The sequence below is a fragment of the Hordeum vulgare genome, chromosome 1H, assembly GCF_904849725.1.
Source record: "Hordeum vulgare subsp. vulgare chromosome 1H, MorexV3_pseudomolecules_assembly, whole genome shotgun sequence".
Taxonomy (NCBI): Eukaryota; Viridiplantae; Streptophyta; class Magnoliopsida; order Poales; family Poaceae; genus Hordeum; species Hordeum vulgare.
The window spans coordinates 203,954,724-204,026,812 of NC_058518.1; positions in this window are offsets into that span (position 1 = coordinate 203,954,724).

Here is a 72,089-nt window from a genome sequence, read left to right on the forward strand (position 1 = left end):
CATTGGCGCGGCCTAATGTTTAGTGGCCCCCTTGGGTATCTTCCTGGCTCCATTTTCTTGTGTAACATGTATTCCATTGTATAAAAAATTCTCTATATATATCTCCCAATGATTTGACCCCAGTACCATGGAGAAATCCTCTGTTCTAGTTTTGAGCTATTTTTCCTGGCAGATCTGAAATTATGTCATTTCAAGATTCGGAGGGAGATAGCTAAATCTCTGATTTCATCGCATACCCTAAGGTCTACGGAGAGGAGGATCACTACAGCTGGACTACGAAGGAGGCATACGATGATATGAAAGAAGAAAAAGGGAGATAGCTACGAGGAAGAGGAAGATCCATTGCCTCAACTTAGAGATATGCATGTGGAATTCAAGAAGTCAAGCCGCCCCAAAAAGTACAAACCTAAGATCCAATTTATCACTTCCCATTTTCTGCAAGAGAGCAAGGTGCCATTATGTGAAAATATATTCAAGCTGGAGCTGGAGAATGAGGGTATGAGGGAGGATAATTTTAGCCTCAGGTGCTACCTCATCATCTACACCACCATCATCATCTTCACCACCAAACAAGGATACTTTAGTACACGGGTATCGACATGGCCCTTGGCTTGTGCCAAGCTTGGGGGAGGCACCCCGGTATTGTATCCACATGACCCTTTTTTACCTTTATCCATCTTAGTTTCATCTTTAGCTATTTTAAAATCTAGTCAAATAAAAGGTTAGTTGAGTCTTTTTCTTTTGAGTGCTAGTTTCGTGATCTATCTATCTATCTATGTAATTGAGTGAGAGTTATATAATAAAGTTTACTTTTATTTGTGCTTCTCTACTCTCTTGTTGCAATCAAAATAAATAAAATAATGAAAAAGATAAAATTCCAATCATATAGTAAGTAGTGACATCACATAAGGAAAAGTATAAGTGGTAAAATTCATTAAGGGTTGACAAACATAGCATTAGTCGGTGATGCAACACATGAAAGAATTAATAAGGGAAGAGAAGATTTACATGCAAATACACCATCCTTGACATATTTTGTGATTGTGACCCCCCATTAATTATAATATGCAAAAAATGTTGACAATTGACAAGGAAGACAATGTAATGATTTATGTTTGTTCACATTCACATAGAAGTTATATTGTTATAGATCCTCTAAAATGTGGTGCTTTCCCAATACCTTTGCTAGCCAAAACTCCACACTAAGTAGGGATACTACTTGTGCATCGAAAACCTTAAACCCAAATCTATGTTTCAAGAGTCCACCATACCTACCTATGGATTGAGTAAGATCCTTCAAGTAAGTTTTCAATGATGCACAAAGCAATAAAAATTGCTTCCAAACATGTTTGATCATTTGGAGTAAGGGAAATTAAGCATTGTACAAACTTGTGATGGCGAAAATAAAAGCGACAAACTACATAATAAAGGTTGCCATCACAAGGGGCAATATGACATAATGTTCCTTTGCAATAAGAGATTTAGCATACAACCAAAAAGCGCATGACAACCTTTGCTTCCCTCTGCGAAGGTCCTATCTTTTACCTTTATGTATTTACTTTTGTGCAAGAGTCATAGTATTTTTCTCTACTTCCTTTATCTTCTCTCTGGAAAGCATCATGTGGTGGGGAAAGATCTAAACATATATATCCAGCTGAATGTGGGCGGTCATGAGTTATTATTGTTGACATCACCCTTGAGGTGAATACGTTGGGAGGCAACACCATAAGCCACTAGGTTTCCGTGTGTCTGGTTGAAACCTTTTGCTCATATGTATTTGGTGAGTGTTATAAATCATAGAAGACTAAATGATGGTTGAGTATGTAGACTTGCTTAAAAGCTCCGACATGTGACCCTTCATGAAAATATGATGAATTGTGTTGCAAAGTTGATTGAGAATATAGTTTGTTAGTATTAAATAGATTTTATGCATTATACTTCCATGTGGTGATGAATTGCTACTTGTTTACAAGAAGCCTTTATGATAAAAGTTATATGATGAAAATGTTGTGATGAATTATTTTATAAAGTTTTATTTGATATTATAATATTGAGCATGATGCTGCTATATCTGTATTTTGTTTTTATCGACACCTCTATCTCAAAGCATGTGGTCATGATTTTCGTTATTGGCTTTTGCTTAAGGAGAAGCAAGGTCTAAGCTTGGGGGAGTTGATACGTCCATTTTGCATCATGTTTTGTTACTTTTATTTATACTGTTTATGCATTTTGCCACTTCGTGGAGTAATTCTAATGCCTTCTCTTTCATAATGGGCAAGTTTACATCAAGTGGGACAATGCCGGCAGATGGAATGCTGGACCTGAAAAAGCTACGTCAAAGATACCTATTATGCACATATCCAATTGGTCTGAAAATTATGGAGATTGATTTTATAATAAATAAAAAATACCGGAGCAAAGAAGTACCGGAGGGGGCCACCATGTGGCCACTAGACACCAGGGCACGCCACACACCCCTAGCGCGGCCTCATTTCTAGTGGGCCACCTAGCCCACCTTTCGCACTCATCTTCTGGTATAAATTGTCCTTCGCACTAAAAAAATTAAGGAGGGGACTTTTAGGATGAAGTGCCACCGTCTCGAGACAAAACCTGGGCAGGAGCACTTTTGCCCTCCGGCAGATCGATTCTGCCGGAGGAACTTCCCTACCGGAGGGGGAAATCGAGGCCATCGTCATCACCAACAACCCTCTCATCTTGGGGAGGCCAATCTTCATCAACACCTTCATCAGCACCATCTCCTCTCAAAACCCTAGTTCATCTCTTGTACTCAATCTTGTACCGGAACCTCGGATTGGTACCTGGGGTGTGTCTAGTGGTGTTAATTACATCTTGTAGTTGGTGCATTATGGTTTATTTGGTGGAAGATCATATGTTCAGATCCATTATACTATATAATACCTATCTGATCATGATACTTGTGAGTAGTTACTTTTGTTCTTGAGGCCACGGGAGAAATCATGTTGCAAGTAGTCATGTGAAGTCGATATTTTGATGATATAAATGTTGTGATTCCCTTAGTGGTGTTATGTGAACTTCGACTACATAACACTTCACCATATTATGGGTCTAAGGGAATGCATTGTGGAGTTGTAATTAGAGGGTGGGTTGCAAGAGTGACAGAAACTTAGAGCCCAATCTATGTACTACTTCGTAAGGGGCTGATTTGGACCCCTAAGTTTAATGCTATGGTCAGAAATTATTCTTAATACCTTTCTCGTAGTTACGGATGCTTGCGGGAGGGTTAATCATAAGTGAGAAGTTTGTTCAAGTAAGAACAACACCCAAGCACTGGTCCAACCACATATCAAATTATCAAAATACCCAACGTGAATTAACCAACATGACGAAAGTGACTAGATGAAATTCCCGTGTGCCCTCAAGAATGCTTTGCCTATTATAAGAAATTGTTCTGGCCTGTCCTTTGCCACAAAAGGATTGGGCTACCTTGCTGGACCTATTGTTACCATTTCTACTTGTCACTTGTTACAATTATCTTTCTATCAAACAACTTACTACCACAAATTAGTGCTTGCATAAATTACCTTGCTTAAAACCGCTTTTCATTTCCTTCCGCTCCTCGTTGGGTTCAACACTCTTACTTATCGAAAGGACTACGATTGACCCTCTATACTTGTGGGTCATGACTTAACCCTACATATATTCTTACTGAGAAGTGCCCTAGCTTGCACGTACATCATCAAGGTAATCTCGATCGTTTCATGTTCTCTCCTGCCTGGCCAATAGAATAACAAGTGGCAATCCAATGATTAATTTCAATGTACTCTCAAGCAACCCATGTTTGGAACAAGGCAATAAGAATGCATGATATAGCACTAAGTAGGTAAGTTGTAGAAAGCTAGTTTTGAGTGCAATGACATGATGAATCAACTTGTAAAAGCATGCATCAATATGTTGTAGATATTTGTGGAAACAAGTCATAGATATCAATATAAGTAGGGGATGAACATCTCTTGTTCATTCATCATGTAAGTCATCTGGCTTATCACAAGTATCATCTTTGGTACACACACACCAGCTTTGTGAAAACATCTAGACATAGTCTAAGCAGGACCACCCAACTGTCCATGAACGTGGACATGGCTATTCGAATAGTGTTACCCTCTGCAGAGGTTTTCGCATTGTACCCACAATACTCGGGGAACTTCTGTGTCATCCACGACTCGTGTTATATTACATACCCGAGGTAAGCACCCGAATAATGCCTTTCCCCAGGCGACACTAAACATAGAGTCCACTCGTTGGTACATGGCCCTCATGATGTAAATCACACCAGACTGGCTCCAGATCGTACCATCCAAGAGGGGACACAACAGTGTGCATGATATCTGTAAAAGCGGCCCATGGTCGCCCTACTTGGCACAACCCCGTATTGGCAGTTACCATGCCAGTCCCGCCACTAGTAATGTGGGCTCTCTGCTAGCATCGACTAAAGCAATCAAAAAATCCCTGTCCCATAAAGGGTATCGTGGTCGCACATGTACGGTTCGGACGTTCAGCAAGTTTTAAATCTAATCCGTTTTTGAAAGCACACAGACCACTTGGCTTGGTACACCACTTGTTTCTCAAGTGGTTACGTAACTCAACCCCATTTCCCTCGGGCATTAGTGGCACCCACTGGGGTTTTCGAAAAGTCTTTGAAATCATTTCCTTTTCCCTACATCATGCATATTCCCATCCCATTTGTGTAGCAACTACTAGCATCCTAACTACTTCCCACCCGCACAACCCTCATAGGAAAGTGGGTCATGCTCAATGCAAGTATCAACGAGTTATTGGAGACAACCCACCAAGGAGTTTACCGATTCAACATGATTCCCATGCAACGCTCCCTTGAGTTTAAGCTTCCAGCGATGCCTAGAAGTAGTTGCCGAAATTTTTCATGGCCTCCAAGGTCATCGGGTATCGTGAGGTCCTCATCCTCTGGGTTGTCGTCGGGATGAAGATAATCATCGTCGGCCGACCTGTTGATGTCATCGGGGCCGTCCTGCTCCTCGGGTTGGTCCCCATCCTCGTGGTCTTCTGGGTTTTATTTTCCTGAGTGTCCTTTTCAGGGACTTTTCCTTTGTTCGCCTTAGCGCACTTATGTTGCTTTCGACGCTTTGAATTCTCCTCCCCGGACTTGTCTGCGTTCGGTTGGGGGGAGGTCACCGTTGTTACCGGGCATATCCATGATGTAGACGTCATAAGTGGACGTTGCGGTCCATCGCCCAATGTTCGTGGGAGTCGGTTCCCTGGCCTCCTTGTCCATACCCTCGAGCTCCTCGGAGCTGTAGTCTAACACGTTGGTTGAATCTTCGACGATTTCTACTAAGTGGGTGGTGGATGGGCCGTAAAAGTCCCCATATTTCGAGCCGTACTGAGAGTGGTTCGGAATGTTTGAGATGTACAACGAATGGGCCAGGCCGAGTATCTCGCTTAATGCCGAGGACTCATCCTGATGCATCAACAGATGCTTTTCGGAGTTAACCTCCATGGCCACTGTGAGGTGTGGGGGGTGTTCGGTCAAAGCCTTTTGCTGCGATCCCATCGTCCGGGTTAGGTCTGATCTAGGGGCCGACTTTTCAAAAGAAAGGGATGCGAGGACGTGGTTGACCGCATGGCCCGGAGTTGAAGGTTTGGGGTTTCGGATCTCCCCGGCAGACGCCGGGATCCTTGTGGGGACCAGATTCTTCTATGGATGGGTCGGGTGTTCGAAAATCCCTGACCTCACTACCTAGTCGGGGATGGAACTTCCGATCTAGCCAAGACGGCTGGTTGAGTCTGCGCGCAACATTATGCTGCCGAATGAGAGAACCTATCCAGGGACAAAGATGTCCCCATTGCTGATTCTGTCGCTGATGATTAAGCGAGACATCAAAACTTTTGGCGATCCTATAGTGGAACACTCAGTGTAAGCACCCATGTCGGTGTCAAAACCGACATATCTTTGGTAGGGGGTACCGAACTGTGGACCTTGGATCAATGGGTTGCAGGAAGAGAGCGGAGACACTAGTTTACCCAGGTTCGGGCCCTCCTATGGAGGTAATACCCTAGGTCTTGCTTGATTGTATTGATGATCATGATTACAGAGTTTATCTACCTCGAGATCGTTTGCGCTGAATCCTAGATGATTCAACCTCCTCTATACGGACAGGGGTCCCTAGTTTATATGCACACCAGGCTCCCTAGGGTTTACAAGACACCGACTATAATCGGGAATAGGTGAGCCGACCTAGTCCTTCTAAGCTTGGAGTACAGGAAAATCTTTTGGATATTCCTTCGATAGTAGAGGTCGTCATCGAGCCCGGTCTTCTCCAACATGGCCCAATGGCCTCATCCAGTATCAACTAACTGGCCATCCGAGGACCCTAGAATCCCGGACTCCCTTACCGGCACGATAGGGCTGGTTACACCCTACGGTTATATCCCCGACACCTACCGACCTAGGAGCCCCCTTGATTGATCGAACTTGGCCGAGTCGATTCTAGTGAAAAACTACTTTCAGTCTAGTTATATACCCCGTTCGTCCCAAAATAAGTGTCGGTGCTTTAATACACAATTTGTACTAACTTAGTACAAAATTAGCTTCACTTATTTTGGGACAGAGGGAGTATGAAAGAGTAGGACTCTTTTTTCTCCTCTTCCCTACTTTGGTGAGGAATTATGACTTACGAATTTTAGTTTTACTCCTCTTCTCACTCAAAAACAATTTAGTATCACACGGGTATTTTGGAACCTCTATGATGTCGATGTGACGGAATTCTGACTTGGTACCTCATGTTATCCAGGAGTAGAGCTCCAAGGGGTTTTTGACATATCGCTGTCATTCACCTTCCTTAGTATCTCACGACGCAGACATTTGTCGGGACCTCGATCCTAAGTCATAAGAACCCAGCCTGTAACACATCACATCACTTTGCGGCCTCACGCACGGTAAACTCCACGGCTGCCATCTTACCTTGGCCGGGACCGTTTGCGTCTTTTGGCTCACGTATATGAATATGTTGCTAGCATTCAAACGACAAAGAACCCGGGTCGACATGACTAGTTATAAACCCTAGCGGTACAACCGTACAGGGACAGGCATACATAACCCAGCAAAGCAGGTGTCGGTCATCAGCGTGTGTAGACAAGTCGTAGCAAGCTACAAGGACTCCATTACATCGCGTGACATTTCCCCGAGGGGACAGACACAGCAGCAAAGAAGGATACATGCCGGTCAATCAATGTGTCCCGAGTAGTAGCAAACTACCAAGGCTCGATGGAATCACAAAGAGGCATTTCCCTGTAAGGAGTACTACTAAAGGCAAACAACTAGGTGTCGAATCCCACACATATAATGCATTTCGAACATACACACATTATGCACGATATGTGTAGATACAACATGGCATCACAACATAACTCTATGACTCAAGCATTTATTAAAGACTCATAAAAGTCAACATAGTATGATATTACAAACAGGGGTCTCATGACCCGACACTCAAGTCATACAAACAACAAGCGGAAGCAATTCATGTCTGGGTACAGACATCTACTAAAGTGGCTGGAAGAGCCTGAAAAGCTACTATGACCCTACCAAAGGAGCCAGACCTCTGTCTGGGATTTCCAAGCTATTCCGGTCAACATCGAACACATCGCGTAGAACCTTTTAATGAGACTAAATCTTCTCTGCAAAACATAAATAAAGCAACCGTGAGTACAAAAGTACTCAGCAAGTCTTACATCAGAACTATCTACATATGCATCATGTTTCAATGAAAGGATTGTGGGGTTTGATTGCAGCAAGCCAGCTTTGACTCTTGGCTAACCTGTACTACGACTACAAGCTCTTTCTTTGAGGTGGGATAGCGCACACGAGTCCACATATTCACAAACTCAATACACCACTATGGATCCACTCTCGTCTCCCTACGAGAAGGCCTTCCATAGCACTCACACTTATCTTGCATGTTTTATAGTATCCATTTAATTTGTCTATGTACCACGTAATGTTTCCAAGTAGTCCATAACCGAGGACGCGGCTATTAGAATAGATTGAATCACCCTGCAGGGGTATACTTCTTCACACATGCTCCCACCACTTAGCACCATATGCACGTCATGCATCTCGGCAACCTTCAAACGGAAGCACTGGCGTGGGTGTCGGCCACGACCGTTAACCACACAAGACCCTAGTCCAGGTTTATCGCCTATTTGAGACTGAACCTGCAAGGAAGTCCGGCCGAGGTTTCCTCTACGGCCCCAAACGATGCGCGCAGGGTTCCCAAGCCCACCATTCGGGTGCCACTTGGTACACCGTGCCACTGTGTATCTACCGTAGTGAAGCCTACCCCGTCGGGAAGAGCTAAACACGGCCGCCAACACTTTTCCTACAAACACCAGAAACTAATTGCAACTCCTGGACAGAGATCTAGGCAATTAATAAGCCGAGCGGGGTCATATTTCAGGGCCCAATGCATGGTAGTATCTTGTCTTGGATAACACACACAGAACTCAGTTCTTAAGGATGGTCCCAATGAGACAACCCACCATGTACTCCTACATGGCCTCTCATCGCTACCTTTACTAAATCAGATTCAGACCTTTACTCTCACACTATAGAACATGATCACAACCATTCCGATTCATCATCCAGATGGATCAGACCCGGCACGACTCTAAGCATAGCAGGCATTGTAAACAAACATGGATGAGTAAGCACAACAAGGCTCAAGTAGTTGCTACTCATGCTAAGTGGTTTCAACTATTTAATGTGACAAAATCAGGTCATGCAGAGGAATGGGTTCAACTACCGATAACATGCACAGTTGAATTGTGTTTGTCCTAATGCAGTAAAAGAGAGCAGGAGCGAGAGAGTGGGTTTATTTCAATATGCTCAAGGGGGGGTTGCTTGCCTGACACGTCTGAAGATAGCAATGAGTCTTCATCAATGTCAACGATCACATCGTCGGAAACATCGTTTAGCGAGGGGGAACAACACCGGCAAACAGGAAAGAACAACAATTACTTCACGGAAATGCAACACTATGATGCATGCTCAAGACTTGAAATGAAAGGTGGAAGGGCTAATGTGGCTATCATTTCTTAAGGTGAAGCTGGGTTTGAATTAGGATCCAAACATCACTTCAAGCCGGGTATTTCCCCGGGTAGCCTTTTAATTGATTTGACCTGATGCTCATAACAAATTGTTTCCACATGTATGGAGTTAGTATTTTGGGGTACTGATTTGCATTGACCAATGTTTGAGCATAGTAATTGAAGTGGAAATCAAATAAGTATCAATTTCCAACTCCAAACTATTTATTAAATTTACCCTATTCATCATTTTGCCTATTTGGTGTTGTTAACTTTTTCAAACATGCATGAAAATGCCATAATCATATTCCTTTGATTTTTCTGATACTTTTTCATATATAAATTATTTTTATCCGAGTTATATTTTAATTTCTATGATTTTTACAAGTTCTAGTAATTTCCTGGATTAAATTAATAATTGAAAATCAATTACTGCGTCAGCACTGCATCAGCATTGCGTCAGCAGTCAACTGGCTTGGTCAGAGTCAAACCTGATGTGTGGGGGCCACACGTCAGTGACTCAGTTAAATAACGGGGTTCTTTTTAGCTAACTAATGACTTAATTAGTAGTGGGGCCCGTCTGTCATTGGCTCTGGGTTAAACTAACATGTGAGTAGCTCTAAGCTAATCACCTGATGATGTGGACCCATCGCTCAGTGGCTCACCGGCGAGGTTCAACGCCGGCGACCACCGCATGCGGCGGAGTCCACGACTCCGACCATGGGAGCGACACAGGAGGCCACTAGGGCGTAGCCCGAGCTCGCCCGCATCCATTTCGGGGGTTTTGAGGGTTAGGGGGTCGCCGGAGACGACGACAGCAACGACGGGGTGGGGGCCGGAGCTCGGCCAGCTCGGGCTCGTCTCCAGAGGCTGCAGGAAGAGGAACTGGGGGCCGGGGCGGCACCTACGGGCCCCTAGGAGCACGCCGGCAACCCCCAAACGGGCGAGAGAGAGAGGCTCTGCCGCGACGGCCATTACCGACAGCACGGAGCTCGGGCTCCGGCGGCAAGAGGGAGGTAGAGGAGGGAAGCTCGATGGGGAAGGAGGGGAATGGAGAGAGGGCCTCACTGCGGACCTCGTGGCACCGGTGGCGAGGTCGGGGGCGCGCCGGAGGCAGTGAATCGACGGAAGGGGGCCGGCGGCCGGAGGTGGGGAAGACAACGGCGATGGCGATGACAGGGGTCGTCCGGCTCGATTCCAATGGCGAGGAGGAGCGGGGCGTCGAGGCGGTTCTTCTGGGCTTCTCGGAGAGGCGAGGGACGGCCGGAGACCAGAGAGGCGAGCTCGAGCTCTAGCTCGGCAATGGAGGCAACGAGGGAAGCAGAGAGAGATGGGGAAACTGGAGAGAGGAGAGGAGGATGAGCTCGAGGGGGGGTCTGGGGCTTCCACGGCGAGGAGATAAGGACAGGGCGAGCAGGAGGTGGCCAGGGGACGTGGCGGTGCCCGGCGATGCGTCGGGCACGCAGCTGCTTCTCCTCCTAGCTGGAGGAGGAAGACAGCGGTGCCCCTGGTGGGCTGGGCCGCAGGTGAGCACAAGATAAGTTTCTCTCTCTCTTTTTTCCTTTTTTTATTTTTATTTCTTTCTGGCATTTTAGGTTTAGGTTTTAAAGTAAAATGTTTGGATATTTTGTAAACCCTAAGTTAGTGTTATGTGAGAGTGACAAAAATAAGCAATGCCACATAATTGTTTCAACATTTTGTAAAACTAAGAAGTAATGGAAATCAATTAATTAATTGACTTCAGTGGCTTTTGAGTTTAAAATAAAATGCCAAAAGTATTTTTTAAAAGAAAACCAATCCTAAATTGTGTTTTCCAAGATTTATCAAAAATGATGGACTTTTATGGAGGCCATTTTGGGTTCATTGATTTGTCACCACTTTGAATTGTTTTGCATATAGAGTTGCTAGGGTTTTTCTCTTGTTTTTCCATTTCACTTCTAATGCAATAATGAAGATATGAGCACAACCTTCCTATTCATCAAAGGGGTATCTAGGGATGTGACAACTTGAAACACTTCAATACTTTCCATGGTGGCAAAGAGTGTAGTGACTTTTCCCAAGTACTGGTGGAGATAGCTCGGATGATCTACCAGGTCTAGTATCCTTGTTTTTCGAAGGTCTGGGGTAGACGAGTTTGCAGAAATTCTCAGATATGTGCTGAAAGTTGCGGGAAAGGTCATGCAGCTGATTATATCGAGTAGGTTCCAAACCCTCAACCTGACAGTATAACCAAGAAAGATTTCAGAAATTCCCAGGTGGGAATTCTAGTAGTTACTTAGGATTATCTTCCAACAAATGGCCGATGTGAGGTTGGGGTTTGACATCTAGTGGTTTGTTTATTCACGGTATTTCTTACAAAGGACAGTCTTGATATGCTTCATCACATATGCTTCGTCAAGCCCTGTAGTTCGCTAAGCCTAGGGAGTATATTCGAGCGTCATTTCAATATGGCAATCCAATGTACAATTCAGCCCTTCTGAATCTTACCACGAAAATATCGAGTGAAATATTTGTCCTATATTTGTTTCCCTCTTAATTGGCAAGCCTCATCCTTTGTTTTGTTGGAGTTTGGTAATTCGAGTTGCTTCGATGTCAAGTAGTGAATTCAGATCTTTCATAAGTGGTGTTCTCATATTTCTTTGTCAAAGTGTCTTTCTTTCCATCTTGCTTCCGCTATCTTTTCTTTCGTATTGTATCCGGAGATTCATTGTGAAGGCTCTCAGGAGTTTCGGTTTCATCATTCTTCATTCTTGTGTTTCTCTCCCGTGAAGGCTCTCAGGAGTTTCGGTTTCATATCCTTTTCATCCAAATGTGTTTCCTTGTTAGAAATTCTCATCCAAGCCTCTGTTAGTTTTTTCTTCTCTATTCTAGACGGAGTGCTGAAGAAATCTCAGAAGATTCGTCTTTTCATTCTGTGCTTTCAATTATTTCGAGGTTCTCACCTCATGAATTTTACATTTGTACCCGTGCAATCTCTCCTTCCTTACCAATTGGTTGAACAGTGTTTCTTTTGAGCGAGCCCATAACCCAAAGGTTTTCCCAGGATGTTACCTGGCTCTTTATGTTCGAAGATCACTAAATGTTTTCAAGTGTGACATAAGTATGCATTCCATGACACATATTCCTTCTCCAAGATCACTTCAAATTAATTTTCATCGGTGGCTCAACCTTTCCTCATTCATTGTTCCGAAGTGTCTCCGTAATTCTTGATGGTGTTTCTTGTGATCATTCTCAACCTGAAAGATTAAAGGAGAGTTTCTCTTAAATCTTTGTCTATTCCTTTCTAGATTGTCATCTCATCTTCACACTACTCATTTAAATTGTGTCCAATAATGGGAAACTCTTTTCATATCTATCACGTACATTTCATTGTTGTGTTTGTTCTCGATCCACCGAAGGCCATCATTTCAGAAGATTTTTTCGTTCTCAACTTTCACCTTTCGTTCTAAAATTATTCTCAATTGTTGTTTCTTCGTTAGTATCTCAATTGTTCCGGTGCCTCATTCGAGTTTTCTGTTTGGTGGATCCTGATCTCTTCGTTCTCATGCATCCCCATTCATTTCAATTCTTACAGGTGTTTCGTTGAAGACTTGTTCAAGTTTGTTCTCTTATATCTATTCAATCTTTCAAGAAGAATAAGTGATATGCTAAATTTGTCGCTTGTAATCATTTTAACATGATGAAGGATAAGCATAACATAATTCTTATTTCGTTCCCTCGGGATGATTTCAATCCTTCTTGGAGAGTTGTTCATGATATTAAATTCTCGGTTCTAAATTGTTTATCTCTTCTTTTCCAGAGTTCGAAGTTTTCTCTAGTATCTCTTCGCAAAACTTCATCTAAGTGTTTGCAAGGCCATAATCTTATTCTTATAAACTCTCATTTATTTTCATCATTCTTTTGTATGTGGAGGCTCTTCATGGTGGCTCGTTAAGGATGTAATTCATTCTTGAAGTGTTGTTTAAGATTCTTGTTGCTTGATCTCAAGTATTCCTATCTTGCATTTCAAAGTGCAATTCTTCCTCCATTATCCTTTGAGGTGGTGTTATAGCATTCTTGATTCATGAGGAGTCTCGAAGAGAATTTGTTTGAAGAATGAGATATTTAAACCCACCAATTTATTCAATCATGAGATATTTTCAACTCATGATTTCTTCATTGAAGTTCTCTTGGATTGGATCTGACCTAAAGCTTTTCCTAAGGATTGTTTCTGTAATGGTGCCTGTCAATGATCCAAGTATCTTTTTATCCTCTCAATGAAAGAAGTTTTCCATGTATTGTTGTTCCCAACCAAGAAATCCTTGTTTCTGTTAGTGCCAGATTGTCACCTCATAATTTTGAGATGTTTTCCATAAGACGACAAAAAGTCTATTCTTTTTGGTGTTGATTTACAACAACTCCATCCAACCATTCTTTGTAAGGATGCTTTTCTATGCAATTGTTGTAGAAATTGTCATTTTCTTCTCCGTTCTCTTCTCCCCAACGATCTAGCTTATATCTTTTATTCTGGAGGCATTGTGATGTTGTTCTCTTGGAATCATTCATCTCGTCTAATCAAGATCATGTTCTTTCCTTGCTTATCCAATTAACCAGAGTATTCTGAAATCATTAGAAGGCCTTTCCATCTTATCTTGTTTTGCCTCTATTTTCTACCGAAGTGCTACCAAAATTTATTTTGGATACTTTCTTGTTCCTCATGTCATTCTTCATATATTGCAACCTTACATGATTAGATTGGTTCCACTCATTGTCAAAGAAGCAACTAAGTTTTACCTCTTCCTCTTACTCTTTCTATTCTCATTCTAAGATCTCTGGTCAAGATCCCTTGTTAGTGGAGGAGATTTGTAATAGCCCGAAACCGATGGTCCAGAAGATTCCCTTTTTATTTCATTGGCGACGTGTGATTTTTTTGTCGCATTCATCATCGCATCATATGCATCATTCACATTGCATCAGCACTCCATTGCTATCATTTTTCAAAAGTTGCATCCGTTATTAGTTGTCGGTTCTCCCCATTTTTGTCGTTGACCGTTCCAAGACCAACCACACACGCACGCACCCGCGACATTATTAAAATATTGTATTTAAAAGTGTATAAAAAACTTTCTTGGATTAGGTTGAAAGTTAGCGTGCAGTCTCATTTTAGTGTAGGTAGGCCGCGTGCCAAATTTTGTCGCATTCTGAGACCGTTTGATACACCAACGGATGATTGTAGGGGCATCGTCATTGGATAAATTATCAGACATTTTTCGTTTACAAAAAACTGTCATGGGACACAAGGTCCCTCTCTTCTCTCAGCCCATTCCTTCTACACAGCCAAACACCACCCACCAAACCAACCTCTCCGATCGGACCGTGCGACCGCGATCGAAGTTTCTAAATCGCCCCCAAAACCCCCATTCCTAGCGCCCCTTTCCTATTTAAGTAGTCCATAGCCATTTTGGGACAAACCCTAACCCTACCTCAAAATCCACGCGGCACACGCCACCTCCCACCTCCGAGCGGCCAGGCCCGCCGAGCCCGCGCGCGGCTTGCGTGAAGCTCATCTGGGACCGGGCAACCGCCGTCACCGCGCTAGAGCTCCCTGCCTGAACCAATTTATATATGTAAATTGTTCAAATTTGTGTGTGGATTCATAATATCCAACTTTTACACATGTTAAAAATGTTTAACTTGTTGTTTTCATGTAATTTGCATAATGCCATGTGAAAAACGGTTTGTCTCATAACTAATTAATCGTAGCTCCAACTAAAATGATCCACATATATAACTTGACTAGAAAAAAATGTAGAATAACATGGTGGGATTTATTTTTTCTGTTTAATAACTCTAAATGTGTGTTATAGGCAGAACAATACCGAAATCTTAATTTGCATATGGGGACTTTCTGGAATTGCTATTCATTGTTCCAGCCTCATTTGAACTTGCTTAGAATTTCATGTAGTTACATAATATCTTGTTGCATCCATGTTTTAACATGCTTGTGGTTGTCAGTTGCATACACTTTCCATTCATGGCATATTATCTTTTGTTAGTCATATGTTTTAGACCGTAACTCTGGTTTAGATGATCTATATATGTAAATCTACCAGAATGACATGTAGCATCACATGGTTCACTTTATTAAGATATTTAAGAAATATAGAATTTGTTTAGTTTAGGTATGGACCAATTTTGGAAGTAAGATATGGGGTCATTTCGGATGTACTATATGTTGTTTCTCACCTCATTTAAAATACATGGACAGTGTATTTTATTTATGCCTCACCTCTTGCCATGTTTAACAATATTTAATATTGTCGTGTACCTAAACGAGAGTGAACTAAGTAATTCAAATGTGGAGTTTCATCAATATGAAAAACGTTAAATATTGAACTTCACTTAATGTGTAGTATTTATTGTTGTGATTGTCATGCCTTGCATAATCGTATGGACATGCATCATATTTGTTTGTGCATCATGTCATGAATATGTTGTGGTGTCTATATAGTCTTGATTGCTTGTTTCTGGATTTGTTTCTTCTCGATAGAGTTCTGTAACCGCTTTAGAGTGTGAGGATTCATTCGACTACGTTGGTTCGTCTAGTTTGGTTCGTCTTCTTCCAAACGAGATCTTAGGCAAGATGATCATTTCTGTAGATACCACCACTATCATTGTTATGCTAGTTGTCTCATTTCTATCGCTATGTCTCTGAGCCCATCGCTTTTATGCTAAGCCTCCCAACATTTCCATCAAAATCCTCTAACCATCCAAATCCTAACAAACCTTTGTTTGGCTATGTTACTGCTTGCTTAACCCTTCTTATAGCATTTCTTATTGCAGGTGCAAGTTGCTTCCCATGTGACAACATGGTTTCCTTGTTATATCACAATATTATTACTATTTAATTCATTGCACATATATACTTGGTAAAAGGTGGAAGGTTTGGTCTTTAGGCTCGGTGTTTTGTTCAATCATTGCCGCCATAGCTACTTGTGTACCGGTGTTACGTTCCATATTCATCGCTCCTAATATGCTTTGGGTTGTTATGGGGACCCCCTTAATTTGTGTTTGGGATGAAATTCTTCCAGCAAGGCCCAATATTGGTACTATATTTGCTCAACATAATAATGTTGAACACCGTTTGTAAAGCATGGGGCGTCATGAACCCGAGGATTAATTCAACGTAATGCATGGGTACTAGTGCTGATGGTGTTTGTCCGAAACAGGCAGACTGCAGAGCCGCCATGGGGAAACTCGAGGTTTGTTTTTACTCGTAGGATTTCCCATCTGGTAGAGCCCTGAGAAAGAGATACTCATGGATCCTATAGGGATCTGGCCTGTCGGGCGGTCTTGCTGGATCTGTGTTACACTTATCAAAGGTCTTATGCACTAGGATATCGAGGATACCTCGGGCTATCTCGAGGTTGAGGTTTTCTCTCCAGGGAAGCTTGTGATAGTTTGTGATGGACTAGTTGGAGCACCCTTGCAAGGTTAAATCTTTTGGAAAGCCATGCATGTGGTTATGTGGCAACTTGGAAACTTTGTTTAACACCTAGTCATAGAAAACTTGAAGTAAACTTAACTAAAATATGCCAACTGTGTGCGTAACTGTGACCGTCTCTTCTCGTGAGTTCTACATCTGAAAGAGGACATGGTGGGGTTATGTTTGAATCATAAGTAGATTTTAAGGATCATTTCTTGACCAAGTTCACGGCCGATTATGCGTAGACCACCTCCTCTTATTCTTGTACTCGTAAGTTAGCCACTCAAATATATGCTTAGTTGCTTGCTGAAGCCTCACTACTTAACCATACCTCACCCATTAAGCTTTTCTAGTCTTGATACCTTTTGAAATGAGATTGCTGAGTCACTGTGGCTCACAGATTACTACTACAACATTTGTAGGTACAGGTAAAGCGATATTTTGACGTGAGCGCGATGATTGTTCTATTTGGAGTTTCTTCTTCTTCTTCATAATCATAGGAACGGTTCTAGGCCGGCAACTTGGGATAGCAAGGATGAACGTCATTTTATCATTTGATTTCGTCCATAGTCAGACACTTCTATTCTACATGTTCATTGAATGTATTGGAAAATTGAAATGTCATGATGTAGCTTGTGGTGATTGTAAGCCAATTCCATATACTCATATCTTGTGTACATGTACTTTTAATGATATCCATTCTTCCAAAACAACGAGATGCATTTCTATCCCTGCCGAGGCCCTCAACCCAAAATAAGGATATGATCGCATCTTGGGTATTACATCTCGGGCCCGCGCGCCCTAGGAATGGCGTGCGGGGATCTTGTCCGCACGCCCCCCAGGGTCATTGCTCGAAGGGTGCTGGTCACGGTTATCTTGTGAATTGCAAGGTGGAGGTCCCATAGCCGCCGCCGTTTTCGTAGGTGTTGTAGTAAAAATGGGGTCCGGGTTGCGGCTCATGGAACTCTCCTTAGTGTTGTGGTTGTGCTCACAAGAACGATGACCATGATGGTTGCCCCCGTTGACCTCACCCGTAGCCACCTATGATGGCAACTTAGAAGAAGACAGGACGGCCATAGACGTGCCCTTGGCCTTGGGATCCATGAGCATTTGTGAAGATGCTAATGAATGAACGAAGAATTTAATGAAGGTTCGCATAGGCGATCCCCCTACCTGGCGCACCAAACATGTCGGGGTGTGAACGATGATCTATGGGATCAATGTGGTCCCTTGTGGTTCAGGCGGGGTCACACATGCAAAAAGAGGATCATAAAACACATACACACTTCGGAGGATTTTAGCCACGCCCGGGCCGCTTGGAAGTCCAAAACCTTATGTGTTGTCTTCTGGGATTATGTGTGCGTGTCCAAGTACAAAAGCGCGGCAACCTGGCACGGATGCATGAGGAGCGCAACTATGTGTGAAAATGGACCAAGATTTGACCTTTTTAAAGGTAGCCATGGACCTCCTACTATAGTGCAAGGGGTTACCACAGTCTCTAAAATAGTCTTTTTCTTGGGTAAACACTAGCCGCTATAGCTGCCAAAACTGCTCACACGAGCTACATTTGTACATATCTAACCCTGACGAATTAGGAGATGTGCATTAAATGCACTGTGAGGTGTCATGCTGGCGATGTCTTCCGGCAAGGATTGCCTCTCGTTCTGTGCCACTTGCCCAACTACCTTTTATTCTATTGGCACGCCATGGGACAAGTGTCATTAAAGCTGCAGCACACCCGTGACTATTGCTAGGTCGACAGCTCGTTTATGTTGAGAATCAGTGTGATGATATGGAGCGACTGAGATTTGGAGGAGTCCCATCGGGTGCAATAGCTGTTAGGTCTTCTCCCCCGGCAAGGTGGATTGCCATGGGTTTGGTCTTGTTGCTTGTGGTTGAGCTGCCTTCCGGCAGAGTGCTTGCCGGGCGGGGAGGCTGTTGTCATATGTGCACAAGTTAGGGTACTAAGGGACCCGTTCTTTAGTACACTGCACCGCTTCTCAGGCTTGGGACACCCAATTTCCTCAGTCCAAATACGCTCCTCCTGGACCGTATGGTTACTATGGATGCTGATCACCAAGCTCGGCCAAAAGCATAAGCTTGGGGGAGTACGTATTTCTCACCAACATTACATTCATGTTCACACATTTCATATCCACCGTTGATGTTCATCCTCTTTCATTGTATATCCATGCTAATTTTATTTTCACCATCTTCTCCTGTGTTTAAAAATCTAAAAATAGTTCTTGCTTTTTTCGGTCTTTCTTTCTTGTTTAGTAAATCTATAGTATTAAAAGAAACCCAAAAATATTTCTCCTGCTTCTTGCGAGCTTTCCCGTGTAAATAGATTTTTCCCGTTCTTTTTTGCATTGTTTATTTGCTTTCATCGGAAAACCAGAACCTCCAAAAATATTTCATTGTGTTTTGTGAACTTCTTTCCCTTTTATTGAGTCATTGAAAGGAGAAGACGACGACGAAAATGTTGAGTAGCTATGATATGCATTATTGTACTTCTAACAAAAGAGCCAATATTTCCTTGTCTTTTCCTATGTATAAACTGTTCGCAGATTCCAGGTTAGTCCATGGCATACTTGCACTATCTTTATTTTCACATCGTTCTGTCATACAAGTGAAAGGCAATAATGATAATATTTGATGAGGTGATCGTTGTAAAGGAAGATGGTATGAACTCTTTGTTGGAAATATGCCCTAGAGGCAATAATAAATTAGTTGTTATTATATTTCTTTGATCATGATAATCGTTTATTATCCATGCTATAATTGTATTGATTGGAAACACAAATACATGTGTGGATACATAGACAAAACACTATTCCTAGTAAGCCTCTAGTTGACTAGCTCGTTGATCAAAGATAGTCAAGGTTTCCTGACCATAGACAAGTGCTGTCACTTGATAACGGGATCACTTCATTGGGAGAATGATGTGATGGACAAGACCCAAACTATAAACGTAGTATATGATCGTTTTAGTTTATTGCTACTGTTTTCTGCATCCCAATGTATTTGTTCCTATGACAATATCGGACACCGTAGGAATACCTTGCGTGTATCAAACGTCGCAACATAACTAGGTGACTATAAAGGTGCGCTACAGGTATCTCCAAAGGTGTCTGTTGGGTTGGCATGGATCCAGACTGGGATTTGTCACTCCGTGTGATGGAATAGTATACGGGATTATATGAATCCTTGACATAGAGGTTCAACCGATAAGACCTTCGTATAATATGTAGGACCCAATATGGACATCCAGGTCCTGCTAGTGGATATTGACCGGGGAGTGTCTTAGGTCATGTCTGCATAGTTCTCGAACCCGCAGGGTCTGCACACTTAAGGTTCGGTGACATTTCGGTATATTCGAGTTATAGGTGTTGGAGACCGAAGGTTGTTCGGAGTCCGGGATGACATCACGGGTGTCACGAGGATTTCTGGAATGCTCCGGAAACGAAGATTGATATATAGGATTGTTTCATTTGGTCTCCGGAAAGATTTCGGCATTATCGGTAGTGTACGGGGAGTGACGAATGGGTTTTGAGTTTTCACCAGGAGGGGCCCACCCACCCGGGAGTGAGCCTAAGAGCCCAAGGGTGGCGCACCAGCCCTTGAGGCCAGCTCAAGTGGGCTATGGCGCTAGGAAAAGAAAACCTAAGAAAAAAAGAGGGAGGTGGGAAGGAAGAGGAGGACTCCTCCTTCGCCAAACCGATTTGGAGTTGGAGTCCTCCTCTCCTCTCTCGGCCAGCGCCCTTGTGGCTGTCTTGAGCCCCAAGGCTAGCTCCTCCCCTCCTCCTATATATACTAGAGGTTTTAGGGTTTTTGAGACACAACTTTTCCACGTGCAACTCAAACCTATACCTCGTAGTTCTTCCTCTAGATCGGATTTCTGCGGAGCTCGGGCCTTGCAGGAATAGATCATCACCATCACCAGTGTGTCGTCATGCTGACGGAGAACTCATCTACTTCCCTGTCTCTCTTGCTAGATCAAGAAGGTTGAGATCGTCATCGAGTTGTACGTGTGCTGAACGCGGAGGTGTCGTCTGTTCTGTGCTAGATCGGGGCGGATCGTGGGACGACGGTAATTTGAATCATGAAGCTGTACCACTACATCAACCACGTTTCTTAATGCTTCCCGCTTAGCGATCTACAAGGGTATGTGGATCCGATCTCCCTCTCGTAGATGAACATCACCATGATAGGTCTTCGTGTGCGTAGGAAATTTTTTGTTTCCCATGCAACGTTTTCCAATAGTGGCATCATGAGCTAGGTTCATGGGTAGATGTAATCTCGAGTAGAACACAAAAGTTTTTGTGGGTGTTGATGTTCGATTTTATGCCCTCCTTAGTCTTTTCTCGATTCGGCGGTATTGTTGGATTGAAGCGGACCGGACCAACATTACTCGTACGCTTACGAGAGACCGGTTTCACCGACCAACATGCAACTCGTTGCATAAAGTTGACTGGCAGGTGTCGGTTTCTTCAACTTTAGTTGAATTGGATTTAACCGAGGCGGTCCTTGGATAGAGGTTAAATAGTAATTTGCACATCTCCATTGTGGTTTTTGTGCAAGTAAGATGCGATCATACTAGATACCCATAGCAGCCACGTAAAACATGCAACAAACAAACTAGAGGACGTCTAACTTATTTTTGCAGGGTATGCTTGTGATGTGATATGGCCAAAGACATGATGTGATATATTGGATGTATGAGATGATCATGTTGTAATAGTTAATATCGACTTGCACGTCGATGCTACGGCAACCGACAGGAGCCATAGGGTTTTCTTTAAACTAACGTTTCTGTTTGCACATGCGTTTACCATATTGCTAGGTTGTAGCTTTAGTAGTAATAGCATAGATAGCACGACAACCTCAATGGCGGCACGATGATGGAGATCATGGTGTGGCACCGGTGACGATAAATATCATGCCGATGCTTTGGTGAAGGAGATCAAGAAGCACAAGATCATGGCCATATCATGTCACTTATGAATTGCATGTGATGTTAATCCTTTTATGCACCTTGTCTTGCTTAGAATGACGGTAGCATTATAAGGTGATCCAACACTAAATTTCAAGATAAAATTGTGTTCTCCCCGACTGTGCACCATTGCAACAGTTCGTCGTTTCATGACACCACGTGATGATCGGGTGTGATAGACTCAACGTTCACATACAACGGGTGCAAAACAGTTGCACACGCGGAACACTCAGGTTAAACTTGACGAGCCTAGCATGTACATACATGGCCTTGGAACACAAGAGACCGAAAGGTCGAGCATGAATCATATAGTTGATATGATCAACATGGAGATGTTCACCACTGAAACTATACTCAACTCACGTGATGATCGGATTTGAGTTAGTATATTTGGATCATGCGCCACTCAAATGACTAGAGAGATGTATATTTTAAGTGGGAGTTATTAGTAATATGATTAGCTAAACTCAATTATCATGAACATAGTCAAAATAGTTCTTTGCAAATTATGTTGTAGCACGCGTTGTAGATCTACTGGTTTTATATGTTCCTAGAGAAAATTTAGTTGAAAGATGATAGTAGCAATTATGCGGACTGGGTCCGCAAACTGAGGATTGTCCTCATTGTTGCGCAGAAGGCTTATGTCCTTAATGCACCGCTCGGTGTGCTGCACCTCGAGCGTCGTTTGTGGATGTTGCGAACATCTGACATACACGTTTTTGATGACTACGTGATAGTTCAGTGCGAAATACTTAATGACTTAGAATTGAGGCGCTGAAAACGTTTTTAACGTCACGGAACATATGAGATGTTCTAAGAGATGAAATTGGGATTTCATGCTCGTGCCCTTGTTGAGAGGTATGGGACCTCCGACAAGATTCTTTGTCTACAAAGTAAAAGGAGAAAAGCTCAATCATTGAGCATGTGCTCAGATTGTCTAAGTGCAAGAGTCGCTTGAATCAAGTGGGAGTTAATCTTAAAAGTCACTGCCACCAAGCTGCTAGAGCTTCGTGATGAACTATAACTTATAAAGGATAGACATGATGATCCCTGAGCGATTTGCAATGTTTGAATCAAGTAGAAATCAAGTAGGAGAATAAATTGTTGATGGTAAGTAAAACCACTAGTTTCAAGAAGGGCAAGGGCTTTAAGGGATACTTCATGAAAAGGCAAACCAGTTGCTGATCTAATAAAGAAACCCAAGGTTGAACCCAAACCCGAGACTAAGTGCTTCTGTTATGAGGGGAACGGTCACTGAGGCGGAGCTACTCTAGATATTTGGTAGATGAGAAGGCTGGCGAAGTCGACAGAAGTATATTTGATATACATGATATTGATGTGTACATTACTAGTACTCCTAGTAGCACGAGGGTATTAGATACCGGTTCGGTTGCTAAGTGATTAGTAACTCGAAATAAAAGCTACGGAATAAATGGAGACTAGCTAAAGGCGAGGTGACGATACGTGTTGGAAGTGTTTCCAAAGTTGATGCGATCAAGCATCGCACGCTCCCTCTACCATCGGGATTGGTATTAAACGTGAATAATTGTTATTTGGTGTTTGCGTTGAACATGAACATGATTGGATCGTGTTTATTGCAATACGATTATTCATTTAAAGAGAATAATGGTTATTCTATTTGCTTGAATAAGTACCTTCAATGGTTTATTGAATGTCGATCGTAGTGCTACATATGTTCATAATATTGATGCCAAAAGATACAAAGTAATAATGCTAGTACCACTTACTTGTGGAACTGCCACTTGAGTAATATTGGTGTAAAAATGCATGAAGAAGCTCCATGCTGATGGATCTTTGTACTCACTCATTTTTGAAATGTTAGAGACATGCAAACCATACCTATTGGTATAAACGCATGAAGAAACTCCATGCAGATGGATCGTTTGGACTCACTTGATTTTGAATCACTTGAGATATGCAAATCATACCACATGCAACAAGAAAGTGACTTGTTGGAAGTAATACATTTTTGATGTGTGCAGTCCAATGAGTGTTGTGGCACGCAATGGATATCATTATGTTCTTACTTCACTGACGATTTGAGTAGATGGAGGAGTATTTACTTGATGAATCACAAGTATGAAATATTGAAAAGTTCAAGCCTATTTCAGAGTGAAGATTGTCGTGACAAGAGGATAAACTGTCTACGATATGATCATAGAGATGAATATCTGAGTTGCGAGTTTTGGTACACAGTTAAGACAATGTGGAAATTGTTTTGCAATACATGCCACCTATAACACCATAGTGAGATGGTGTGTCCGAACGTCACAGCCACACCCTATTTGATATGGTGCATACTATGATGTTTCTTATCGAATTACCACTATCATTTAAGGGTTATGCATTAGAGACAACCACATTCACTTTAAATAGGGCACCACGTATTTCCGTTGAGATGACATCGTGTGAACTATGGTTTGGAGAAACCTAAGCTGTCGTTTCTTGAAAGCTTGGTGCTGCGACGCTGAAGTGAAAAAGTTTTAGTCTAATAAGCTCGAACCCAAAGTGGATAAATGCATCTTCATAGGATATCCAAAACAATTGGTTACATCTCCTATCTCAGATCCACAAGCAAAGTGTTTGTTTCTAGAAAAGGGTCCTTTCTCGAGGAAAGGTTTCTCTCGAAAGAAATGAGTGGGAGGGTGGTGGAACTTGATAAGGTTTTAGAACCATCACTTCAACCAGTGTGTAGCAGGGTGCAAGAAGTTGTTCCTGTGGAGCCTACACCAATTGAAGTGGAAACTAATGATGGTGATCATTAAGCTTCAGATCAACTTACTACAAACCTCGTAGGTCGACAAGGTCGCATACTACTACAGATTGGTACGGTAACCCTGTCTTGGAGGTCATGTTGTTGAACAACAATGAACCTACGAGCTATGGAGAAGTGATGGTGGGTCGGAATTGCGGCAAATGGATGGAGGCCATGAAATCCGAGAGAGGATCCATGTATGAAAACAAAGTGTAGACTTTGGAAGAACTACTTGATGGTCGTAAGACTGTTAAGTTAAGATGGATCTTTAAAAGGAAGACAGACAATGATGGTGAAAAGTCACCATTAAGAAAAGCTTGACTTGTCGCAAAGATGTTTTCAACAAGTTCAAAGAGTTGACTATGATGAGACTTTCTCACTCGTAGCAATGCTAAAAGTCTGTTGGAATTCCGTTAGCAGTTTCTGCATTATTTATGAAATATTGCACATAGGATGTCAAAACATTGTTTCCTCGATGTTTTCCCTGAGGAAAGGTTGTATCTGATACAACCAGAAGGTTTTGTCGATCCTAAGGATGCTAACAAGTATGCAAGATGCAGCGATCCTTCTATGGACTGGTGCAAGCATCGGAGTTGGAATATACGCTTTGATGAGATGATCAAAGCTTTTGGGTTTGTACAATATTTATGAGAAACTTGTATTTCCAAAGAAGTGAGTGGGGGCACTATAGAATTTCTGATAATATGTGGTTGACATATTGTTGATCCGAAGTAATGTAGAATTTCTGTAAAGCATAAAGGGTTGTTTGAAAGGAGTTTTTCAAAGGAAAACCTCGATAGAGCTACTTGAACATTGAGCATCAAGATCTATAGAGATAGATCAAAACTCTAAATAGAACTTTCAATGAAATGCATGCCTTGATAAGTTTTCGAAGGAGTTCAAAATAGATCAGCAAAGAAGGAGTTCTTGGTTGTGTTGTAAGGTCTGAATTTGAGTGAGACTCAAAGCCCGACCACGGCAGAAGAAAGAGAAAGGAAGAAGGTTGTCCCCTATGCCTTAGCCGTAGCCTCTAAAGTATGCCATGCTGTGTACCGCACCTGATGTGTGCCTTGCCATAAGTCTGTAAGGTGTACAAAGAGTGATCCAGGATTGAATCACTGAACAACGGTCAAAGTTATCCTTAGTAACTAATGGACTAAGGAATTTTTCTCGATTATGGAGGTGATTAAAGAGTTCATCGTAAAGGGTTACGTCGATGCAAGCTTTGACACTAATCTGAATAACTCTAAGGAGTAAAGCGGACTCGTATAGTGGAGCAGTCATTTGGAATAGTTCCAAATGGCACGTAGTAGCAGCATCTACACGATAACATAGAGATTTGTAAAGCACACACACCTGAAAGGTTCAGACTCGTTGACTAAAACCTCTCTCACAAGCAAGATGTGATCGAACGCGAGAACTTTATGGGTGTTGGATTCGTTAAAATCACATAGTGATGTGAACTAGATTACTGACTCTAGTGCAAGTGGGAGACAGTTGGAAATATGCCCTAGAGGCAATAATAAATTAGTTGTTATTATAGTTCTTTGTTCGTGATAATCGATTATTATCCATGCTACAATTGTATTGATTGGAAACACAACTACATGCGTGGATACATATACAAAACACTGTTCCTAATAAGCCTCTAGTTGACTAGCTCGTTGATCAAAGATGGTAAAGGTTTCCTGACCATAGACAAGTGTTGTCACTTGAGAACGGGATCACATCATTCGGAGAATGATGTGATGGACAAGACCCAAACTATAAATGTAGTATATGATTGTGTCAGTTTATTGCTACTGTTTTCTGCATGTCAATGTATCTGTTCCTATGACCATGAGATCATGCAACTCTCGGACACCGAAGAAATAATTTTGTGTATCAAACGTCGCAATGTAACTGGTTGACTCTAAAGGTGCTCTACATGTATCTCCAAAGGTGTCTGTTGGGTTGGCATGGATCAAGACTGGGATTTGTCACTCCGTGTGACCGAGAGGTATCTCGGGGCCCACTTGATAATATAACATCACAACAAGCCTTGCAAGCAATGTGACTAAGGAGTTAGTTACGAGATCTTGTATTAAGGGACGAGTAAAGAGACTTGCCGGTAATGATATTGAACTAGCTATGGTGATACCGACGATCGAATCTCGGGCAAGTAACATACCGAAGGACAAAGGGAATAGTATACGGGATTATATGAATCCTTGACATAGAGGTTCAACTGATAAGATCTTCGTAGAATATGTATGATCCAGTATGGACATCCAAGTCCCGCTATTGGATATTGACCGGGGAGTGTCTCAGGTCATGTCTGCATAGTTCTCGAACCCACAAGGTCTGCACACTTAAGGTTCGGTGACGTTTTGGTATAGTTGAGTTATAGGTGTTGGTGACCGAAGGTAGTTCGGAGTGCCGGATAAGATCACGGATGTCACAAGGGTTTCCGGAATGGTCCGGAAAAGAAGATTGATATATAGGATTGTTTCATTTGGTCTGTGTAAAGATTTCGGGCATTACCGGCAGTGTGCCGGGAGTGATGAATGGGTTCCGAGTTTTCACCGGGAGGGGCCCACCCACCCGGGAGTGAGCCTAAGATCCCATGGGTGACGCACCAGCCCTTAGTGGGCTGGTGAGGCCAGACCAAGTGGGCTATGGCGCTAGGAAAAGAAAACCAAAAAAAGGAAAAAAAAGAGGTAGGTGGGAATGAAGAGGAGGACTCCTCCTTCCTCAAACCGAATTGGAGCTGGAGTCCTCTTGTCCTCTCTCGGCGGCGCCCTTGGGGCTCTATTGAGCCCAAAGGCTAGCCCCTCCCCTCCTCCTATATATACTAGAGGTTTTAGGGTTTTTGAGACACAACTTTGCCACGTGCAACTCAAACCTATACCTCGCAGTTCTTCCTCTAGATCGGATTTCTGCGGAGCTCGGGCCGAGCCCTGCAGGAATAGATCATCACCATCACTGGTGCACCGTCATGCTGCCGGAGAACTCATCTACTTCCTCGTCTCCCTTGCTGGATCAAGAAGGCGGAGGTTGTCATCGAGCTGTACGTGTGCTGAATGCGGAGGTGCCGTCCGTTCAGTGCTAGATCGGGACGGATCCTGGGACGACGGTGATTTGAATCACGAAGCTGTACCACTACATCAACCACGTTTCTTAACACTTCCCGCTTAGCGATCTACAAGGGTATTTGGATCCGATCTCCCTCTCGTAGATGAACATCACCATGATAGGTCTTCGTGTGCGTATGAATTTTTTTGTTTCCCATGCAACGTTCTCCAATACTCTTCTTGTTTTCCATTTTTGTACATATTTTTATCTCATTTGATTTTGATTCAGCATATTATTAGTAATCAAGTTTATGTTGAAAATTAGAGATTATAGTTGATCATGCCATGCTTAAATAGCTAGGTGTGGATAATTATTTATCTTATGTGTCAGCATCATTAAAGTGGTTATGATGTGGTATGGTAGTATGGTATTACCCTCTGAGTAATTTGAGCCGCTTAAATTGACCCTTGTGCAAACATGTAGTTGATTCAAAAGCAACGCAACCTTCATGATATCTAAATTCAGAGTGTTCATGCCCTACACATGCTAATGTTCAATGTTAATTATTTGCTCTCTAGCTGGTCGCTTCTCGGTCTATTGCTACCCTTCACCTATACTAAATGGTAGTACTACTTGTGCATCCAAACTTCTAAACCCAAGTTGTGCCAAATGAGTCCACCATAGCTACCTATTTGTGGTATTAACCTTCTATTCCAAGTAAATTTGCACGTGGCCACGTCTAGACATCAAAATAAATACATGCTTTGTGTGCTTGTACGTACTGCTCATGGAGCAATGGGGCGTTCGATATCTTCCATGCTGATCGGGTTATTCTGAAGATGGGCATTTATTCGCTTGTTATTACACGAGAGAGGGTGCTGAAAAGGATACCCAGTCCTGCATAACAAAAAATCATTAAAAAACTCCTGGAACAGTTGAAATGTTAGAGGGAACCCGAGGATTTTGTCAATAATGTTTTCGCATGGAAGATATTGAAATCTGTTTTGGGACTTTTACACGAAAAGCACACCACCCAAAATTAAAATTCCATCTCAGTTTCAAACCTTGAGCTCTAGCACGTCTGCAAATCAATGATTCCCTCTGTGAAATGCCACTCTTTCTACTTTTATGTTTTACTTTCATATTATGTTCTTTTAGTTGAGTCATCATCTTCTTACCAAAAGCACCAAACCTAACAGCACAATTGTCATCCTTATACATTGAGCCTGGTTAATGGTGGATGTGAGCATGGCTCGAGCTTTTCTACTCTGAATCATAATGTTTAATCATTGCTTGAATTTTAGAGGTGCTCTACATTTGTGTTTTGTGGTCTGAGAAAGGGCTAGCGAGATACCATATCATCATATTATATCATGATTGTTTCAAAAAATTGTTGGCATGTGAGATATTTCATTATTGATCGCTAGTTGGTTATGTTATTGCCATGAGTGAATACGATGTTCAATTGTTATCATGGATATGGTTAGTGACAATTTATGCTTAAAAACTAAACACTAGCTAAGCATACATATGGCAACGAGAACAAAAGACTTTGTAAAAGTTTTATTTATCACTTTCAGTTTATCAAGTGAATTTCTTGAGGACAAGCAATGAGTTAAGCTTGTGGGAGTTGATACGTACCAAACGTATCTACGTTTCCAAACACTTGTACTCTTGTTTTGGACTCTAATTTGCATAATTTGATTGAAACTAACCGTTACAGACGTTATTTTCAACATAACCGCCATTGTGTTGTTTTTGTGCAAAAATAAAATTTCTCAGAATCGAACGGAACTTTTTGTGGATTTTTTGGAATATATGAAAAATAATGGAGTGAAGACCCATCAGAGGGGGCCACCTATAGATGACAAGCCAAAATGGCATACCCACCACCTCGGGTGTGTCTTGATGGATTGGGGCCACCTCATCGCTCCTCCGCCCCTAATACCAATCCTATAAATTCATAATTCTAGAGAAATATAGGATGGAAGATTTCATCGTGTTTTACGAGGTGGGTCTGCCACCACCTCCCGTTCTCCCTCGAGAGGCTGATCTCGAGTCTGTTTGGTGATCCAGAGAGGAGCTTTCGACGTCATCGTCATCACCAACCCTTCTCCATCAACACTATCATGATGCTCACTCCGGGGTTGAGTAATCTCTTTGTAGGCTTGCTCGACTGTGATGGGATTGGATGAGACTGATCATGTAATCGAGTTATTTTGATAGGGCTTGATCCCTTGTATCCATTATGTTATGACATTGATGTTGCTATGACTTTGTTATGATTAATGTTTGTCACTAGGGCCCTAGTGCCATGATTTAAGATCTGAACCTATTATGATTCTATGATATGAGAGTGTTTTTTATCAGTATTGCAAGTTATATGCACCTATTATGTGTCATTATCCGCATACCCGAGGGTGGCAATAATTGTGATTCTTTCCGGTGATTGCTTTAGTTTAAGGAGTTCATGTAGTCACTATGGTTAATGCTTTGTTCCAGCTCTCTATTAAAAGGAGCCCTTAATCCCTTAGTTTACTTATGGACCACGATGCCACAGCAGGGTAGGACAAAAGATGGCATGAAAGTTCTTACCGCAAGCACGCATGACTATATACGAAATACATGCCTACATTACATTGATAAATTGGGGCCATTTGTGTGTCGCTCTAGTGTGTAACTGTTACATGAAAAATGTCATCTAAATCATTATCCATCACCGGTCCACATTCCTACACTTTCCCTATACTAAATCCTGCTAAGTTACTATTGTTGTTACTATTCTTACAATCACTACAAAACTGGTGTTGTTACCGTTACTGCTACTATTTTACTGTGCTACTAAAACTTTTTCTTAGAGAGATATCCCAGGTGTGGTTTAATTAACAACTCGACTTCTATGACCACTAAATATTATTTTGCTCCCCTTGTGTCGAACCAATAAATTAGGGTGTGATATTACCCACAAAGACTTTTGCAATCCCCTATACACGTGGCTTATCACAAACCTAGTTCAATATCGTTACCGACAAGTCTCTTTACTCATTAAGTAATACAACATCCAATGACAAAACTCATTAGTCACATGCTTGCAAGCTAATTGCGATGTTGTATTACCAAGAGGGCCCAAAGATATCACTTTATCATACGGAGTGACAAATCCGAGTCTCGATCCATACCAACCCAACAAACACAATCGGAGATATCTATTGATCACCTTTATGATCACCCAGTTACGTTTGGATAGGCACTAATGACTCTTATGGTGCCATGAGGTTCCACAATCTCATGGTCTAAGGAACATATAGTTTTAATGAAGAAAGTCACTACTACAGGATGGTCCAAAGATGACACATCAACAAGAGACCCTTCGACGAAATTGTGTCTGATGCATGAATCACAAATGGTATAGTTCAAGCTCCCTCACCCATGACACAAACTATGAGCGATGGTGGACCCATAAAATATGATAAATAAAATAGTTGCGTGTACGATATAAGTAAGATAGTTGACTTTTACGAACTGTTTGTGATGAGACGAAATGGCAAAAACGGTTATCAAACATAGATGTTTGTGATGTATGGCACACAGTTCAAAGTGTAGAACTTTTTGCGAAGACACAATATAACGTAAACGGTTACGCAAATCTGGATATGCGAGTTGTAGAAGGCATACATGTCACTTAGATGAACTATTTGGGATGAGTTCGACTACACTTACAATTTATTGTTCTCAATTGTGTGCTCGATACGGCACACAATACAAGACACCAACTATGTACATTATTGTGAGTGATCATTGTCGAATCTGTATTCTTAACTATTTGCGATGAGATCCACACGGTAGACACACTTAATGAATAAATATGATTGAACGACAATAGAGTTAAGCAGTACAGTCTGTTTTACTTCTTGTTATTTTTGTTGCATGACCCCAGGCATCATCCTGACATGGATGTTTGTTGCCGCTGACCGCTGGCTTTTCATCGCCATCTTCGTAACCATCATTGTTCATGTCCTTGTCGTCGTCCTCCTTGTTCGACCATTCCTCCTCCTTCTCATTGGCGTCGTCTTGTTCATATTTTGACGGCTCCTCTTTGTCGTCCTCCTTGTTCGACCATTCCTCCTCATCATCATTGTTGTCGTCTTCTTCATCCTTTGGTGGCTCCTCGCCGTCGTCCTCCTTGTTCAACAATTCCTCCTCTCCTCATCGTTGTTGTTTTCTTCATCGTTGGAAGGCTCCTCGTCTGTTTGTTCATTGTCCGATGCCTCCAATGGTGGAGTCCCATCCATGAACCTAATAAAATGGAGGTCAGGGCTCAATGTCAGACTCATGGAAGATGAGCGTGATGATTCCGAGGTTGACCCTAGTTCAGGCACGAGACTGGCGAAGCTGTCATCCTCGTTGTCGCTCAACATTGTTGCACTACATAATTAAAAAACTAGAGAGAAAGCAAGATTGAACAGTGTGTGGAAGTGTAGAGTGGCTGGCGGGGAGAATGAAGATGGTGGCAACTAAAGCATGGTGTGACGACAAGAGGAATCGCAATTGAACCAAGGAACTCATGGATTATATTGGTGCCTTGGCCGGCAGTTTGAATTCCAATATAATCAACCGCAATTGTGTGTACCCGGCCCGTCACTCTAAATTCCTGCAATTGTGCACTTCTCTATGTGACAATTACGTGCAAGGGTTGGACCATTCAAATGTGTGCAATATGCCAAGTGTATTGCATGTGTACATTTTAGCAGTTCACATGGTTCGCTAGATGCATTGTTTAACTACCCACACACTTATATGAAACACAATGGGTGTGAAACAAGCATTTAACATAGGACAATTTGTAAGAAATATATGAGATCTACTTATTGATGTAGCCATTAATAACCAAACGAAACCCCTAATGATAATTGCAAACATCACATAGAAGATGGCTAATGTGGCAACTACAACCACACATGCTAGTTCATTCATGTCTCTTGTTTTCATATGTTGCTTGTGGTTGTGTATTCCTTGCTTCATCATAGTGTTTGTACATTCCAGATCAACCAGTTCTTCTTCACATTTATGTTACCTTCTACAAGCTTGGTGATAACACTCCGAGCCCTAATATGCCATTCATCATCCAAAGGCACAAGCCTCATATCCATGCGGATGTTAATTAATCAGGATGAGTGGCGGGAATTGTTTGCCAATGTTGAATCCCTTCGTGCATACACGTCGAGCGGGAGTGTGTCCATGTACACAACTCCTATTTTGGTACTTCTCGGTGGTGCAAAACTCTGAATCGAACTCATGTTGCGGGAAGTTACTGGAGTCATACTCTGGATCCGGCAATTGATTACTTTACTATGAGAGATGGGGGGTCCAATTCAGGACAAATTGAGTGAGCTACTTGCTTTTTGACCTGCTAAAAAGATGAGGAATGATTGGTACCTACAAGACGATTCAGATCCATAGTACATCGACCTCCTGATGACATTTTGGAAGTGCTCAGCAGTGACCGCTGTTGTGGTGGTGTTGCCAATGGCACTGCGAAGAGCGATTAAACGAACATGAGCAGTCGCGTTGAAATCATCAACACCACTAGTCCACATTCCCCCACTACCGGCACCACGCTAGGGAATTTTGGGGCTACTGATTGGGAGGCTTTTTACCGATTTGGGGAAGACGGGGAAACTATGGGGATCTAATAACAGCCAGGGGAACTCTTTATCACACCCTGTTGTATACGGCACATGGTTTCCCAAACCAAATCATGTGACAAGGAACATGGCCATTTTTCATGTGCTACCAAGTACATATGGGGCGGTAAACAACCGCCCTCCGAAAACCTAAAAAAACGTTATACTAATAGGGATGTGGTCGTAGACCGAGGTAGTGGCTACCGCATTGGAGGTCAATCTTCGGTCGGTTGGCGGTGTCGGCAAGGTTGTAAGAGCCGCGAGTCTGTTGTCCTATTCTACGACTTTATGATCCGAACAAAGAATGGCGACTCTATGATTTTGGTTGATAGTATCTACGATTTGTGATCCTACCTTGAGAGCTTCGATCCAATTCGCAATCATGATTGTGACAACCTTGGGTGTCGGCATTATAGGAAATCCATCCTTGATCGGTCGATGGTGGCGACATGATAGGAGGTTAATCATCGGTCGACGGTGGGAGATATATGAGGAACTCAATCTTCGTGGTTAGAGCCGGTGTGACTCGAGCACGTCCCTCATGGTCGTAGGCGGGATAGTGGAGCCCGAACTTTAGGCAGGTGCCCCGCTAAGCTCTGCTAGTCAACCATGATGTCTCGCCGTGCCGCTGTTAATCAAGGTATTCCTTTTGTTGAGTGGCGTAATTATGGTATTAAATTCATATAAGGGTACTACTGATTACACATGTAAATGGAGTGGTCATTGATTAGTGTCATCGCATTGTTGGATAACATTATGTAGCGCCCGATATAAATTTTGAATAAAGTCTTGTTATTTATTCAGGCATATTTGTGCATCTATAATCCATATATTAATGTATTTTTTTGAATTACCTGTTATGTGTGCACATGGAACGATATGAATGGATGGGGGATCGTACAAGCTAAAGGTATGTGGATGGCATGCGGGAGTTCATGACTTTTGCTAAACAGACAAAGAAGAGAATTAGCAAAGAAGATTACATCCTTTGTTCATGGAAGGATTATACTAACACGGTGTCACTTCCAATTGATGTGGTCGAGTTACACTTATACAAGAGAGGATTCATGGGTGGATACACTCGACGGACTAGACATGGTGAAGAGCCAGTTATAAATGAAGGTAATAGCTGCATATCGTCGAGGTGACACACCCCAATCAGAGCCGCATGGGTGTTGACTTTAACCTCGGGGCTCGGATGTCAAGATGTCGACAAAAGAATGGCATGCCAAAACCCTCAAAGAAAAACCAAGAGTGTGAATTTATGACACCGACTTTGATGATATCCATATTTTGCTCCTATGATTGCAGATTTCGAGGGCCGAGAACCAGATACAACCGAGTACAAGAAGCTGCCAACCATTGATTAGACATCCAAGAAGAATTCTGAGTTGACTGTCACACTGTGCTTCTCAGATTTAAAGCAGAAAGCGGTCTATCAAACAAGGAATTAACAGAGTTGTTGAGTCTTTTCAAAGACATTCTTCCAGAAGATAATGTGCTCCCAAAAAGCACGAACGAAGTGAAGAAAGTTGTTTGTCCATTGGAACTTGAAGTCCAGAAGATACATGCTTGTGTGAATGATTGTATGTTGTACCGTGGTGCCTACAAAGATTTGTGTTCATGTCCCATATGCAAGCATGCACGATACAAGTGATATGACCTTTTTGCATCATGAATTATTATTGAGATTTGTGTTATTCTTGTGCATTATTCCCTATTATCATACAATTCTTATGCCCTTTCTCTCTTAATATGCAAGGTACATCACAAAGAGGGAAATATCAGGAAATTGGAATCCTCAACCGAGAAACCGAGAAAATGTAGAAAGATCAACATACTCCAAATGACCTAAAAATTCATGGATCATTTTTGTGCAATATTTCAGACTTATTGGGCCAACAATATACCAGATTTGGGCCACCGGCTGGCTACAAGGCAACAAGGCACGACCACCCCCCTTGTTGCACCCTCATGGCTTGTGGGGCCCTTGATGGCCCTATGATGCCCCTCTTGTTCTATATATTGTGTTTTGTCCTAGAAAAAATCATAATAAACCATTCGGGACGAAGCACCGCCGACTTGAGGCGAAAACCTGGCAGAGGCCCTTTTGCTCTCTGGCAGAGAGATTCTGCAGGGGAAATTTCCCTCTAGGAGGGGGAAATCAAAGACATTATCATCACCAACATTTCCTTCTTCGTGGGAGGACCAATATTCATCAACATCTCACTAACACCATCTCATCTCCAACGTAGTTCTTATCTTTTATTTAATCTTTGTCTCAAAACCTCAGATTGGTACGTGTGGGTTATTAGTTGCATTGAATACATATGGTAGTTGATGCTTGTTGGATTACTTGGTGGAAGATATTATGTTCAGATTCTTAATTATTATTATTACACCTATTATCTTGAGCATGTTGATGAGGTGTGAGTAGTAACTATTGTTCCTGATGACATGGGAGAAGTTGTTATAATTAATCATGTAAATTTGGTATTCGTTTGATGTTTTGATGATATGTATGTTGTTACTTCACTTAGTGGTGTCATGTGAACGTTTACTACATGACACTTCACCATGCTATGGGACTACGAGAAGTCATTGCGGAGTAACAAGTAGATGATTGGTTGCGAGAGTGATAGAAGCTTAAACCCCAGTTTATGTGTCGCTTGATGAGGGGATGATTTGGATCCACCCGTTTTAATGCTATGGTTAGATTTATGTTAATTCTTTTGTCATAGCTGTGGATGCTTGCGAGAGAGGTTAATCATAATATGGTTATTTGTTCAAGTAAGAACAACACATTAGCACTGGTCCATTCTACCTCTTCAGCTTGCGTTGGTTTTCCCTTGAAGAGGAAAGGGTGATGCAGCAAAGTAGATAAGTATTTCCCTAAGTTTGTTGAGAACCAAGGTATCAATCCAGTAGGAGGAACAAGCAAGCACTAGTAGAAAAAGGACCTATTGTCCTGGTTCGTGAGGGCCATTTGTCCCGGTTTTTGAACCGGGACTAAAGTGTCGGTACTAATGCCCTAAACCTTTAGTCCTGGTTCTTGCATAAACCGGGACAGATGGGCCTCCACGTGGCCTGTGCGGCGAGCCCAGGCAGGAGGCCCTTTGGTCCCGGTTGGTGTCACCAACTGGGACCAATAGGCATCCACGCGTCAGCATCTCAGGTGCTGGGGGTTTTGTTTTTTGAAAGGGGGGGAAGGGTTTGGGGGTTTTGGGGGGGGGGGGGGTTAGTTTAGGTGTTTCATATATTGTGTTAGCATGCTAATTAATAGAGAGAAGTGTCCTTTCTTATCTCCGTGCTTGGTCGACGCTACGTACTATACGTATAGAGAGGACTAGACATGCTAGCTAGTTAAGCAAATGAAGGAAACAGAAGATCGTCATGAACAGATGCATACAAAGAGAAGTGATATCGACCACCTCTCCTTCTCTGAGCGATTGGTCGAACAACAAGTTCTCGTATATCTATCCGACGCTACTGGCTACATATATACCATATAAGTATCTTTTACAATATAATGTCCTAATTAAAGTTGAACCCTGCAGGGTCCACATAGTATTCTTCGTCTTTAGTGATCGCGTGGTCAAGAAAGAATGCCGCCAATTCCTCTTGAATTCCTCGCATACGATTTGGTGCTAGGAGTTCATCTCGCATTCGAAATATCTAATTTGAAGAAGGGGGTCAATACACATATATGAATAAATGAAACTGAACACAAATGATGGTAATAAAATAAAATTGTGAATATAATTATTTACTCACTTCATATTGTTTCTCGGAGTAGCCCCGCTCACAGGTCGTGTGGCGGATGGACTCGCAAATGTAGTATCCACAGTAATTAGTCCCTTCTTCCTACCACAACCACTTTAAAAGAAATAGAGGTCAATCAAACTGATAATTAGCAAGCATGCTAAATGGTATTGATGAAACTAGCGCTTGAATCACTAGGAGATGAGTGGAACATATATGCTACTATAGTACTTACTTTCGGGTGTCTAAACTGCAGCTTCTTTGGCAGTCCCAGAGTTTTTGAGGTGAATTTACTCCAAACCTTGCCAGACAAAGAAAACAATTACTTGATATCAGAAATGAACAAATTGAAGTTGCCGATATGGTGCGACAATGATAGATTTAACTTACTTCTCTAGAATTTCAGTCATGTCCCCGAACTTCTTGGGATCTTTTCGTCTCGAGTCTAAGACGGTTACTAGTCCCGGCTCAAGCTCAATCTCTAGGAGAATATAGTGGAACCTTTGCACACATGCATAACTCATCAATTACATTACTATTACCTCGACTAATAAGGGAAACCGAATATGCACAAGACAGTAACACTCACTCGAAGTTGTAAGGGAAGAGTATTATAGCTTTGTTTTGATTTAATATAAACGATTGTAGCAGCTTGGCCTTGGTATATTTGGCCTGAAATTTAACCATATATGCATCTATGAGATTTGTGTTAATGAACCCAATATCACCGATTTGTCTTTTCTTCAATTCGGCGATCTTCAATCTGCATAATATAGTGAGAATAATTAAAGATACATGCAATGAAAGAGCCGACCTATATATAGAGACTTCATGACAGAAGTAGTACTACTTGAAGGCAGTAGCAAGTGATCATTAACTTATCGAGGGCCTTTAGATTGAAAAACTCGAAGAACTCATCAAATGGAACATTCAACAGATCAATTCCAACGAGGTCATGCTCCTCTTTAACTCTGAGCGTCAAAATATTCCTCCCCTCAGACTCTCTGTAGGTTTTCATATACCAATCATGGAATCTTCGCATCATCGTTCTTAGAGATTTTTCATCTTTGACGAGAGGCTTCCCGTACACGTATCTGTGTTCGTCCACCTCTAAGTAATCAAAATGTGCATCGTCAGGCAGGTAATCTCCAAGATCGTTATAACCGGGCACCATCCGGCCCGGATGATTCGCGACGATGCTAGACACCTGGAGCGGGGGGAACGATTGGTTCGCTTGTTCGCCGAGCTGGGCAACTTTTCTCCCAGCTCGTAGTTTTGCTAACCTTTGATCACTGATAGTACTCCCGACCGCTCCGCTCCGATAAATGACTTTCTAATAATGCGCTCATAGTTTCCTTTCGCCGGAGACTTTGGTGGTTTCTTCAGGGCAGCCACAGTACGCTTTTGTTTTACCGGATCTATCTTCTCCTCCGGAGGTGGATGTTTTTTTTGCTTTCAACCCTTCAAAGAAGTTCTTCACTTCGGCTTCCACGATTTTAGTGATTTCCTCCTGGCTCCTCTCGTATGGTAACTTCTCTGGAGTCTTCAGAGAAGGACTGTATCTGTATTGCCTGCCTCTGGCTGTACTGCTAGACGCCGGAGCAGACAGAGCGGCTGTGGCTGTCTTTCCTTTCTTATGAGGCAGAGGAGAAGGACGACGCGTAGGAGGAGCCGGAGCGGCGGTGGGTCTCTTCCTCCCTTGTTGACGAGGCGGAGAAGGAGGAGGCAGCTGGCTGCTCGGGCGCGCCGGCGCAGGCGGACAAGGAGGCGGAGTGCCGCCACGCGCCCGAGAAGGAGGCTAAGTGCCCTGATCACTCGCCGGAGGAGGCAGAGTGCCCTGACTTGCCGGAGGAGGAGGAGGAGGCGGAGGCGTCCAATTTGGAAGGTTGATGAGCTCCTTCCGCCATAGGCATGGAGTCTTCAGAGAAGAACCCAGCCGAATCTCCCCCTAAGCCGTAGGGTCATCAAGCTCAAGGTCCTCCAATCTGTCCGTTATTTGATCCACCATCACCCTAGCATATCCTTCCGGAATCGGCTGGCCGTGGTAGGTTGAGCCAGGTTCATTAGGTATAACAGAGTCAACAGCCGCCTTGACTTTCAATGTCATCCATCGCGTCATAAGGTGGCAATGTTGAGACTCTGTGATAGCATGCACGGGGAAGCACGTGAAGACAGGCTCCAGCTGCTGAGTCTGCTCGGTGGAAGCCATGCTGCTTCTCCGCTAAGATGGCGAGGTACCTTCAAGGGAAGCTTCGGCAGGTCGTTTGTTGCGATCTGCTTCTCGTTCCTCTAGCCCTTGTACCCTTTCGTGCAGCTCTTGCAGTTGGCTATGCTCCACTTTCTTCCTCCTCTCCTGGGTTTTGTAACCCCCTGTGTCCGGAAACCCAGCGTTCCACGGAAGGGAGCCTGGCGTGCCTCGTGTCTGTCCAGGGTGCTCAGGATTCCCGAGGGCCATTGTGAGCTCGTCCTTCTCTCTGTCTGGAACGAACATCCCTTCATGTGCTGCGGCGATATAGTGTCGAAGCTTCGTGACGGGTATTCGTAGTTGCTCTTTCGTCCAAATGCACTTCCCTGATACAGGGTGCAAGGTTTCGCCAACCCCGAAGAACCAAGTCCAGCAACGGTCTGCCATCTCAATGTCTCTGGTTTGACCCCTTTAGCAATCAGGTCATTCTTAGCCTTGTCCCACAAAGGTCGGGCTTTGAGGTAACCACCTGACCCCGTGTGATGGTGATGCTTCTTCTTCGCAGCATTTTTCTTGTTTGTCGCTGACATCTTCTTACTCTTTTCCGATGTCTTGTGGGCCACAAATGCGGGCCATTGATCTTTGATCTTCTCAAACCGGCCGGTGAATTCTGGTGTCTCTTCTTTGTCGACAAACGTTTTCAGCTCATTGTTCCACCTCCTGAATAGTTTTGTTACAAAGGGTTTCATATGGAAACTTGTATGTTACAAAGGGACTTCAATTTTTTTGAACTTATTTGAACTCCCTTGTTTTTCTCTGTTCAAAATGCACCATTCAAAGCTGTAAGACCATGAAGTTGAAAAGCATTTGATATGAACTCTGAAACCAAAGTACATACATAGTTCTCTAGAGTATTAAAACCAAAGTACATACATAGTTCTTATTGAACAATATATAGCTCTCCAGAGCATCTAATTAAACCATACATTGAAATTATGTAAAACATTTCAATGCAAAAACAAATGCGATCATAACCGCAACCAAGGTAGGAACTGATCCAACTGCATAATGATACCAAGCCTCGGTATGAATGGCATATTTTCTAATCTTTTTAATCTTCAACCGCATTGCATCCATCTTGATCTTGTGATCATCGACGACATCCGCAACATGCAACTCCAATATCATCTTCTCCTCCTCAATTTTTCTTATTTTTTCCTTCAAGTAATTGTTTTCTTCTTCAACTAAATTTAACCTCTCGACAATAGGGTCGGTTGGAATTTCCGGTTCAACAACCTCCTAGATAAATAAAATCTATGTCAAATTGGTCGGTATAATTGTCAGAAACAATAAATGAACCAAATAGTTATGAAAAGATAATATATACCACATCTGAATCATAGACAGGACGAGGGCCGACGGGGGCGGATACCTAAACCATCGCACTATATAATAACAAGGAATAATAAAAGTAAGAAAATTAGACAAGTATCTATCTGAAGTCACAATTTTTCCTTCCAGAAAGAAGATAAGAACAAGAGGCTCACCACGGTGGTGTCGGTGACGAGATCGGCGCGGGCGATCGACGGCGGTGAAGACGGGGCGGGGACGGGGCGTGACGGACCGCTAAATCTAAACAAATCTCGTTGAAAATGGAGCTCGGAGGTCGAGTTTCGAGAGGAGAAAGCTTAACTAGTGTGGCTCGGGCATTTCATCGAACACCTCATGTGCATAGGAGGTGAACTAGAGCACCCAAATGCCCTCCCCTCGCTGGCTTGACAAAAACACAACACTATGGAGTGCTCTGCTGCGGCGGTGGGTATATGTAGGCAAGTAATTTGTCCCGGTTCGTGGCATGAACCGGGGCTAAAGCCAACCCTTCTGTCCCGGTTCAAGCCACGAACCGGGACCAATGGTTGTGGGCCAGCAACGAGGACCATTGGTCCCGGTTCGTGGCTCAAACCGGGACAAATGGTTCCACACAAACCGGGACAATGCCCATGAGGCCCCGGCCGTCCCCCTAGGCTCACGAACCGGGTCTAATACCCCCCATTGGTCCCGGTTCTTGAAGAACCGGGACTAATGGGCTGGCCAGGGCCGAACGGTAGCCCTGTTTTCTACTAGTGAAGGCCCCAATAGTAGTACCTACACAAACAATCAAACACTTGTACCCAACGCTATGAAGAGGTTGTCAACCCCTTCAGAGTTATTTGCAAGGATGATATCTGATAGAGATAAATATAAAGATTGCAGAAACAAAAGTAAATAAATTGCAGCAAAGTATTTTTGGTATTTTTGGTTTATAGATCTGAAAGTATAATATGGTAAATAGACCCCGGGGCCATAGGTTTCACTAGAGGCTTCTCTCATAAAGGAAAATAATACAGTGGGTGAACAAATTACTGTCGAGCAATTGATAGAGAAGCGAATAATTATGAAGATATCTAAGGCAATGATTATGCATATAGGCATCACATCCGTATCAAGTAGACCGAAACGATTCTGCATCTACTACTATTACTCCACACATCGACCAACTCCTGCCTGCATCTAGAGTATTAAGTTCATGAAGAACAGAGTAACACATTAAGTAAGATGACATGACGTAGAGGGATAAAATCAAGCAATATGATGAAAACCCCACCTTTTTATCCTCGATGGCAACAATACAATACGTGCCTCGCCACCCTACTTTGTCACTGGGTGAGGACACTTCAAGATTGAACCCAAAACTAAGCACTTCTCCCGTTGCAAGAATAACCAATCTAGTTGGCCAAACCAAACCAATAATTCAAATATACTTGCTAAGATATGAAATCATGCATATAAGAATTCAGAAGAGAATCAAATAATATTCATAGATAATCTGAACATAAACTCACAGTTCACCGGATCACCACAAACACACCGCAAAAGAGTATTACATCAGATAGATCTCCATGAAGACCATGAAGGACATGGTATTAAAGATCAAAAAGAGAGAAGAAACCATCTAGCTACTAGCTATGGACCCGTACGTCTGTGGTAAACCACTCATGCTTCATCAGAGGGGCAATGGAGTTCATGTAGATGCCCTTCGTGATCAATTCCCTCTCCGATAGATTACCGGAATAGGCTCCCAGATTGGATGTCACGAGAACAAAGGCTCCCAGCGGCGGAAAAGTATTTGTGTTACCCTTTGTGGTAATACGGGAATATTTGGGAATTTATAGGCCAAAGAATATGGTTAGGAGACCTGCAAGGGCCCAGAAGCCAAGGGGCGCTGCCACCCCCCTAGGATGTGCCCAACAATCTTGTGGCCTCCCGGAAGATGCCCTGCCCCCTACTCCAAGTCTGATAGGTGTCTTCTGGTCCAAGAAAAATCTTTCCAGAGATTTTGTTCCGTTTGGACACCGTTTAATATTCCATATCTGCAATACTCAAAAATGGAAAAAACATAAACTGGCACTAGGTTCTAGGTTAATAGGTTAGTCCAAAAAAAATATAAAACATCATATTAATGCATATAAAACATCCAAAACAAATAATATAATAGTATGCAACAATACAAAATTATAGATACGTTTGAGACATATCAGTCCACCCACATATCTAATTAACAAAGTCGCGAACGGCAATCAACTCAACATGATGAATATGACTAGACAGAAACTCCCATGTGTCCTCAGGAGCGCTTGATTAATAAGAGAGTACATTAAGGCCTGTCCTTTCCTAGAAAAAGGATTGGATCCTTTTTGCACCTTTGCTACTATAGTTACTTGTCACTTTTTACGAATTGTCTGGCAACAAAACTATCTATCACTGTTATTTAAAACACTTATAGAGAAATCCTTGCTAAAAACAGGTTGTCATTTCCTTCTACTCCTCGTTGGGTTAAAAAAATTACTTATTGAAAGGACTACGATTGATCCCCTATACTTGTGGGTAACCAAAACTCTTTTCTGGTGTCGTTTTCACGCATTGAAGCACCCTTGGTAAGTGGAAATTGGTAAGGTAACAATTTCGGTGCGTGCTAAAATTTATTTTTGCTTTGTCACTATGAACGGTCACCCTTCGGGCATCTTCACCGCGAACGGAAGTTGAGGAAGTTGTTCCTCAACCTACTGAACCTACTGAAAATATTAATTATGAGATTCCTTTGGGTATGTGATACGTCCATTTTGCATCATGAATCTTTATTGATATGTGTCTTATTATTTTCTATTATTCCATGTTATTATGTAATTCTTATGTCTTTTCTCTCTGAATATGCAAGGTACATTACAAATAGGAAACTATCTGGAAACTGGAATTCTGGACCAAGACACCGAGAAAAAGGCAAAAAAATCAAGTTGCTACCAATGACCGGAGAAATACACTGGAGAATTTTTCTGGGAACATCATGGAGAATTTTTATTTAATATAATAGAATTATTGTGCCAAAAATACACCGAAGAGGGGTAGCCACCTAGGCATAAGCCAAGAGAGCGCCTCCCCCAGGCCACGTCGTGCTAGCTTGTGGGGCCCCTGGTTGGTCCTCGGATGCCTCTCTTCTCCTATACGTTGTGTTTTACCCTAGAAAAAAAACAATACATAAATTTTGGGATGAAGCGCTGCCATCTCGAGGCCGAAACCTGGGTAGAGGCCATTTTGCTCTTCGGCAGAGCGATTGTACCGGAGGAATTCCCATTTGGGAGGGGGAAATTGAAGGCATCATCATCACCAAACGCTTCCTCCTTCGTGGGAGAAATAAATATTCATCAATATCTTCACCCATACCATCTCACCTCCAACCCTAGTTCATCTCGTGTATTCAATCTTTGTATCAAAACCTTGGATTGGTACGTGTGGGTTGCTAGTTGTGTTAATTACATCACATAGTTGATGCTAGTTGGATTACTTAGTGGAAGACATAATGATCAGGTCCTTAATCATATTTTTTTACACATATGATGTTGAACATGTTGATGAGGTGTGATTAGTTACTATTGTTCCAGAGGACATAGGAGAAATATGGTTATAAGTAATCATATAAAGTTGGTATTCTTTCGATATTTTGATGATATGTATGTTGTTACATCCTTTAGTGGTTTCATGTGAACGTCGACCACATGACACTTCACCATGTTATGGGCCTCAGAGAAGCCATTTTGGAGTAACAAGTAGATGACGGGTTGCGAGAGTGATAGAAGCTTAAACCCCAGTTTACACGATGCTTCGTGAGGGGCTGATTTGGATCCACATGTTTCTTGCTATGGTTTGATTTATCTTAATTCTTCTTTCATAGTTACGGATGCTGGCGATATTGTTTAGTCATAAGCAGGTTGTTAGTTCAAGTAAGAACAACACCTTAGTGTGAGTGCACCCACATATCATATTTTCAAAGTAGCAAACACGAATCGAGTCAATATGATGGACATGACTAGACAAATATTCCCATGTGTCCTCGGGAGCACTTGCTTTATATAGGAGTATTTTCAAGTATGTCCTGTTCTATAAAAAGTTTTTGGCTACCTTTCTACACATTTTCTACTATTGTTACTTGTCACTTATTAGGAATTACTTTGCTACAAAACTACCTATCAGTGTTACTAACAACACTTGCAGAGAATAACTTGCTGAAAACTACTTATCATTTCCTTTTGCTCCTCGTTGGGTTCGATATTCTTAATTATTGAAAGGACTACAATTGATCCCCTATACTTTTGGGTCATTAGCACTCTTTTCTGGCGCCGTTGTGGGGCATTGAAGCACCTTTGGTAAGTGGAAATTCGTAAGGAAACATTTTCGGTACGTGCTGAAATTTACTGTTGCTTGTCATTATGAATGGTCATCCTTTGAGTGGCTTGTTCGGGGCATCTTCGCCTTGAACGAAAGCTGAGTAAATTATCCCTCAACCTTATGAATGTACTAAAAATGTTTATTATGAGATTCCTTCGGGTATGGTAGAGAAACTGTTGGCTAGTCCTTATAATGGTTCAACTCATCCTGATTACCATTTAATATATGTGGATGAGATTTGTGGATTGTTTAAGCTTTCAAGTCTACCCGGAGACAAGATCAAGAAGAAAATTTTCCCTTTATGTTTGGAGGGAAAATCATTATTGTGATACAAGCTATTGGATGATATTGGATCATGGGATTGGAATCACTTGAGATAGTAAATTCATCAGAAGTTTTATCCTATGAATTTGATTCGTCATGATCGGAATTTTATTTATAGTTGTTGTCCTCGTGAAGGAGAAAGCATCACTCAAGCTTGGGGGAGGCATAAATCTGTGATGCACACTTGCCCCAATCATGAGCTCTTAAGCGAATTTATCATACAAAAAATTTCTGCTCGGCTTTCTCATGATGATCAAACATTGCTCTATGCTTGTGCGGTTTGTTTCTATATGAAGGAGACCATTGAATTCAGATGGCATATTGTAGAAAAGATTAACACAATTATGAAGATTGGGAACTCAATAGAGGTAAGGCATCAGGTATAAAATATAATTTTTGTTGCGTTAAATCTTTCATGGAGACTTCTCATTTTCATGAGTTTAGCAACAAATATGGCTTTGATCCTGATATAGTAGCTACCTTTTGTGAAACTTCTTCCACTTACGTTGATCTGCCCAAGGATAAATAGTTTAAATTCCATCCTCCTAATGAAAATTTACAAGATGAACTTGGATCAATAAAGAAGGAGGAAATAATTATTAACCATCTAGATCCAATTGTTCCGACTGCTTACGTTGAGAAACCCCATTTTCCTGTTAAGATTAGAGAGCTGCTAGGGATGCAACAGTGATTAATAAAAGTCATGTTAGGAAACCTAAACCTTCTGAGAAAATAAATGTTGAGCCTAAGGTTGCCATGGGTAAGGACCTCTTAGCTGTTAACTTTGATGGGCAAGTTATTTACCTCTGTGATGAACCTGCTAGAATTGCAAAGCCTGTTAGAAATAAATAGGACGAACATGAAAAAAATAAACCAGTGGTAGTCACACCTATTATCTCAGTTAAGAGTGGAGAACATTGTTATCATGGCCTCTTGATATAGGATCTAGCATTACTTCTATACTGCCTCCATTCCTAAATATAAGGTGTTTTTTTTAAAGTCGAACTTTTATAACTGTGACCAAGTTTATAGACAAAAATATTTCTATCGAGAAGCCAAATCATATTAAATGGATTCCTCATGAAATATATTTTCATATTTTATATAGTGAGTAATGTAAATCTTAATATATTTTGGTCAAACATAAATAACGTTTGACTTTTTGAAAAAATAATACACCTTATATTTAGAAAAGGAGGGAGTACTTTTTACATTATTAAATAAATTATGCATGATATAGCACCTGTTTTGATTGAAGACATAGATGTTACTATTAAACTTGCAAACTAAGATACTATATTGCCACTTGGGATTGTTAGAGATGTTGAAGTATTGCGCGGAAAAGTAAAATATCCCACTGATTTCTTAGTACTTGGTTCAGAACAAGATAACTTTCGCCCCATAATATTCGGTAGACCTTTCTTGAATAGTCTTAATGCTGAAACTAATTCTGCTACCGAGAGGGTTAATGTTGCCTTGGGTGATATGTCGCATGAGTTCAATTATTTGATGTTTGGTAAATAATCGCGTGAAAAGGAATTGCCTAATAATGATGAAATAAGTGGTCTTGCTTCTATTGGTGTACCTCCTAAAGACCCATTAGAACGTATCTGCTAGATCATGAGAATGACATGCACTTAAATGCAAGAAATGAATTACATAGGATACATCTTGACCAGCAACCTATTCTTAAGCACAAGTTACGTGTTGAAATTTTAGGTGGTCCTCCTCCACCCAAAGCAGACCCTGTGTTTGTGCTGAAAGCTTTACTTGAAACTTTGAAATATGCTTATCTTAATGAAAAGAAGATATATCTTGTTATTACTAGTGCTAACCTTTTAGAGCATGAAGAAAAGGGATTACTCAAAACCATAAAGAAGCACATGGCTCCTATTGGCTATACTCTTGTTGATATTAAAGGCATAATCCCTACTCTCTGTCAGCACAAGATCAATATGGAACTGGATGCCAAACCAGTCATTGATCATCAACGCCGCCTCAATCCTAAAATGAAAGAGGTGGTAAGAACTGAAGTACTAAAACTTCTGGAAGGATGTATAATTTACCCTATTGCTGATATTAGATGGGTAAGTCTTGTTCATTGTGTTCCTAAGAAAGATGGTATGACTGTTGTTCCCAACAATAAGAATAACCTCATTCCACAAAGGATGGTAACTGGTTATAGGATGTGAACGATTTTAGGAAATTGAATAAAGCTACTACAAAAGATCACTACCATTTGCCTTTTATTAATAAAATGGTAGAAAGATTGTCTAAGAAAACACACTTTTGATTTATTGATGGTTACTCTGGATTTTCTCAAATACCTTTCTAAAAAGAGGACCAAGAGAATACTATCTTTACATGCCCTTTTGGAACTTATTCTTATACGCATATTCCTTTTGGTCAATGTAATGTACCTACTACCTTTCAAATATGTGTGACTGCTATATGCGCTGACTTTTGTGAATATATTGTTGAGGTCTTCATTGATGATTTTTCCGTTTATGGGACTTCCTTTGATGATTGCTTGAACAACCTTGATCGATTTTTGCACATATGTGAAGAAACTAAGATTGTATTAAACTGGGAGAAGTGCCACTTCACAGTAATGAACGTATAGTGCTTGGGCATGAAATCTCTGAACGAGGTATTGAGGTGGATAAAGCCAAAGTTGATGTAATAGGGAAAATGCCTTGCCCAAAAGATACCAAAGGTGTAAGAAGTTTCCTTGGTCATGCTGGTTTCTATAGGCGCTTCATTAAAGATTTCCCATAGATTTCTAGGCCATTAACTAATCTTATTCAAAAAGATGTTCCTTTTATTTTTGATGATGATTGTATATAAGACTTTTAAATACTTAAGAAATCCTTAATTTCTGCACCTATTCTTCAACCACCTCATTCGAACCTACCATTTGAAATTTTGTGTGATGCTAGTGATTATGCTGTTAGTGCTATTCTAGGGTAAAGAGTAGACAAGAAATTGAATTTTATTCATCTTGCTAGTAAGACCCTAGACACCGCTCAAAGGAATTATGCTACCACTGAAAATTAATTTCTAGAAGTTGTGTTATCTTACATTGTTGATTCTAAAGTAACTATTAACACGGATCATGCTGCTATTAAGTACCATGCTGCTATTAAGTACCTTATGGAAAAGAAAGATGCTAAAGCTAGACTTATTAGATGGGCGTTACTACTCCAGGAATTTGATTTGCATATCGTTTATAGAAAGGGAGCTGATAACCCTGTAGAAAATAACTTGTCTAGGATGGAAATGTTCTTGATGACCCACTACCGACTCATGGTAATTTCCCTGATGAGCAACTTACCATTATAAACACTTCAAGTAGTACTCCTTGGTATGTGGATTATGTTAATTACATTGTTGCTAAATATCTTCCTCCTAGTTTCACCTATCAACAAAAGAAAGAACTGTTCTATGATTTGGACATTACTATTGGGATGACCCACAATTTATAATGAAGGAGTAGATGGAGCTATTAGACATTGTATACCTGAGCATTGACAGGAACAAATCCTAAGGAAATGCCATTCTGAAGCTTATGGAGGACATCATGCTCGTGACAAAATGGCACACAAGGTGTTACAATTCGGTTTTTATTAGCCTACACTTTTAAAGATGCTTGTAAGTTTGTCCTTTCTTGTGATGAGTGACAAAGAGTTGGTAATATTAGTAATTGACATGAAATGCCTATGAATTATTCACTAGCTATTGAACCATTTGTTGTAGGTTTCTTTGACTTTGTGGGACCTTTTCCTTCTTCGAATGGATATACTCATATTCTAGTTGCTATTGATTATGTTACTAAATGTGTAGAAGCTATTCAAACCAGTACTGCTGATTATAAAACTTCTATTAAAATGCTTAAAGACGTTATCTTTTCGAGGTTTGGTATTCCTAGATATTTATAGTCCGATGGTGGTTCAGATTCTATTCATTGTGCTTTCCGTAAACGGCTAGCTAAATATGATGTTAACCATAGAAATGTACGATGGTGGTTCACATTCTATTCATGACCTTATCATCCTCAGCCTAGTAGACAAGTAAAAGTGAGCAATCGTGAAATAAAATTAATCTTGCAAAAGACTGTCAGTAGGTCAAGGAAGAATTGGTCTAAGAAACTTGATGATGCTTTGTGGGATTATAGGATTTCTTATAAGAATCCCATGGGGATGTCCCCATATAAAATGGTCTATGGAAAAGCTTGTCATTTACGTTTGGAGCTGGAACATAAAGCCTATTAGGCAATTAAAGAACTTAACTATGATTTCAAACTTGCTAGTGAGCTTATGAAAATGCTAAGTTATTTAAAGAGGAAGTTATAAGATGGAATGACAAGAGAATTCAAAAATGAGAATTTAATGTAGGAGACCTAGTGCTTTTGTACAATTCTCGTTTCAGATTTTTTGCACATAAACTCCTTTCCAAATGTGAAGAACCCTATGTTGTCGAGGAGTTTTATCGCTCCGGTGCCATCAAAATTAATAACTTCAAATGGGAAAACCGAGAGTGGTTAATGGACAAAGAATAAACAATTATATTTCACGTGCACTCGTTAATGAGGAGACTAATATCATCCAAGGCATAACACTAGAAGAGAACATAAAGGATGTATTCCAGAACAATCAAGAAATCTAAAAAGGGGTAGGCACATTGTACGATAAGTAAACCAGACTCCAAAAATTCCAAAAAATTATTTTTGTTGGTTTTGGTATTTTAGAAAAATACAAAAGTAAAAAGGAGTACATGGGACTCACTAGGGAGGCACAAGGCAATAGGGTGTCCACCAAGGCCTTGCCTTGATGGCTTGTGGGTCCCTCGTGTGCCTCCCGGGCTCCGACTTCTTCCCGAGCACGTATTTTGGTCTAGAAAAAATAATTATGTATACTCCCAGTTGTTTTGACTACTGCATCACGAGATTTTCCTCTATTCTTTTTTGGATTATTTTTCTGAGAGATCTAGATCGCCATGACTTCTGCAAGACCTTCCAAGGACAAGCTCTTCGATAATGTCATCAACTCCTACCTACCGAGGTGACGAGGCACCCTCAAGCCATTGATATGCATGAGGGGGTGCTTCACATCTCGGATGTTCAAGGTCCCAAGAAGGAGGGAAGCAAGAGGGACAGGCTTGCCGTGGTGTAATAGGAGATCTTCAAGTGCCAAGGGATGGTTGAACGTGGTTTGAGTGCTAACCACTCCATCATCACGCATTTCATCCGGGAGAATAAACTGGACAATAAGAAAGTGGGGGAGGTTCTTTTTAAACTTCAAGAGCGGGTCAATCACCTCCAAGATCAAGTCTATGAACTCCAAAGCTAAAACTGTGAGTATGAATTTAAGTTTCAGAGGATGAGTTTTGCTGTCGGTTTCAGAACTCCCGAGAAAACATTCTCTTATTATTATGGGGAATCTACACCTTGAAGGAAGAGGACACCCCAACTACACCACCACCATCACTTGATAAGGACTCTTGAGTACATGGGTATGGGCACCACCCTTGGCTTGTTCGAAGCTTAGTGGAGGTGCCCCGGTATCATATCACCATCACCTCCATCATCATTACTACCTATTTATTTCGATTCTTATTGTCTCGTGATTTAGATAAACAAATTCCAGGTTTTCTTTTCTTAGTATTTTTGCTTTGAGTCACATCTACCCTTGTAATTGAGTATGCGAGATATATAATAAATACTAGTTGAGTTTTTGTGGTTTACCTGTGGGCACCCATCATCATAGCATGTTCATAAAAATAAAAATATAAATCATATGCTTATCCCGTGAGGAGTAAAGACTTCACATAGTAAAGAGTATAAGTGATGAACATTGGTGAAAATAAACAAACATAGTATTAGTCATGGTTACAATCTAAGCAAGACTATGAAGGAGGAGAGGAGATTCTCATATAAATATACTATCTTGGACATCTTTTGTTACTGTGACCCCTCATCAAATATTATATAATTATCAAGTGTTGACATAGGACATGGAAGACAACATACTGGTAATGGTATTTCACATTCTTATAGAAGTTATATGGTCGTGGAGCCTTTAACATGTGATGCTCTCTTTAGGCCTTTTGCTAGCCCAAAAACTTTGCACTAAGTAGAGATACTACTTGTGCATCCATAACCTTGAAACCCAATTTCTTGCCATGAGAATCCACCATATGTACCCATGGAATGAGTAAGATCCTTCAAGTAAGTTGTCATCGGTGCACCAAGCAATATAAAGTTGCTCATAAATATGTATAATCTTTTATTGCAAGGGAAAATAAACTTTGTATGATTTTGTGATGACAAAGAAATAAAAGCGACAGACTGCATAATGAAGTTTGCTATCACAAAGGGCAATATAAAGTAATGTTCCTTTGCATTAAGAGTTTGCACCTTCAACAACCTAAAAGCGCATGACAACCTCTACTTCCCTCTACAAAAGGCCGATCTTTTATCTTTGAAGTTCACTGTTATGTGTTAGTCACTAAATTCATTCTTCTTTCTACCTATTAATTCTATAGTGGCAAGCATCATGTGTCGGGGAAAGATTCAGATTACATATCCAAGTGAATATAGATTATCATGATTTTTTTATTACTGAAATTATCCTTGAGGTAAACGAGTTGGGTGGCGAATCATTTAAACCCTATCTTGCTTTGTGTTCTGTGAAAACATAGGCTCCAAACATAAGACTTGAGTATGAGAAATCATAGAAGAACAAATTATAGTTGAGTACGAGAACTTGCCAATAGACAAGCTCTTACGTAGACTCTCCTCTCAAATATGTTTAAATATGATTGTACCAATGACAGGTAACATAGTTTGTTGGTTGTCAACAAAGTTTATGATTAACACTCCAATATTTGTGAATGGATTGTTACTTATTTATGAGAATATATATGATCAAATAGTCCTTGCTATGCTAATATTAATGATGCTCCCATGTCCATATTTTATTTTTATCAACTTCTCCCTCTCAAATCATGTGGCCATTATTCTCGAGCTCGGCTTTCCATTGAGGACAAGCGAGGTCTAAACTTGGGGGAGTTGATACGTCCATTTTGCATCATGAATCTTTATTCATATTTGCCTTATTATTGTCTATTATTCCCTGTTATTATGTAATTCTTTTGTATTTTATGTTTGAATATGACAGGTAAATTACAAAGAGGGAAGTATTTGGAAACTGGAATTCTGGACCGAGAAACCGAGAAAAAGGGAGAAAATCAAGTTGCTACAAATTACCCGAAACTTCACGGAGAATTTTTATGGAATATATAAAAATTATTGGGCCAAAAATATACTGCAGAGGGGCAGCCATCTGGGCACAAGCCAAGAGGGCGCCCCCCAAGCCATAACTTGTGGGACAAAGCGCGCCATATCGTGGTGGAAACCTGGCAGAGGCCCTCTTGCTCTTTGACAAAGTGATTCTTCCGGAGAAATCCCTCTCCGGGAGCGAGAAATCGATACCATTGTTATCACCAATGCTTCCTCCTTCATCGGAGGACCAATGTTCATCAACATCTTCACCAACACCATCTGATCTCCAACCCTAATTCATCTCGTGTATCCAATCTTTGCTTCAAAACCTCAGATTAGTACATGTGCGTCGCTAGGTGGGTTAATTACATCTTGTAGTTGATGCTAGTTGGATCACTTGGTGGAACACATAATGTTCAGATTCTTAATCATATTTGTTACATCTCTCGTGTTGAGCATGTTGATGATCTGTGAGTAGTTACTATTGTTCCGTAGGACATGGGAGAAGTCTGGTTATAAGTAATCTTATAAAGTTTGTATTTGTTCGATATTTTGATGATATGTATGTTGTTACTTCCTTTAATGTTGTATGTGAACATCGACTACATGACATTTCACCTTGTTAAGGGCCTAAGAGAATTCACTGTGGAGTAACAAGTAGATCATGGGTTGCGAGAGTGACACAAGCTTAAACCCTAGTTTATGCGTTGCATCAAAAGGGGCTGATTTGGATCAACATGTTTCATGCTATTGTTAGATTTATCTTAATTCTTCTTTTGTAGTAGCGGATGCTTGCGAGAGGGGTTAATCATAATTATGTTGTTAGTTCAAGTAAGAACTGAACCTTAGTGCTGGTCCCCCACATACCAAATTATCAAAGAAGAGAATGCGAATCAACTCAATATGATGAACATAACTAGACAGATATTTCCATGTATCCTCGAGAGCACTTGCTTTATATAAGAGTATTTTCAAACATGTCCTTTTCTATAAAAAGGGCTGGGATATTCTTCTACACCTTTTCCACTATTATTACTTGTCACTTGTTACGAATTACCTTGCTACATAACTATCTATCACTATTACTTACAACACTTGCAGAGAATACTTGGCTGAAAACTTCTTATCATTTTGTTCTGCTCCTCGATGGGTTTGACACTCTTACTAATTGAAAGGACTATGATTGATCCCCTATACTTGTGGGTCATGAGTATGATAGAGAAATTGTTAGCTTATCTGTGGGGACCTCAGTCGTGACCACCAAATGCACGTGTCAAGTGATCCCAGAGATGAATGACCACTGAACACACAAAAGCTGAATAACAAGAGTCTTACATCCATACATACCGTTTGATACAAATAAAGACCATCAAGGTCAAGTCTTACATGGATAGGGCCATGAAGGCCAAATACAAAACAAAAACTCACACCAAATATCTTGAATGAAAGCGTGAACCCATGACATCTTCCTTAACCTACACGCATTGTGACTGGGAAGCATCCTAGTTCACATTTTCATCTCCAGTTAACTCTTCATCATACTCTTGTTCTTCCATGCATGGCCAATTAAATAACTAGTGGAAAGCCAATAAGTACTTTGAATGTACTCGCAAGCAACCCCTGTTGTGGAACAAGGCAATAACAATGCATGATACAACACTAATAGATAAGCTGCAGAAAGCTAATTTTCAAGTGCAACGACATGATCAATCACATAAGAAGGTTTGATTCACGAGGTATCCGATATCCATATGAACAAGTTATAGATATCAATATAATCGGGGTTGAATATCTCATTTTCACCCACCATGCCAAATCATATGACTTAGCTCAAGTATCACACCACCATCATCTTTCTTACGCACACACACCAAGTTGTGAAAACATCTAAACATAGTCTAAGGAGGACCACCAACTGATCATGACCGTGGACACGTGTATTCGAATAGTTTTACACTCTATAGCTTGCACACTTTATCCTCAAGACTTGAGAAACTTCCGTGTCAATCCACGACTCGCGGTATTTTACATATCCGAGGTAAGTACCCGAACAATGCCTTTCCCATGATGATACTAACAAGGAATCCACCCGTTGGCACCAGCCCTCATGATGTACATCACAAGTAACACCCATGCAGGGACCAATGGTGTGTCCGGTGTCTATAAAAACAACCCATGGTCATCCTTTTACTGGCACGACCCCGTATCGAGAGTGATCACGTCACTCGCGCCACTAGTAATGTAGCCTCTCCACTAGCACCGACCATAGTAATCAACAAAGCCCCATGCCATATGGGGTAACGTGGTTGCATATGTAAGGTGTTCAGCGCATCTTAAATCTAATCCATTTTCAAGAAAACACACACATCTTGCCTCGGTACACCACTTCTTTCCCAAGTGGTTACCTAACCACTAGTAGAAAATGGCCCATTTGTCCCGGTTCCACAGGCCCATTAGCCCCGGATCCGGAACCGGGACTAAAGGGTGGGAACTAAAGCCCAAAACCTTTAGTCTCGGTTCCTTTACCAACCGGGACAGAAGGGCCTCCACGTGGCCTCTGCGGGGAGCCTAGGTAGGAGGGCCTATAGTCCCGCTTGGTAATACCAACCGGGACCAGGAGGTTATTTTTTTAATGGGGGGGGGGGTGTGTTGGGGTTTTTGGAGGGTTAATTTAAGGGTTTCATATTGTGTTAGCTAGCTAATAGAGAAAAGTGTCCTCTCTTTCTCCGTGATGTTCAAGTAATGACTTTAGCAAGTTATCCTCGGTCTCTTCGGTATTGTGGCGTACCGACCATTCATTTACAACATCTGGGCTAATGAACCCAACGTCGAAGATTCATCCACACATGAACCTAATCCGCTTTCCTTCCCCCAATGATATAATAACCAATCATGATCATAATAAGAAATCATCATGATAATCATGATCAACATCATCATCATATTAGTATAAAAACTCATGCATCACTATAGCTAATAATCATCATAGTCATTACCACCAACACTATTTAATCATCATTTTCGTCAATGAGACATCATATAACAAAAGTTGGTCACTATTCATAATCACAACTCCTCCTCATCATAATCAACTATAACACATTGTAGCACGTAATAACACACTGTACCTAGGACCTACTCCTCTCTCATAGGACCTACTCTACCCTCTCTTAGGTAGAATATCACAAAACAAGATAGGCCCTGACTCTCCATTATGGAGAATGGAGATCATCTTGTTTCCCATCCTTGTCCTACGCACAATGTTGCTTCCAAGTAGCTCTCAACGATTGGCCATACATTTTTTCCAATCTTTGATTGTCATTTCATCGGTTTTAGAAATCCGGTATGGACAAGAGTGATGCAGATACCTAGGCTGACCTGGCCGTGCTGGTCGTATGCTCATAACATCAACGCGACCTCTTGGAAACAGCAGATGAGGCACACAATCTTGTGGGATTTTCTGTTGAAAAACATATTATTAACTCTGTAGCTAGCAATTTAGTTTAGTTTTACAATAATTTATTGACCATAATAGTAGAAAATCTTACCGTGCAATCTCCATGCATGTTACCGTAGTTCACCACGTGCACTAGTGGTACGTATTGACCATAATGTGGGGGAGTTTGCTGATAGGTATTGTAGTTCTCAAGATCATTGATAAATATGACAAGATAATGTTTCGCCTTACAAGTTAATTTCGCTTCATCATTGTAGTAATAGGTTCTGTCTACCATCTTCCGTACGTTTTTTGAAGAATGAAAATAAGTTGTCAATGAAAATAAGTTGTCAACTATTTTTAAATAAACAATATAAATTACTTAATAAATATGGTTGAGAAGCTCACATAATGGTAGATCTCGAGGCGTCCGCACATCGACCCAGATGTTGATATAACCTTCAATTTCATCTTTCGCACGAATAACCAAGGTGATAAGAATATTAGGCTCAAATGCATAAGCCTTGCATAGTGCTTGCCAATTTGTGCATTCAAAATAGGAGTAGGTGTGTGCATTGTACAACTTTACGAAAAAAGTATAACCATGCTCGATCCTCATGTGAACTCTCTTTACCTCCATAGTTTTTTCAGTACGGAAACCAATCCTATCCAAGACATTAATTCTTGCATGGCAGGGGATACTCTAGTAGAATAGTAAAACATAAAAATTATAAGTTGAAGCAAAAGAAGTCATGCTTAATTACGAAAAAGACTTATCGTTGTGACTTACTGTATCCACTTCGAAGTCCTCATCCAGCATGATGCTGAAATGCCTATCATAAACTAGGTGAGGCGTGTCGCACAGGCCGCGCTCGTCTTGGTAGTATTCACACATAGCAAATTTCCTTTCGTCGTCAGACATTTCCTTCCTAAAAGTGATCAACACACAGATCACTATTACTCAATATGCAACGGGTTGACTTTAGTTCCGTCGAGTCTTTCCTTCCAAAACTCTCATGTCACGTATATGGTGGACACTCCCTCTGATATTTCGACCGTCGGTGATGGCCGCTACTCCTTCTTTCCCTAGTGCATTACAAATATCTAGCACGAGGAAAAGAAGGAGAAGCGACTCCCACGACAACAGTCGGGTTTCTTCCTCTATCTAGCACACAAGGAAAAGAAGGAGACGCGACCCCCACGACACCTAAAGTCAACCGCTCGATACATCAAATAAATGACATATAACTCATCATCATCTTACTTGTTTAACAACTCATGAAAGTCATACAAGGAACAACGACAAACCGAAACATAACCGATATTATCACTAATACATCCCAAATATTATCATACAATATCAGTGATAACAACCGAGTTGACGTCTCATGGTGCAGGCAGTGGCAACCCAAAGATAAGGAACCATCACCGGATCATAGCTCGGGTGATGTCCCTAGAGAACCTTCTAGGTATGGGAGAACATGGCATCCAACACAAGCATGTAGCGACAAACGTGCTCGTCCTCCTCCCTGACACGGTGACGTACCACCTCCGTGGGGGCTAGCTCCCTCGGCACCGATAATGGCCCACAGGACTGCCACCAAAGAAGCTTCGGGTCAACGATGAGACCCGGATTCCTCACCAAGGTGCGCCCCCGGAAGGTAGCACCTCCCAGTGCCAGCCCGGCGGAGCCTAATCCCCGACATGCTGGCGCCTATCAAGCAGGCTCTCACTGACAAATCGAAGACGAGGATGCGGGCCGGGCATCGTCGACGTCGAGACAAATTCCTCTTAGAAAATTTTCTTATTGTTTAATGTTTTACTTTCTAGTTATCATTTATAATCATCTCATTTGAATTTAGCTAGCGCCCACTACCTATTTTTCTCAACATGCAAGTATGACGCAAAATATACAATAATAAAACACAATATATATATTTTGCAAATATTTGCGCAACAACATTCGGGGCTTGAGGAAATATTTTGCAAATATACAAGAATCATATCCTAGGAAGAACCCTAGACATGGGGATATGGGGATGTCTCACGAGAGGTTTGGGTCGGTGTCGGGGTCGAGGTCGGCGACGGGCTCAGGGCGGGGGCAGCGATGACGACCTCCTCGGGGTGGCGACGGGCATGGGGCGAGGCGATGACGACGACGGGCTTGGGGGCGGCGACGACGACGGGCTCGGGGCACGAGCGGTGACCACGACATGCTCGTGGGCGGCGACGATGATGGGCTCGGGGCAGGGGCGGCCACGGCGACGGGCTCGAGGGCGGCGACAACGACAGGCTCGGGGTGGGGGCGGTGACGGAGACGGGCTCGGGGGCGGCGACGACGACGGGCTCGGGGGCGGCGGCGATGATGGTCTCGGGGCGGGGGCAGCGACGGCGACGAGCTCGGGAGCGGCGATGACGACGGGCTCGGGGATGGCGGCGATGGCGAGGAGGAATGGATCGGTGGCTGCGGCGCGAGGCAAATGGGAGACGTTGAGCAAAATTCGATATCTCCCGCCTTATATGTGAAAACCTCTTGTCCTGGTTCAAGGAATAAACCGGGACTAAAGGTCAATTTTCAACAGCCTAACGGAAAGGAAGAGGAGACCTTTAGTCCCGGTTTGTGCCGCAAACCGACACTAAAGGGGGTCTTCGGTCTCGGTTTGTACCACCAACCAACAGGGAAGGATGTCTTTAGTCCCGATTAGTGCCACAAACCGACACGAATGGCATGTGGCTTCCACGACCGAAGTGCTTGGTGAAGAACCACCAAAAAAAGATCTATTCTTCACATGATTTTGCAAAACCTAGCGCCACCAACCCTATATAATATCCTCCCAAATCATGCCGCCAGCTTTCCCCCGCCCACAGCCTCAAACCCCGGGCGGTGATCCTGCTGCAGGGCAGGTACGTCGGGAAGAAGGCGGTGATCGTGCACGTGCTCGAGGAGGGCACCCACGATCGCCGCTATGGGCACTGCCTGGTAGTCGGCCTGGCCATATTTCCAAAGAAGGTGATCCGCAAGGACTCGACCAAGAATACGACCAAGAAGTCCCGCGTCAAGGTCTTCCTCAAGCTCGTCAACTTCACCCACCTCATGCCTACCCGCTACACCCTCGACGTTGACCTCAAGGAGGTGGTCTCCAACGCCCCTGACTCCCTCATAACCAAGGACAAAAAGCTCACCGCCGCCAATTCTGCCAAGGCCAAGCTTGAGGAGAGATTCAATACCGGCAAGAACAGGTGGTTCTTCACCAAACTCCGCATGATTCGACATGATTCAAGAAATGCCAAGAAGATCTATTCTTGACATGATTCGACATGATTCAAGAAATTCCAACAAGATCTATTCTTCACATGATTCGACATGATTCAAGAAATGCCAACAAGATCTATTCTTCACATGATTCGACATGATTCAAGAAATGCCAATAAAATCTATGCTTCACATGATTCGACATGATTCCACATGATTCCACATGATTCAAGAAATTCCAACAACATTTATTCTTCACATGATTCGACATGATTCAAGAAATTCCAAGAAGATCTATTCTTCACATGATTCGACATGATTCAAGAAATGCAAACAAGATCTATTCTTCATATGATTCAACATGATTCAAGAAATGCCAACAAGATCTATTCTTCACATGATTCGACATGATTCGACATGATTCCACATGATTCGACGTGATTCAATAAATTCCAACAAGATCTTTTCTTCACATGATTCAACATGATTCCACATGATTCGACATGATTCAAGAAATGCCAACAAGATCTATTCTTCACATGATTCGACATGATTCAAGAAATGCCAACAAGATCTATTCTTCACATGATTCGACATGATTCCACATGATTCGACACGATTCAAGAAATTCCAACAGCATTTATTCTTCACATGATTCGACATGATTCAACATGATTCGACATGATTCATGAAATTCCAACAAGTTCTATTCTTCAAATGATTCGACATGATTCAAGAAATGCCAACAAGATCTATTCTTCACATGATTCGACATGATTCAAGAAATGCCAACAAGATCTATTATTCACATGATTCGACATGATTCAAGAAATTCCAACAAGATCTATTCTTCACATGATTCGACATATTCCACATGATTCAAGAAATTCCAACAATATCTATTCTTCACATGATTCGACAAGATTCAAGTAATGCCAACAAGATATATTCTTCACATGATTCGACATGATTCCACATGATTCGACATGATTCAAGAAATTCCAACTAGATATATTCTTCACATGATTGGACACATGAAACATAACATCTCATATAGATCCACACTAAAAACAGAGTCTTCATGAACCATTCAAGGCCACATCGTCAGTTTTCAACAATTTAAGGCTTCATTTGGTATTTTTCATGCTTTTACTGATTTTTTGGAGCTAAATGACCCAGAAATTGAAAAGCACTACAAATGAACTCTTAATATATAGGTTGAATGTTGGCATGGTATCATCATTTCACACACATAGCATGTGCTAAAGAGTTGAGACGGTTGCCGCAAAAACTGGATGCACTTCGTGTACAAATCGGATAATCTCTTTCGAAGTATGAGGGTTTCATACGAAAACTCATCTGTTACAAAAGGCATTTCATATTTTCGAACTTATTTGAACTCTAGATTTCTTGTATGTTCAAAATGAACCATTCAAGGCCACATCATCAATTTTCAACAATTTTTGACTTCATCTGGTATTTTTCATGCTTTTGTTGATTTATTGGAGCTAAATGACCCAGAAATTGAAAAGCACTACAAATGAACTCTTAATATATAGGTTGAAAGTGGGCATGGTATCATCATTTCATCCACATAGCATGTGCAAAAAAGTTGAGAGGGTTGCCGCAAAAACTGGATGCACTTCGTGTACAAATCGGACAATCTTTTTTGAAGTATGAGGGTTTCATACGAAAATTCATCTGTTACAAAAGGCATTTCATTTTTTTGAGCTTATTTCATTTTTTCCACATAGGTGCGTGTATTAAAAACAATTACCACATATCATGAATAGAGAAGTGACCAAATTAATAGAAATTCGTCATCACATTAAAGCCAAATTACAGTAGTGACCAAAATAAATACATAACGTTCTTACATAATTCTTATTATTGAACAACATATAGCTCTCTAGAGCCTATAATTAGAACATATATTGAAAGTAAATTTAAATGCAACAACAAATGCGATCATAACCGCAACTAAGGTACAAATTGATCCAACGGCATAATGATACCAAGCCTCAGTATGAATGGCATATTTTCTAATGTTTCTAATCTTCAAGCGCATTGCATTCACCTTGATCTTATGCTCGTCACGCACATCGGCAACATCCAACTCCAATATCATCTTCTCCTCTTCAACTCTTTGTAATTTTTCTTTCAATTAATTGTTTTGTTTTTCAACCAAATTTAACTTCTCGATAAGAATTTTTATATGGGTTGGAATTTCCGGTTCACATATCTCCAAGATTAAAAAATATATGTCACGTTGGTCGTCATAATTATCATAAACATTAAATAAAACAAATAGTTATAAAATATAATATTTACCACATCAGAATCATAGACAGGACGAGTGCAGACGGAGGCAGATACCAAAACCATCGCACTATATAATAACAAACAATAATAGAAGTAAGAAAATTACACAAGTATCTTTCTAAATCTTATAAGTAAGAACTTTTTTCTTTTAGAAAGAAGATAAGAAGAAGAGACTAACCACGATGGTGCCGACGCCGAGATGAGTGCGGGCGATCGACGGCGGTGAGGACGGGGACGGGACACAGACGGACCGCCAAAGCTACACAAAATTAGAGGAAGATGGAGCTTGGACAAGGAGCTTCGAGAGGAGAAAGCCTAAGTGTGGCTTGGGCATTTCATCGAACACCTCATGTGCATAGGAGGTGAGCTAGATCACGACAAAGCTCTCCCACGGCCGGCCAAAAAAACAAAGCAGTGGACTGCTCTGCTCATGGTCGGGTGGTATATATAAACCAATCATTGGTCCCGGTTTGTGGACGGAACCGGGAGTGAAGGACAACATTTGGTCCCGGTTCCAGCCAAAAACTCGGGCCAATTGTTGTGGGGACGGGGGCAGCGAAGACGACGGGCTCGTGGCAGCGATGGGCTTGGGGCGGGGCGGCGACGACGAGGGGCTCGAGGCGGGGTGGCGACGGCGATGGGCTCGGGTGCGGCGACGACGACGGGCTCGGGGCAGGGGCGGCGACGGCGAAGGGTTCGAGGCGGGGGCAGCGACGACGACGTTATAGGGGCGGGGGCGGTGATGACGACGAGCTCGGGGGCGGCGATGTCGACGGGCTCAGGGGCGATGACGATGACGAGCTCGGGGCAGGGGCGGCGACGGCGACGAGTTCGGGTGCGGAGGCGACGACGGGCTCGGGGATGGCGGCGACGGTGAGGAGGAATGGATCGGCGGTGGCAGCATGGGGTAAATGGGAGACGTTGAGGAAAACTCGATAACTCCCGCCTTATATGTGAAAACGTCTTGTCCCGGTTCGACGAAAGAACCAGGAATAAGGTTAATTTTCAGCAGCCTAACGGGCGGGAAGAAGAAACCTTTAGTTCCGGTTTGTGCCACAAACCGAAACTAAAGGGGGTCTTTGGTCCCGTTTGTACAACCATCCGACAGGAAAGGATGTCTTTCGTTCCGATTAGTGCCACAAACCGACACGAATGACCTGTGCCTGCCACGACCGAAGTTCTTGGTGAAGAACCACCCAAAACAATATCTATTCTTCACAAGATTCGGCAAAACCCTAGCGTCGCCAACCCTATATAATCTCCTCCCCAACCACGCCACCAGCTTCCCCTGCCCACAGCCTCCAATCTCGGACAGTGATCCTGCTGCAGGGCGGGTAAGCCGAAGGCAGTGATCGTGCGCGTGTTCGAGGAGGGCACCCGCGACCGCACCTACGGGCACTGCGTGGTCGCAGGCTTGACCAAATACCCTAAGAAGGTGATCCACAAGGACTCGGCCAAGAAGACGGCCAAAAAGTCCCGCGTCAAGGTCTTCCTCAAGCTCGTCAACTTCACCCACCTCATGCCCACCCGCTACACCCTCGACGTTGACCTCAAGGAGGTGGTCTCCGACGGCCCTGACTCACTCACCACCAAGGACAAGAAGCTCACCGCCGCCAATTCCGCCAAGGCCAAGCTTGAGGAGAGGTTCAAGACCGGCAAGAACATGTGGTTCTTCACCAAGCTCCGCATGATTCGACATGATTCAACATGATTCAAGAAATGCCAACAAGATCTATTCTTCACATGATTCGACCTGATTCGACATGATTCAAGAAATTCCAACAAGATATGTTCTTCACATGATTCGACATGATTCAAGAAATTACAAGAAGATCTATTCTTCACATGATTCGACATGATTCAAGAAATGCCAATAAGATCTATTCTTCACATGATTCGACATGATTCAAGAAATGCCAACAAAATCTATTCTTCACATGATTCGACATGATTCCACATGATTCGACACTATTCAAGAAATTCCAACAAGATCTATTCTTCACATGATTCGACATGATTCGACATGATTCCACATGATTCGACATGACTCAAGAAATTCCAACAAGATCTATTCTTCACATGATTCGACATGATTCAAGAAATGCGAACAAGATCTATTGTTCACATGATTCGACATGATTCAAGAATTGCCAACAAGATCTATTCTTCACATGCTTCGACATGATTCGGCATGATTCAAGAAATTCCAACAAGATCTATTCTTCCAATGATTCGACATGATTCGACATGATTCAAGAAATGCCAACAAGATCTATTATTCACATGATTCGACATGATTCAAGAAATGCCAAAAAGATCTATTCTTCACATGAGTCGACATGATTCCACATGATTCGACATGATTCAAGAAATTCCAACAACATCTATTCTTCACATGATTGACATGATTCGACATGATTCCACATGATTCGACATGATTCAAGAAATTCCAACAAGATCTATTCTATACATGATTCGACATGATTCAAGAAATGCCAACAAGATCTATTCTTCACATGATTCTACATGATTCAAGAAATGCCAACAAGATCTATTATTCACATGATTCGACATGATTCAAGAAATTCCAACAAGAACTATTCTTCACATGATTCCACATGATTCGACATGATTCAAGAAATTCCAACAAGATCTATTCTTCACATGATTCGACATGATTCAAGAAATGCCAACAAGATCTATTCTTCACATGATTCGACATGATTCCACATGATTCGACATGATTCAAGAAATTCCAATTAGAGATATTATTCACATGATTGGGCACATGAAGCATAACATCTCATATCGATCCACACTGAAAACAGAGTCTTCATGAACCATTCAAGGCCACATCATCAATTTTCAACCCTTTCTGACTTCATTTGGTATGTTTCATGTTTTTACTGATTTTTTGGAGCTAAATGACCCAGAGATTGAAAAGCACTACAAATGAACTCTTAATATATAGGTTGAAAGTTGGCATGGTATCATCCTTTCACCCACATAGCATGTGCTAAAAGGTTGATAGGGTTGCCGCAAAAACTGGATACACTTCGTGGACAAATCGGACAATCTCTTTCGAAGTATGAGGGTTCCATACGAAAATTCATCTGTTAGAAAAGGCATTTAATATTTTCGAGCTTATTTGAACTACAGATTTCTTGTGTGTTCAAAATGAACCATTCAAGGCCACATCATCAATTTTCAACACTTTTTGACTTTATTTTGTATTTTTCATGCTTTTACTAATTTTTTGGAGCTAAATGACCCAGAAATTGAAAAGCACTACAAATGAACTCTTAATATTTAGGTTGAAAGTGGGTATGGTATCATCATTCCCCCACATAGCATGTGCTAAAAAGTTGAGAGGGTTGCTGCGAAAATTGGATGCAATTTGTGTAAAACTGGGCATGGTATCATCTTTCGAAGTATGAGTGTATCATACGAAAACTCGTCTGTTACAAAAGGCATTTCATTTTTTCGAACTTATTTCATTTTTTCCACATGGGTGCGTGCATTAAAAACCATTACAACATATCAAGACTAGAGAAGTGACCAAATTAATAGAAATTTGTCATCATATTAAAGCTAAATTACAGTAGTGACCAAAATAAATACATAACGTTCTTACATAGTTCTCATTATTGAATAATATATAGCTCTCTAGAGCATCTAATTAAACATATATCGAAACTAAATTTAAATCCAACAACAAATGCGATCATAACCGCAACTAAGGTACAAATTGATCCAACAGCATAATGATACCAAGCCTCAGTATGAATGGCATATTTTGTAATGTTTCTAATCTTCAAGTGCATTGCATTCATCTTGATCTTGTGCTCGTCACGCACATCGGCAACATCCAACTACAATATCATATTCTCCTCTTCAACTCTTTGTATTTTTTCTTTCAAGTAATTGTTTTCTTTTTCAACCAAATTTAACTTCTTGACAAGAATTTTTATGTGGGTTGGAATTTTCGGTTCACGTATCTCCAAGATTAAAAAACATATGTCATGTTGGTCATCATAATTATCATAAACATTAAATAAAAGAAATATTTATAAAAGATAATATATACCACATCCGAATCATAGACAGGACGAGGGCCGACGGAGGCGGATACTAAAACCATCGCACTATATAATAACAAACAATAATATAAGTAAGAAAATTACACAAGTATCTATCTAAATCATATAAGTAAGAACTTTTTTCTTTTAGAAAGAAGATAAGAAGAAGAGACTAACCACGGTGGTGCCGACGCAGAGATGGGCGCAGGCGATCTACGGCAGTGAGGACGGGGACGGGACACCGACGGACCACCAAAGCTACACAAAATTAGAGGAAAATGGAGCTTGGACAAGGAGCTTCTAGAGGAGAAATCTTAAGTGTGGCTTGGTCATTTCATCGAACACCTCATGTGCATAGGAGGTGAGCTAGAGCACCACAAAGCTCTCCCACGGCCAGCCAAAAAAAACAAAGCAGTGGGCTGCTCTGGTCGCGGTCGGGTGGTATATAAAGGCCAAGCATTTGTCCCGGTTTGTGGACGGAAGCGGGAGTGAAGGACAACATTTGGTCCGGCTTCCAGCCAAAAACCGGGACTAATTGTTGTGGGCGAGGAGCTAGGCACATTCGTCCCGATTCGTGTCTAGAACCGGGACCAAAGGGGCCAAACGAACCGGGACCAAAGGGGCCAAACGAACCGGGACCAATGGCCCACGAGGCCCGGCCGGCGCCCTTGACTCATGAACTGGGACCGATGCCCCAATGGGTCCCGGTTCGTAACTGAACCGGGACTAATGCGATTTCATCAAGTGGACCAAAGCCCTCTTTTCTACTAGTGAACTCATCACATCCCCTGGGGCATTAGTCGCACCTGACGGGGTTTTCAAAAAGTCTTTGTAATAAACGTTGCTTCCAACACATGCATAAACCCATCCCATTTGTGTAGCAACTAGTTTAGCATCCTATCTACTTCCCACACTCACAACCCTCAGAGGATTGTAGGGTCATGCCCAGTGCAAGTATCAATGTGGAAGTATCGGAGCAACCCACCAAGGTGGTTACTGATTCATCATGATTTAGATGCAATGAAATAAAGTGCTATATGGCATGCAAAAAATTGTTTCGTAGTCATGCTCAAAGTGGTGATTTTCTGTCTCAACAAAGTACTCGGGGTCTTCAAACCCTTCTTGTCCAAGCTCTTCGTCAACAACACAATCTATTAGTCAGAATGTAACGGGCAAAAAATAAGAGCACGGCGAAAACAGAGAAAATAAATCACTTAGAAAAATGTCAACTTATTTTTTTGAAATATTAGTGTAAATATATGCTTTGTAAAAATTATTACGTTTTAGTTTTGAAGTGTAAAAAGTGGTGAAAAGAAACTTAACAAATAGTTAAAATGTTTTAAACAAGGTTTTTAAATTAAACAATGTCTATAGCTCTTTTCAAAAATTGCACGGGTGGCACTATTAAATAGGGTGCAATACAAAAAAACTAGAAATTAGAATCACTGGGTTTGGATTAATATTTTAGCCATAGGGAATATTAGTAATAATGCTAGAAAAAGTAAAAGGTAAAGGGCTACTCTGCCCTGGGCCAAAGCTAGCCAACAGCTGGGCCGATCGAGAGCCAAAGATTACACATGATTCGACGTGATTCAAGAAATTCCAACAAGATCTTTTCTTCACATGATTCAACATGATTCCACATGATTCGACATGATTCAAGAAATGCCAACAAGATCTATTCTTCACATGATTCGACATGATTCCACATGATTCAACATGATTCAAGAAATTCCAACAACATGTATTCTTCACATGATTCGACATGATTCAACATGATTCGACATGATTCAAGAAATTCCAACAAGATATATTCTTCAAATGATTCTACATGATTCAACAAATGCCAACATGATCTATTCTTCACATGATTCGACATGATTCAAGAAATGCCAACAAGATGTATTCTTCACATCATTCGACATGATTCAAGAAATTGCAACCAGATCTATTCTTCACATGATTCGACATATTCCACATGATTCAAGAAATTCCAACAATATCTATTCTTCACTTGATTCGACAAGATTCAAGAAATGCCAACAAGATATATGCTTCACATGATTCGACATGATTCCACATGATTCGACATGATTCAAGAAATTCCAACTAGATATATTCTTCACATGATTGGACACATGAAACATAACGTCTCATATAGATCCACACTAAAACACAGAGTCTTCATGAACCATTCAAGGCCACATCGTCAATTTTCAACAATTTAAGGCTTCATTTGGTATTTTTCATGCTTTTACTGATTTTTTGGAGCTAAATGACCCAGAAATTGAAAAGCACTACAAATGAACTCTTAATATATAGGTTGAAAGTTGGCATGGTATCATCATTTCACACACATAGCATGTGCTAAAGTGTTGAGACGATTGCCGCAAAAACTGGATGCACTTCGTGTACAAATCGGACAATCTCTTTCAAAGTATGAGGGTTTCATACGAAAACTCATCTGTTACAAAAGGCATTTCATATATTTCGGACTTATTTGAACTCTAGATTTCTTGTATGTTCAAAATGAACCATTCAAGGCCACATCATCAATTTTCAACACTTTCTGACTTCATCTGGTATTTTTCATGCTTTTGCTGATTTATTGGAGCTAAATGACCCAAAAATTGAAAAGCACTACAAATGAACTCTTAATATATAGGTTGAAAGTGGGCATGGTGTCATCACTTCATCTACATAGCTTGTGCAAAAAAGTTGAGAGGGTTGCCGCAAAAACTGGATGCACTTCGTGTACAAATCGGACAATCTTTTTCGAAGTATGAGGGTTTCATACGAAAACGCATCTGTTACAAAAGGCATTTCATTTTTTCTAACTTATTTCATTTTATCCACATAGGTGCGTGTATTAAAAACAATGAACACATATCATGAATAGAGAAGTGACCAAATTAATAGAAATTCGTCATCACATTAAAGCCAAATTACAGTAGTGACCAAAATAAATACATAATGTTCTTACATAATTCTTATTATTGAACAACATATAGATCTCTAGAGCATATAATTAGAACATATATTGAAAGTAAATTTAAATGCAACAACAAATGCGATCATAACCGCAACTAAGGTACAAATTGATCCAACGGCATAATGATACCAAGCCTCTGTATGAATGGCATATTTTCTAATGTTTCTAATCTGCAAGCGCATTGCATTCATCTTGATCTTATGCTCGTCACGCACATCGGCAACATCCAACTCCAATATCATCTTCTCCTCTTCAACTCTTTGTAATTTTTCTTTCAATTAATTGTTTTCTTTTTCAACCAAATTTAACTTCTTGAGAAGAATTTTTATATGGGTTGGAATTTCCGGTTCACATATCTCGAAGATTAAAAAATATATGTCACGTTGGTCGTCATAATTATCATAAACATTAAATAAAACAAATAGTTATAAAATATAATATTTACCACATCCGAATCATAGACAGGACGAGGGCCGACGGAGGCGGATACCAAAACCATCGCACTATATAATAACAAACAATAATAGAAGTAAGAAAATTACACAAGTATCTTTCTAAATCTTATAAGAAATTTTTTATTTTAGAAAGAAGATAAGAAGAAGAGACTAACCACGATGGTGCCGACGCCGAGATGAGCGCGGGCGATCGACGGCGGTGAGGACGGGGACGGGACACAGACGGACCGCCAAAGCTACACAAAATTAGAGGAAGATGGAGCTTGGACAAGGAGCTTCGAGAGGAGAAACCCTAAGTGTGTCTTGGGCATTTCATTGAACACCTCATGTCCATAGGAGGTGAGCTAGAGCACGACAAAGGTCTCCCACGGCCGGCCAAAAAACAAAGCAGTGGACTGCTCTGCTCGTGGTCGGGAGGTATATATAGACCAATTATTGGTCCCGGTTTGTGGACGGAACCGGGAGTAAAGGACAACATTTGGTCCCGGTTCCAGCCAAAAACCGGGGCCAATTGTTGTGGGGGCGGGGGCAGCGAAGACGACGGGCTCGGCGCAGCGACTGGCTTGGGGCGGGGCGGCGACGACGAGGGGCTCAAGGCGGGGGCGACGACAGCGATGGGCTCGGGCGCGACGACGACGACGGGCTCGGGGCAGGGGCGGCGACGGCGAAGGGCTCGAGGCGGGGGCAGCGACGACGACGTTATAGGGGCGGGGGCGGCGATGACGACGAGCTCGGGGGCGGCGATGGCGACGTGCTCGGGGGCGATGACGATGACGGGCTCGGGGCGGGGGCGGCGACGGCGATGAGTTCGGGGGCGGCGACGACGACGGGCTCGGGGATGGCGGCGACGGTGAGGAGGAATGGATCGGCGGCGGCAGCATGGGGTAAATGGGAGACGTTGAGGAAAATTCGATAACTCCCGCCTTATATGCGAAAACCTCTTGTCCCGGTTCGAGGAACGAACCGGGAATAAGGTTAATTTTCAGCAGCCTAACGGGAAGGAAGAAGAAACCTTTAGTCCCGGTTTGTGCCGCAAACCGACACTAAAGGCAGTCTTTGGTCCCGTTTGTACCACCAACTGACAGGAAAGGATGTCTTTGGTTCCGATTAGTGCCACAAACCGACACGAATGACCTGTGCCTGCCACGACCGAAGTTCTTGGTGAAGAACCACCCAAAACAATATCTATTCTTCACAAGATTTGGAGAAACCCTAGCGTCGCCAACCCTATATAATCTCCTCCCCAACCACGCCACCAGCTTCCCCTTCCCACAGCCTCCAATTCCGGGCAGTGATCCTGCTGCAGGGCGGGTAAGCCGAAGGCGGTGATCGTGCGCGTGTTCGAGGAGGGCACCCGCGACCGCCCCTACGGGCACTGCGTGGTCGCAGGCTTGGCCAAATACCCTAAGAAGATGATCCGCAAAGACTCGGCCAAGAAGACGGCAAAAAAGTCCCGCGTCAAGCTCTTCCTCAATCTCGTCAACTTCGCCCACCTCATGCCCACCCGCTACACCCTCGATGTCGACCTCAAGGAGGTGGTCTCCGACGCCCCTGACTCACTCACCACCAAGGACAAGAAGCTCACCGCCGCCAATTCCGCCAAGGTCAAGCTTGAGGAGAGGTTCAAGACCGGCAAGAACATGTGGTTCTTCACCAAGCTCCGCATGATTCGACATGATTCAACATGATTCAAGAAATGCCAACCAGATCTATTCTTCACATGATTCGACCTGATTCAACATGATTCAAGAAATCCCAACAAGATATGTTCTTCACATGATTCGACATGATTCAAGAAATTACAAGAAGATCTATTCTTCACATGATTCGACATGATTCAAGGAATGCCAATAAGATCTATTCTTCACATGATTCGACATGATTCAAGAAATGCCAACAAAATCTATTCTTCACATGATTCGACATGATTCCACATGATTCGACATGATTCAAGAAATTCCAACAAGATCTATTCTTCACATGATTCGACATGATTCAACATGATTCCACATGATTCGACATGATTCAAGAAATTCCAACAAGATCTATTCTTCACATGATTCGACATGATTCGAGAAATGCGAACAAGATCTATTCTTCACATGATTCGACATGATTCAAGAATTGCCAACAAGATCTATTCTTCACATGCTTCGACATGATTCGACATAATTCGGCATGATTCAAGAAATTCCAACAAGATCTATTCTTCCCATGATTCGACATGATTCGACATGATTCAAGAAATGCCAACAAGATCTATTCTTCACATGATTCGACATGATTCAACAAATGCCAACAAGATCTATTCTTCAGATGAGTCGACATGATTCCACATGATTCGACATTATTCAAGAAATTCCAACAACATCTATTCTTCACATGATTCGACATGATTCCACATGATTCGACATGATTCAAGAAATTCCAACAAGATCTATTCTTTTCATGATTTGACATGATTCAAGAAATGCCAACAAGATCTATTCTTCACATGATTCTACATGATTCAAGAAATGCCAACAAGATCTATTCTTCACATGATTTGACATGATTCAAGAAATTCCAACAAGATCTATTATTCACATGATTCGAGATGATTCCACATGATTCGACATGATTCAAGAAATTCCAACAAGATCTATTCTTCACATGATTCGACAATATTCAAGAAATGCCAACAAGATCTATTCTTCACATGATTCGACATGATTCCACATGATTCGACATGATTCAAGAAATTCCAATTAGATCTATTCTTCACATGATTGGACAGATGAAGCATAACATCTCATATCGATCCACACTAAAAACAGAGTCTTCATGAACCATTCAAGGCCACATCATCAATTTTCAACACTTTCTGACTTCATTTGGTATTTTTCATGTTTTTACTGATTTTTTGGAGCTAAATGACCCAGAGATTGAAAAGCACTACAAATGAACTCTTAATATATAGGTTGAAAGTTCGCATGGTATCATCATTTCACCCACATAGCATGTGCTAAAATGTTGAGAGGGTTGCCGCAAAAACTGGATACACTTCGTGTACAAATCGGACAATCTCTTTCGAAGTATGAGGGTTTCATACGAAAATTCATCTGTTTGAAAAGGCATTTCATATTTTCGAGCTTATTTGAACTCCAGATTTCTTGTGTGTTCAAA